Raw genomic sequence first — 55,836 nt, 5'->3', positions numbered from 1 at the left:
AAATTACAGTTATGAAATAGCAATGAAAATAATTTTATGGTTGGGGGTCACCACAACATGGTGGCCACGCCCACTTGGTGGCCACACCCACTTGGCAGCCACACCCACTTGGCCACGCCCCTGGCACCTGGGGTCACCACAACATGGGGAACTGTATTATGGGGTCGCGGCATTAAAAAGGTTGAGAACCACTGTTCTAAACCATAATCTGTTTAAAGCTAGCCACTTCTAAGGAGTCACACAGAAAAGAATCCTAAAGTTGCTCTTGTCAGCTCTTGGAGAGGATAAAAGTTGGACAATACAAGGTGATTTCTCAAAATGAAGATTAAGCATTCTATGTTTGACATTACAACAGAGTTCTTCAAGCCAAAATAAATATAACAATCAACTTTGGCTTAACAAAAGCTTCTCTTTTATTACAAGTAGTCAAAGAAGTATTATGCCCATATCTCCTATAAAATCAAGGCTGGTTGGAAGCTCTATGTCTTTGTTTATCCATATTAACTTGTTTACATTTTAATACTCTTGTTTTCTCTTTGAGATTTTGCTCTATTTTGTGGTGTTATTTAGCAGTTTGGCTTAGAAGCCAATATTCCTCATTTAGAAATGGAGGTCAAAGTTGTCATAGAAATGTATCTGGTTATTTCTCCAACAACTTCTGAGTCCAGTTCTGAATGCTTTTGGGTCCAATCAAGGTGGTAGTTTTAACCTTTAAAGTCTTTCCTAGCATGGGACCAAGTTACATTAGCCTGTCCCATTGGATCTGGCAGAGAAGGCTTACTGCAAGTATCATCTACCAGGAGATAGACATTTTGGGAAGTCCCTTGAGGTACGCCTTCTCTGTCATGGCACCTACCCTATGGAACTTTCTTCTCCCAAAGTCAGGTTAGCCCCAACCCAGTTATCATTTTGGAAGCTCCTTAAGACCTGGTTATGTCACCAGGCCTGGAAGTTCCAAGAAACCAGAGACATTCTTAAATGGCTCCTTAGTGATTGATCTTTTTTATTTTTTCTATGTGGTTTAAATATTTTACATTTTTATAGTGTTCTTCATTTTTAATATGACTTTTTATTTTTATATAATTAGGTTTTTATATTGCTTTATTGATTGTTGTATGCCAACATGGTTGTTTCTTGTGAGATAAGTGGCCTATAAATGTGATTAATAAATATATTAATTAATATTAATTAATTAATCTTATATTCAATATGGTAAATAAAAAAGAAGCCTATCTTTACCAGGCTGATTTTTTTTTTTTGCAGTCTACAAGAGTCTTGGGAACAGAGATACACTCAATTAGGGAAAAGGTACCTTAAATTATTTTTTAAAACAGAATAGTTTTTAAAACTTTAAATCAGATGCACAGCATTCCAATTTTTCCCCAAAGAGTATCATTTTCTTTGGGACTATTTGCTAGGATAAAAATTTCCCATAAAATACCAAGAGGCAGGAACTATGAAAAATTTGTGCCTAAAACTCAATTGCAAGGATATTTTTTTTAAAGTGTGTACTGTTGTTGTTTTTTAACTTGGGATAATTGCCTGACCTAGTCCATCCAGTTTTCAGAAGTGGTTTGCTCCTGCAAATCTAGGGCTAAGAGGGAGTGACTGGCCAAAGATCACCCAGCTGGGTTCATGCCTAAAGCAGAACTAGGACTCAGGTTAATTAATGTAACTGATACCTTAAGCACTATATCAAACTGGTTCCACAGAACTATCCCCTAGAGCACTGATATTTGAGCTGAGTAACATCAATAAAAGTCTTTCTGAGAAATGCAGACATATATGCACACACAACAAAGAATATATAGTGCCAATTGCCTCTGCTCTTAAAGGGATACAATGTAATGTATTATTATTTAATTCAGAATATATTGTATCTTTTGTTTCTCTTTCTTATATTTAAAAACAGAATTATTCTTCCTCCCTCTTAATATTTTATTTTGGTATTAAATGGATAGTTTTCTTTTTGTTATAAAATTGTATCTTGTATCAAAATTCTGGATATTTGGAAAGAAATTTACAAAACAAAGATTTAAACCTGAAATATTAACTGTAGTTGGCAGCAAATTATTCCCCCAGTCTTCTTCTCCCACCCCCACTACCAAAAGAAGAGCTTTCATCTTTTATTTTGTGTGAAAAATGTGAACCAATCAGCAATTCTGTTACTGTACAAAACAAGATTTAAACCTGAAATATTAACTGTAGTTGGCAGCAAATTATTCCCCCAGTCCTCTTCTCCCACCCCCACTACCAAAAGAAGAGCTTTCACCTTTTATTTTGTGTGAAAAATGTGAACCAATCAGCAATTCTGTTACTTTTGTTTCCTGCAATGAATTGTATAAAAATAATTGTGCTTAATTTCTTGGGTGCTCCTTGGGTGTGAAACTCAGAGGTAACTTATTATGCTTCTGTAGAGAAATAAAAGTTTTGTCTTTTCTTGATGCTGTGTGACATTGGCTTCTCCAAATCAGCTCTGGCCAACAGATAACTCTCTGGATGATTGACATGATTTTTCTCTCTCTCTAAATTAATTGACAGGGTTGCTGTTTGGAAATATAAAGTAAAATCCTTGTGCAAGCCATTGTGAAATAACAAGATTTGGGCTGATAGTGTAGCTTGGTAATCAGGCCAAGATTGTATTTATAAATAAATAAGAACAGTCTTCACCCGATTACCAAGCTACAGTATCAGCTCAAATAACTATAGTAGATATCAATGATTGGGTCTTAGTTTTCCCCAATTTAATGTGGAAGCACACTGTGGGAAGAAAAATCAGGCCCAGTTCCAAGCCGGAAATAAAATGGAGGCTGCTTAAGATAGAAGGTTTATTGATGAGTAGAACCAACAACAGCATATAGTTTTGCAACAGCTGACAACTTGATTTGATGTGTACAAGGAGTTTTATATACTTTTACTATTTTGACTTCTGGTCTTGCGCAGTAGCGCAGCAGCCAAGGGATTTCGGGGCTCCGTGCCCTTTGGCTGAATTTCTTCCTATTAGGAGACCCTAAATGGGCCAGAAGCCACCCCAAAGAGGCGGCAAAGAAGGAAGGAAGTCCCACGGACCACGGAGACAGCGGTCAACCTGATTGGTCCAGGAGAAGCCTTCCAGAAACCAACAGGAGAAAGGCTAGCCTAACTTCAGAGTCTAGCCCAAGCTACAAGCAACCGAAGTCAAAAAGCACTATTTTAAGCTGATTGTAAACAGCGCATTTGAATCTGGGTAAGATCATCGATTTTCTCTATCCTACTTATTATCTTTCCTGGAAAAAAAAATTCCCAAGAAACAAAAAACCTCCAAATGTGAAGGAGGGGGATTCTTGCCCCACCCTTTTATAGAGGACCAAAACATACAGAAATGAAATGAAATGAATATAAAACCTAAATTTGAATAAGTTTGTAATTGTTGAATGGTTAAGATTCTCATTTTTAAAGACAATTTTCTATTTTGATAATTTGAAAAATAAAGTGGTGCTGACATCTAGAAATGAATAAAAACTATGACAGTTATGGCTTTTATACAGGATTTGGCAAAATCTAGAAAAAACTAATTTGTGTTTGTGACCTTCAAAGCTATAACAATAGAGAACAGCTGTGACAAAAAAAGAAAACAACTTGGGTTGCAGACAAAGAGAGGATTATAAACTTCAGGAAACCTTTTTGAACCTTTTTGGATTATAAATATCTACTAAACTGTGACTCTAAAGCTATTTGCAGAGAAAAGAAAACCTCAATTCTTGACCACTATGAAAAATCAGAGACTTGCAGAAAACTTATCAAGAAAAAATAAATACCTTTCAACACTTTTACACTATTTCATAATTTGGAGGCTTACTTTGTGTACTTTTGTTATTAGATTTGTTTAGCTTGTTTCGTAAAAGCTAGCAATGCGTCTAAAACATTGGCTTCCTTGGGTTTTAATCCTGTCAAACAAACGTAATTAATTTTACCCCTTTATCTTTAGTCTGTCTATTACCTCCACTGAGCTCTGTTTGTAAATCAACAGGCTTGGGGGGCATAGTAAAAAGGATTGGGGGTGGGGGTTCTTACTACAACACAATAATGTTGGAATTTTACATTTAGTTGATCTGGTAGCTTGAAATAAAAAAAAAACATGTTTTCTCTTATTTACAAATTTGGAGGGAGGGGTTTTTTTTCTGCTTTTGGGGAGGCTATTTTTAAAAAATTATATACCTTGGCTTTTCCTTCTAACTCAGCGGCTCCCAATCTTTTCTATACCCCGCACCCCTAGAACGCTTCTGATATATTCTCACACCCCTTACAAAAGTTCGAAATAATGGTAACAAATTAATTATGCATATACACTATAATTTTAAAAACCCAAGCTTTCGCAACCTCGGTTGGGAACCCGTTCTAGCTATTTGCAGTTTGAAGCAAATTGCACAAACTCGGAGACAGAGAAAGAAACCCCGTCAAAGAGTAACAGATGTTAATTTATAACATTCACGCTACTAACATGGGCAAGTTTCTCATTGCAACACTAGTCGATATATTTGGAGGGCAGGCGGTTCCGAAAGACTGGTATGGGCAGGCGCCTTCAAAGCCAGTGTGGGTTAACAATGCCCTCCGACAAGTATTATTGCTGCAAAAGTTTCTGTGACGGCTTATAAACGTTTGCGAAGAAAGGAAACGTTTACTGCATTTCCTGCACTTTATTCACCAGCCCTAAAACAGTGCCTACCTTATCTTTCCTTTCACTACTACCATAGATCCCAATCAGTGTCTGCTGATGGATGCTGGGAATTGTAGTCAACAATGGAGACTCTCAGGTTAGGGAGTCTACTCTACACCTTTTGTCTCTATGGATACGCGGCCCGCCAACACGGCACAGTGCGGAAGTGTCGGGAGGGAGGCGACTTACAGTACGCGGAAGGAGGTCACCGCAGAGAGCCTGTTGGAGTGGATACTGTGTTCCGCGCTGCAAATCGGGAAGGTAGGTGTACAGGGATCCACCCCCAACTCGGACATAAGCCTCGCCCATTGAGTCCTCGCCACGCCTCTTTGTTCCCAAAGTCCCATGCCGGTTCCGTTCCCAGGTACAGGTACTGAGTGATTGAGAGCCCGGACGCCTGGTTCCTCTTGGAATAGGTGTGGCAGAGCTTCAGACGCTGAGTATTATGGTTGGAGCTCTGGGGCAGGCGCGGAGGCAGAACTCAGCCCCGGAGCTCGTTAAGTCATGAGAAGAAAGCCCATAGCTCTTGAGTCTACGAAGAGTTTATTTCACTAACCAAACTTGAAATCCAATAACTCCTTCCATTATTATTAAACGAAATCTGGTCCAAGATTCAGGAGCATTTTGTGCCAGTGTGAATGATACATTTTTGCTAGAGCAGGATGATAAGGCCCAAAAGCAGCTTCCTGAGATAGAAATTTTCTGTGCATAAAAAATTAAGTCAGGAGTTTTTAATTAGGCCCAGCATTTCGAAGGTATTCCTAATGGCTTTCTTGATAGACTTGTCTCTTTTTTTTCTATAGACTAGATTAGGTAGTAGAGTATCACTTTCTTTTTAAGTAGGCAGTGAAGTATCCTTCATTTTGTTGTAGTTGCCCACAAAAAACATTATGCAGTTAACTTTTAAGACCACTCCATTCTTACAGGACTTAAAATCATCTCATAATATCCTCTCTAATTAGCTTAATGTTTTTTTTTTCTCTTAGTAAGATTTAATTTAATTCTTTCACATTTGGCTTTGTGAAAGAATTTTGTTTATAATTGTCTTGTTGCCTGTATTTTTAAACAAACTGATTGTGTATGTTGCAGTTTTGTCTGGATGTCTTCTGTATGTGTTGGAAATATAACTCCTAGATTTTCTTATAGTTGCACTGCCCTCACACATCTGGGGATAGCAAGCTTGAGAAGTCAGGTTTGTACTTATTATTTATTTACTGTAACTATTTTGCAGTGTTTGCCCTACTTTTCATCCATACTTGCAGTATATGAATGTTTGCAAACTTCTTAGATTTTTATTGCTATGTGACTTTTGGGAAGGATATGGATTTACATATGCTAAGGTGTTTATTAGATTTGCATACTCAATGAAGTAGTATATTTTAAAAAAATAAAATGTACATAACACTTTTATATTCAAGGTTATGGCAAGATCTAATGTTTTTCTGACTTTCCTCTCTGCAAAGCCTCATTGGTGAGAGAGCGACTTAGTAAATCCCCATCAAAGCAAAACTAGAATTGGAAAAAGCAAAAATGGACAACTGGCCGGACAACTGTCTCATTATCTCTTGCCTAGTCTCTTTTATTTGGAGATGCTGAAGTTGGAAACTGGGACTTTGCCCTTGCATTGCAGAGCATGTACTCATTTACTGAATCATCAATCCCCTTCCCCCCCAAATGAAAATTCCCCCAAGTAGAATCTCAGTGAGGGGATGTGTGACCAAACTAGCCATTGAGCTACTTCTCTCTGTGGCTTCATGTATTTGCTTTAGTAGAAATACAAACACGGCTTGTTATTGCCTTCTTCTGGAATGTTGTTTTGATCTCTAATTCCAGTGAATAGTTCTGGAATTTTCTGCTATCCAAATAGTAATCAGATCCACCTTTGCTTAGTTTTTCCAGATCAGATAAAGTCTGTCAGGCATTAAGCTGTGCCCAATGTTATGCAACAAGAATCTGTTGTACCATGTCAGCCTTACCAGGTAGACTAGATAAAATAAGCTAATTCTATTTTATTGTAAAGCCACATTAGCAGAATTTGCAAATGTAGAAGTACAATTCTCTCTCCCCACTCTTGCCTTCTCTACAGTGTGAGAAACAGGAAGGGGCCCTTCTGAGCCTCTTGCACATCCACTATCCAGCCGCAGGCTATGCTGTCTCTTTTCTGACTGTTCATGGTTGGTAAAATGAGGACCCAGATTGTTGGGGACAATATGCTGCTTAGAGAGGGCTGTAAAGCACTATGAAGCGGTATATAAGTCTAAGTGCTATTGATATCATCCTATCATTGATTTATGATCGCCAAGTTAATGTTACCTTCTGAGGCATCTCTGATAAATTTCTTTTCCTCCAATGTTGTTGCAGGATTTCTACTAGAGATTCTCTTGCCTGGCCTCCTTAATAGTGATTCAGAGTATATTTTGAAGGCTCTAGAGCTGTAAAGGTTCCAGTGTGGGATACAAGACAGAATGGCTGAAGCTGTCCATTATATTCATTTACAGAACTTCAGCAAGTCCCTTCTGGAGACACTGAATGGGCAACGTCTAGGTGGACATTTCTGTGATGTGACAGTGCACATCCAGGAGGCCACCCTGCGGGCTCACCGGTGTGTGCTGGCTGCTGGCAGCCCCTTCTTCCATGATAAACTGTTGTTGGGGTACTCAGAGATTGAGGTACCCCCTGTGGTCCCCAGCCAGGTAGTGCGTCAGCTGGTGGAATTTATGTATAGTGGTTCTCTGGTCGTAGCCCAGTCTGAAGCTCTGCAGATCCTCACTGCTGCTTCCATCTTGCAAATCAAGACTGTCATCGATGAATGCACTCAGATCATCTCTCAGAATCGTAGCCCGAAACCCCCCACTGTTGCTCCAGTGGTACCCCTCTCCCTTCCCAGAGTTCTGCCCAGCAAGCCCCAAGAACAACAATCCAAAGAGGTTATTGGCAGCCTCTCACGACCAGGCGACCTTGACACTGCCCACCTTGAACCCCCAAAGTTGCTTTGTGCCTCAGAGGTGCGTTATAAACTGCGAGATTTGCTGTCCTCCCAGCACAGAGAAGCTCGGACAGCTGCCTGTGAGGGGGCCATAAGTGATGGAGACACAGGAGGTTCCTACCTGCACTCCACTGAATCCACCCCTAGTTGCCATAGCCGCAAGCAGCGCCAGCCAGTGAGACTTCAGCTGTCTGAGACAATGCCGGTGATCATCAAAGATGAAGAAGGCAGCGGGGAAATCCCAGAAGGGTCAGAAGCAGAAAGAGAGGCCAAACTGGCCTGCTTTGCTGAATGCAGTGGGAGTGGCCCCTTTGCTGCTGACTTCAGTGACCAGGCAAAGGATTCTGGTAGTAGCAGTGGAGCTGACCGGAAGGAGAATCTCCACTTGGATTATGTCACCCCGGAAGGTCAGGATTTCTTTGGAAATCAGGATGTCTTTTCCGAGTCCTTCATCCCATCCTGGCAAGGAGAAGAAAGTGGAGAAGAGGCTACGGTTTCCACCTCTCGAGATAGAGAGAAATTCCATCCTGATTGCAATGTGGAGACTTCCAATCTGAGAAACTTAACGGGAGAATTCAAGCAAGACTTAAGTGGCTCTTCCTCTGGGTTTCCACCCCGGAGCAGTAGTGGTGGGGCTGATGGCTTGACCTTTGTCTCCTCCCTAGGCATCCAGCGGGAACTCAAGGCAGAAGTCACCAATACCAGCACAGTCACCAGTAATACCAGCATCTTCCAGTTCCATCTGCCCCAGCCTGGTGGTGTAGCCCAGACCTTCTACAGCATTCAGCAGCAACAGCAGCAGCAGCAGCAGGAGTCGGGTGCCAGCAATATGGTGCAGCTCAGCCCCAACACAATGGTCACCGGTGCTCTTCATGGTGGGGAGCAGCAGAACCAACAGCCTGGAACCTCCCGCTGCTTGGAGCCTTCCTATCAATGTAGCCACTGCCAGAAAACGTTCAGCTCTCGGAAGAATTACACCAAGCATATGTTTATCCATTCTGGTAATGAAATCAAGTTGAGGTTAATAAGCCTGGGAGATGGAGGGTCAGTGCTGGGGAAGAGCAAGGCTGGGCGTCAGAAAATATCACTATTCAGTGGTTGAACAAGCTCATTTTTTCCTACTGTATTTGGAGAGATTGATAAATGAAGGCAGATACAAGGAGCTGACACTACAGCAATGGTTCTCAACCTGGACAACTTTAAGATGTGTGGACTTCAACCCCCAGAATTCACTAGCCAGCAAACCTAAAGATATTCAGGCTGAGAAACATTGCACTAGAGAGTGGCTGGGAAGAAAGAACATTTCTTGCTGATTTCTAAGAAAAGTTGTAAGTGAATACATGCACCTAGGAAAAATATACACAAAAGTTCAAATCAGGCCACAGATTTTTAAAAAAGCAAATGCTCAAACCAATTCAGGTAAGTCTTGACTTACAACCATTCTTTTGGTGACCAAAGTTACAATGGCACTGAAAAAAGTGATTTATGACTTTTTCAGAATTACAATCATTGTAGCATCCTTGTGGTCATGTGATTCAAAATTTGTGTGCTTGGCCACTGGCATGTATTTATAATGGTTGCAGTGTCCTGGGGTCATACGATCTTCTATGACCTGACAGCCAAAGTCAGTGGGGAAGTTGGATTAATTTAATGACCCTGTTATTTACTTAACTGCATTGATTCACTTAACAATTTTGGCAAAACTCAGTTAACAACTGTCTTGCTTAGAAATTGAAATTTTGAGTTCCATTATGGTCGTAAGTCAAGGACTGTCTGTAATAATGTGCAGATGGATGAAAGTTAGGAAATAAAAATGAGAAACTGAAATTAGCCAATTCACACCTGACTCAAATCTTTCACACCTTTTTCTTATTGTTGAAATACAAATTATCACAGAAGGACAGCAGGATTGACTATTTTGTTAGTACATGTTTTAAGGGAAAAGGTTGAGTGAATGAAGGAAATGCAAGAAGCTTGATGCAAGAAGCTTGAGGGTGAGAAAATCATTTTTTTGCAATTGCTGCAATATCTTTTCCTGCCAGTCCTTTTATTTTCCTCCTCCTCTGACATCCTGCTGGAAAACCAGTACTGGGGATTTAAATACTTGGGTCTCAGGGAAGCCAAACCAACTTGATATTAGTTACTTTGTGCACAAATTCCTTAAATTGAGAGCCATCTGACATGATTTTGTGGAACAAATTAGCAATAGGGATGGGGCAAAAGGGAAATGGGTGCAGTTAAAACAAAAAGTGAATATCTCAAATAAAACCCAATGTTTGGCTAAAAACCCTTTCCTAAATTGATTTTCTCCATTACACCACTTTAGCTAAATGTAATTATTTAATTTTTAACTAACTTTAGGCAAACGTTTGGTGACTACTGTTAATGGGGTTTGTTTGATTTTAGGATAAGTCACTATGAATGGTTCAAACAATCATGGTTATAACAAGCCAAATTTTAGAATGCAAATGAATCTTATTATACAGTAGAGTGCTGCAAATACAGCATTACAATCACTGGGACATAGCTGCTTTGAGTTGGAGACAGGGATGACAATTACATCCCAGCATTCTCTGAAGACTCTTTTTTGCTTTTATAATTGCCTAATAATTAATAATTTGATCTAATAGGTGAGGAATGAGGAACCCTATCTTAGGCATGGGTGTACTTGAACCAGTCACTCTGAATGGCAACCACTTCCAAAACCCTTGCCAAGAAAACATGTTCATTTAATAGCCATTTAACAGCCAAGTTACCTGAGGACAATACAAATAGTCCTCAATGACCAGTTGTTTAATGACAACAGCCTCAGAATGGGGAAACATTTCTAGCCATTGTAAAACATCGTGCTGGCACCATCCCATTCAAATGACCACATTTTGGGTGCTTGGATGCCTTTTTGCATTTATGACTAGTTGCCATTTATGACTCACATTGGATTTGAGATCTGTTCCTGCAGTGCACCAAATGTTTTTATGCATGGGTAGATTTTCTCCCCTATGCAGGGAGGAAAAATTCTCTGACATGCTAGAAGACCACAACTATGGCAAAAACACTAGGAAATGTCATCATTCTTGTGATTGCTCTCCCTATGGGGTGGGGAGAGGGCCCAAGCCTCCCGGGTGATGTGGGAGGTCCAAACCGTCTTCCGAACACACAGTGTCTAAGAGACCCAAGTCCTCTTCTCAGCATTCCACACATGGCTGCTTAATGACCACAACTGGGAGAGCTAGGATTGAGATTGTTGAGCAAAGTGGTCATGTGGCATCTCACTTATTAACTGCTTCACTCAACATCCAAAATTCTGGCCCTCCCAGAATTGTGATAGGTATACCTATATGCAGTAATATGTGGTGTAATTGTCCTGGAGATATCTACGGTGCCTGCCTTGTTACTATATTCAATTAAAGGATCTTTGCATTGCAAAACAGACAAGGCACCTTTATAGCTATGAGGAGAACCTTCTGAGTCCCCAAGTACTGCAGTGGGTAATGCAATGTTGTCACATTCTTGGAAAGAATATATTTGTCTTTTTCTGTTTCTTTTGCACTGGGATTAAGTTAAAAAAATAGATGTGATAAACCAAACAAAGGTTTAACAGGCCTCCCTCCATAATCTGGGGATGCTTTGGGATTGTAAAAAGGGGGGGTGCCGATTGGTTTCTCCCCCCCCCCCCATTGAAGAGCAAACTTTTGTTCAGAAATGAAAATTTGGTCCTCTCAACTGGCCTGCTGTGCTGTTCCCTTTCTAGGTGAGAAGCCCCATCAGTGCAGCATTTGCTGGCGTTCCTTCTCACTGCGGGACTATCTGCTCAAGCACATGGTGACCCACACTGGTGTGCGAGCCTTCCAGTGCTCCATCTGCTGCAAGCGCTTCACCCAGAAGAGCTCCCTCAACGTGCACATGCGCACCCACCGCCCTGAACGCTTCCAGTGCTGCATCTGCAACAAATATTTCTCTCACCGTACTCTGTTGGAGCGCCACATGACAACCCACACTGCCTGGAAAGGGGGACCATCAGATGCCCCCAGGGCTCTTGTCACATCCTCCTCCCCAGCTGACTGGAAGGAGAAACCAAATGTTGCTACCACGGCTGCTCCTGCTGCAGAGGCAGGCATCATTCCTACTCCTGTGGCCTGGAAAGCAGGGGAGCCATCTGCTGAGACCACCATCAGTGGCTGGAAAACAGGAGATCCGAGCCAGGCAGAAAGTCGTCTGGTAACCTGGAAGGGAGAAGCTGCCGGGGAGAACTCCGTTACAGCCTGGAAAGGAGAGCCTACTTCGGAAACTTCCATGCAGCCTCATACTGTTTAGAACATCTGGGCCTTTTTTGCTGCTTGATCCAACCCTTGTGACTTATGGAGATAGATGGCATCAAGGCTTATTTTGACTCCTTTAATCTGGAAAAATATCTGCTGTGGTATCTTGCAAACTGGAAAGTTGCCTTACTAAAAGGCAAAATCTTTGGGGCTACCATTGTAGATTCTAGAAGGGACAGTGCCACTGCGGTAGACCATGCAGTCTGCTGTTGAAGGACACAGATGGAGAGTGTGTCCAAGACCTGTCTCTAGTCTGCCTGTAGTGCGATAGTATAGCATATGCTTTGCATGGCGGGAGTCAAAATAAGTTGAATCCCTGATCTTATTAGTTAAAAATGATATGTCACTAGGACTGGGAATGCCTTTTGACTGGAATCCAAAACAGGATTTTCCAGAAAGAGTGAATCACATTAATCTTGTTGGACCAATAGGCTGACCTACACTAAGGCAATGTAATAGCTTAATGTTGGGAAATGGTTGCTAAATCTTTACATATATGACAATAAATCACTAAACTAACAGGTGCTGGAGTGGGATATATTTTCCCAAGAACTTCTGGCTACATACGGGACACGAACATTTGGCTTGTTCCAACAGGGCAGCTCATAGATAAGGCTGTAACAACAAATAAGAAGCACAATATTGTGGGGTCCTTGGTACTCTCTGAGCTTGGTTGTTTTCTTGCAGATGGGCAAGAAAACACTTCAATTCTGAGTTATAGTCTGTTCTGTTGAAAGCACAATATTTTCTATTTGCAGCTAATGTATTACTGGCTTATATTTTTAAGCCAGCTTGGTTTTATTTTGTTAAGAAAATTACCAACACCTTTCCATTCTGCTTTTTTTTCTGTCTAGGAATAAAGCAGTGTGTGAATCTCTCTAAATTTTAGAGTACTAAGGCCGTGATAAATTTGCTGTAGATGGACTCTTTAAAATAGTGACTGGTTGAGCCCACATGCTGGTAGTTCTTGACTTACAATCATTCATATAGTGATTATTAAAGTTACAATGGCACTGAAAAAAGGTGACTTATGATCTTTTTTCACACGACTATTGTAGCGTTCCCATTTGAACATTTGGTTACTGGCATCTATGACATTCAGTGATTTACCCGATCGCCTTCTGCTACCTACTGACAGTCAAATGAGGAAGCCAAATTCACTTGCTGTATTACTAACTTAACAGCTGCAGTGATTCACTTAACAATTGTGGCAAGAGAGGTTATAAAACAGGCCAACTGTTTTAACAACTGTCTTGCTTAGCAACAGAAATTTTGGGCTCAATTGTGGTAAGTCGAGGATTACCTCTACAGCATAGAAAAGCATAAAAAAAAATATTTCCACTTAATGGGATATCAAAGAGCAGAGGTTGGGAAATCTGCACCTGAGATCCTGGAAGGCAGTGATAATATATGATATTTGGACTACATCATGTATAAGTTAAACTACAGATCTCAGTGGCTCATGTTGCTGGCAATACTGTAACACTGGGCAGATCACAAATGTCTTGTATGTTAATCGACATTAAGTAGTGTTTTATGTTTGCACATCTGTGGAATCAAAACTCGCTTACTTGACAGGAGAGTCAGAAAGCTTCTTTCTATCTAGGGAATCAGTCCTACCATGGAGATGGAAAAATGTAACCTGTTTTTTTTTTTTTCAAATGAACAGTGATTGGGTTCTGCCAATCATACCACCTTGCTGTTTGTTGTTCTTTGGTTCATCACAGGGAAAGGTTGGTGGTTTTTTTTAAATTTCAGATTCAGTGCTAGTTATCAAAACAATGGATTGCGCAGGCAGAGAAGAATGTGCCCTGGCCTCATACTCAACAAATGGAAGAATCTTGATTATGTTTAAGTAATTATAATAGTGTAATAAAACAAACACATTGACTATCTGCTGCATTACCAGAAGTTTTATGTCAGGAAGTATGTCATTAATAAAAAGTTACTGGAACATAAAAGTATTTTGCAGACCATCCATCCCCTACATTGCAATCTAGGATCCTTCAACCACCAGCCAAATCCATTAAAATATCCTGGTTCATACATCCCATTAGCCTTGATTGCTATATTCCTACTTTGTTACCAAGCAGTCTTATAGGGAAGCAACATATATAGGGGTTTTTTTTAACCAGTTTCTGATGCATTTGCTTATAGCTGCTTGGGCTTTGCAATTCTGGTTTTTGGCTTGGGCGTGGCCCATAGACAAACTCATGAAAGTATAAATAAGCTACATGGTTTCATTTCATATATTGTACAGAGCTGTCTCATTGCCAAGAGTCTGTTGAGATCTGGATGGAGAACAAAGGCTTCACCTCCACCCTGGTAAGATTCAGTGGCTTTCAGTATATTTAGTTCTGGATGAAGGAGCACTATAAGCTACATTTTAGTTACCAGTTTGCTTCCGGGTTCAATTCATGGTGCTGATAATGTTCAGAATGCTCTTAGCTGGCATGGGCGCCTAGTTACTTAAGCAATTGCCTCTCTCCAGTTATATTTACCCATCCCATCAGGTCCTTTAGGAAGAGCATGTGGGGCTCCTATTCACATAGGAATGCCAGCATGCCTCAATTCATGTAATCACATCTCAGCAATGCACAACGTTTTTGCTTTGAAAGCTGTGCTAATTATAAAGAGGAGGAACCACAATGGCAACTGTGCAAAGTCTTGAATGCCAGCTGCCTCTGGAGTCTCCAGGGATGCACCTGATTTGTCTGATGCTGTCAGCAGAAAGTGTTAACTTTTTAACAGCATTAACTTTTTAACAGCATCCAAGTTTAGTTAATTAGTCAACTGATACTTAGGTGGGAGGGGAAGCATGTACAAAAAGTCTTTCCTTGGAGCTTATTTACACTCCAAACAGAGAAATATCTGGAGACGTCTTTTTAATTAATCTCCAAGCAAGTGGTGACAATTAGAGCTCACCATCCTCAATTCTCTGTATGATCATTTCCCTTTTGGGAACATCCTTAGGGAGGCTGGTAGGAAGAAAAAAAGGCCATGAATTGTTGGCAGTAAAACTGCAACCTAACCATCACCATGTGTGGTTTTGCAGGACATAGCATTGGGACAAGCAACAACAAGCAATTTGCAAAAGGATAACAGAATTTGGAAATAGAAGAAGCCCCTCCAGGCTGTGTTCATGTGATGTAGTTATCCATACTTGACTATTTCATAGCCCAATTCTGCATAACAACTTGGTTGGCCTGACACACTAACCTAGAATATGGCTGCTGATTTGTGGTTTAGCACATTCTCTGAACACAACCATGGGAAATAAAAGTCAAAGATAATACAGTACTTAACCAGCTGGTATTATATGCTATTTCTTTCCTGTAGTGTTGCAAAGTCATAGAAACTATAATAGCAGAGTTTGCATATTGCATTAAACCATACAATATTTGCTTAACCATTGAATAAGTACAATTGGCTGGATTCATATAACATGCTAAGCAAACTACAATGGGTTCCCATAATGCACTAGGTTGAAACAAACTAGCATAGTATGCAAACATGGTCAATAGGTGTCCCATTTTAATTTTATACTGATGAAAATGCAAAGTGGCTAATGAAGTCTGGGAACACAGTATATGAAGAAGTTTATGCCTTTTCACAGAGGAAAAATTATTCCACGTTCTCTAAGGTAGGTTTGTACAATAAAGTCACCAACACAACTATGCAGGTGGAGGCTGACTTTAAAAAACAAAAACAAACAAACTTGGGAAATAATTGAACTTCCTTTCACATATATGCTGGTGATCCTGATCTGGACCAGACCGCATATACTTATATTACATTTTTTTAAAAAAAATTGAAGACAAAAGTTCTAGGATCCTTTTAAAACACACAGCCTTCTCAGAAATGTTCCTAGAGGAAAGCAAGCCAGATTGTGCCCTGGTAGAACATGGGGCAAGCATTGGAAATGCAAAATCAATTAGATCACTTAGTCCAGAAAGCCACACATACTGAAAAGGTGCAAAGGGTACCCTGTAAGATTTTGTTAGGTGTCAATGAACTAACATAGTGACAATTGCCCTGTTTTCAGAGTTTTATGGGATCAGTTAAATGGCCCCAATTATCTGTCTATAGTTAACCAAATGGTTCTGGCAAATAAGATTGGAGATGAGCTCTACACAGAAGAAAGCCTGTCAAACATTTCAAGCACTGTTTCAATTTATAAAAATCTCTTGCTTGTCACAGCACTCCTGTAACCTAGAGCAGTGGTGGCGAACCTATGGCACGGGTGCCAGAGGCGGCACTCAGAGCCCTCTCTGTGGGCACACGCGCCGTCGCCCCAGTCCTAGGCCTTCAGCTGTGTTTTATAAAACCTTTTTGCTTTAGGCCTCCACCACCGGGTGCAAAAAAAAAAAAAAAGGTTCAATCAATCAGTTAATTTCAACTTCTCGCAGGAAAAACAAAACTTGCAAAGTTGGATTGATTGAACTTTTTAGTCCCACCCAATGGGCACGCCGCAGCCACGCCCACCCAATGGGCACACCCAGCCAATGGGCCACACCCACCCGGCACCCGACCATGCATAAGTGGTTTTGGGTTGCAGTTTGGGCACTCGGTCTCTAAAAGGTTCGCCATCACTGACCTAGAGAATAATGGATAAAATCCTACCAGGCAGAAAAAAAATATGAAGCCTATCTGGACTATGATGCAGTTTACTTTGGCAATATATCAAATCAAATTAAATTAGAGGAGGAGGTACCAGCATTCAAACAGGTATAACCTTCAACACTATAACCTTCAAGAAACTAAGGTTGCTCCTATGATTTCCCAAGTATTCTCACCTATCTATACTTCATTGTTCCACAAAAGCAAAATCTCTCAATATTTAACTCAAAAAGTAAACCTAACAAAGTTTCTTGGATTCCTGAATGCCAAAACAGCTTTCAAGAATTGGAAAGTTTTTTTGTTAAAGGAGGCAAACTTTAATCTTGTATTTGTTTTAAATGTTGCTGCACTTGATATGAAATTGAGGGTAGTCCTAAATGAACAATTTGAAAGTGGGGAGCATTCAATTATTTATCTTTTAAAATCCCTTTTTCCTAGCACCAGAGAAAGGAAACTTAAGCCCAAAAGTGAATAATGCGAAGTCTCAAGGTTTAGCTTTGGGACAGTGAATTTTCTGAAGTCATAGACAACTAGCCATCAGTTTGACTAGAAAAGATGAGAAACACTAGTATGAGGGCTTCCGGTTTGTCGCGCGGTCGCCATGGATGGCTGGGAGACTTGCTCTCTCTCCCCTGTTCAATTTTGCATTGCTGGGGGGCCCTGAAAAGGGCTGAAAGTCACCCCGAAGAGGCGATCAGCAAGGAGGGGCTTTCGCTGGATCGTGGGAGAGCAGCAACTCTCCTGTTAGAGCTAGCGATCCCTCCAAACCGGTAGACAAAGGACCGGCCATAGAAATATGGCTTGTCCCTAGGCTGCTAACAGCCAAAGTTGCATTTACCATCTGGCAACTCTAAAGCAGCGTGGAAGAGACTGGGTGAGATCTACCTCTCTTACATCCTAATTACTTAATTACCTGCATAAGCTGCTAAAGTACTTTCCCCCCTGTGGTGAGGGAAGGGGGATTTTAGCCCTTCCTCCAGAAACAGCGGGAGTTTAAAACATTGGAAAAATACTGGGATCCTAATTAGAATTCTATTTCCTAAAATTGGTGGATTATAAAATTTGTAACTTTCTACTCTATTTTTTTTCTCTAATTATTATTGAAAATTTGCGGTTTTTTTCTTTAAAATAGAGGGGGGAAAACTGTAAAGATCCAACTAACTCTGAGATGACACCAGGTGGCTAAATTTGAGACTGTAACCTGCTATTCTTTAAGAGAGACTTGTTGACAGCTTTGAAAATAGATAAGATATAAAGCAACTTTGAAGCACCAGCTGCAAGAAACTCAGCTCCTCACCTGGTGGACTTTCTGACTGTAAGTTTTTTTAGTTTAATATACTACAATGGAAGAAGAAAAGGAATGGATTTCTCCTACAGAGGAAGAACAGAGATGAAAGAGAAGACAAATACTTTGGGACAACTGCATCGAACTGCTAAATCAGCTAATCCTCTTAAGAAAACATCAACTGGACACTCTTATCAACATCAAACAAAAGCCACAACAATACAAGGAGATATTTTTGATGATTTAAAAGCAAAGATACGAAAGATGACTTGGCAAAGAAAAAAAGCTAGAATAAGACTGAAAAGGATTGGGGTTTTGATTTACACATGAGATCTAAATAGAATATATCCAAATGGATAGAATATGTATTTTGAACATAAGATATTGTAACGATTTAAGATAAAGAAAAGTTTGGTTATATAAAATTTAGAAGTATAAATATTGAAATAAGACTATTATATTGTTTTATTAGTTTGTTAAGCTAGATGATAGAATTTATATATAAAGTGTGTATTTTAAACATTAGATTGTATGAGGAATTGTGATAAAGGAATTGTTCTTAATTAAAAATTTGGGAAAAATATTAAACGTTAAATTAAAATATTAAGGGGAAATTAATTATCAGGTCACTGATTGGCTAAAAGTTTGAATGTTTAAAAATAACTAAAATTTGAATTTAAGATATTATTATGAGTTGAGATAAAGGTTAAGTAAAACTTAGAAGTATAAATACTAATAATTAAATTTGTATATTGGTTTGTGGTACAAATGCTGACGGTTTTTTTTCTTTTTTGGGGAAGGAAGGAAATAGAAAGAAGAAGAAAAATTATTAGCCCCAAATATGAGATATGAGACTTAGAAATTGGGGTCATTTAAAATTTGGAAATGATAAAGATTAAACGTTAAATTTAAATATCAATGGGAAATTAAAGTTAAGAAAAACTAATTAGGTTATTGTTTAAAAGATGGAATGCCAAATCAATTAAGATATGTATAGACTGAAGATTATTGATGAATGCTAGAAAGGTATTTTTTGTTTGATTGACAGAATAAGAACTGTGTTGGTCCGAATATGAGACAGTAGATATTATGGGGAAAAGAGAGGGAATTAGTTGTTGTAATACTTTTGAGATTTGTACTGATGATATTCAAATGTAATGGAATTACTGTGCTCAGCCGCCATGCTATTTTTCAAATATGTAAATGTAATATTGGAAAATTAATAAAAAAACTTGGGGGAAAAAAAGAGAAACACTAATGTGGGAAGATTTTCTCTGGTTTGGGTCTCCAGCTGGGAAGCAGACCTTCGGCTCAGGCAGAAGAAATGACACGGAACGAAACAAGCTGCCAGAAAGTAGGTTTATTTACAGAAACCAGACACCATGCGATACAGCGGAGGTTTCCGGACTAGCTAGTGACTTTCCAAGGTGAGGGGGTCCTGTTCTTATACCCCTCAAGTTATTGAGATTATGATTTGACTTTTGAAAGGATTTTTTGTTAATTTAATTTCTTCTAGTTTGTATCTGTTTTGACCGGTAGCGATTAATACTGTCTTCAGGATGTATTCCTTGGTTCATGTAAATATGTTCCTATATGGTTCGTGTCTGTTTTTGTTAGTGTTGCAAAAGTTCTATTGATATTGATGGATCTAATTGTTTCCCTGAGACACGTGTCTGCTGTTTTCCCCATCTCCAGAATGTTTCCTTGTGTTTTGCCAGTTTGCCCAGAATGGCTCAGGGAAGGGGGAGTGGAAATGAGAGACAGGGAAAAAAACTTTTCTCTTTGGTCTTTTTAAATTCAGTTTGACTTGTCCTTTAAATGGTTCTTTTCCTGAGGTGTACCCCCTCCTTCCTGGGTTCATCTACATTCGAGATGGCAGTTGTAAGGGTCTGAGTTTCCTTTGTGATATTTAATTATAAGATTTCTTTTCTTTTAAAGGAAATTGCTCACTTGTTTTGGGGTTTGGGCTAATTCTAAAGTGTTCTCTCTTGGCACCAATGATTAGTCATCTCTCAATTCCCCCCTTTTGGGCAAAGGAGAGGAATGGGGTGTCATTTCTCTCCCTTCTGCCCAACCATGTTCATTGTCGCTATAAATTTGGTAATCATGGTCAATTCTATTCATCATTATGGAAACATGCTTTTCTTTGTTTTGTTTAGGAATTAATGAACAACATGTTCTTTGAAAATTCAGACAGGGCTGTATGATCTGAACAAGACAACATAGGAGAATGCCTGCAATAGTAACTGTGATTGCACCCAAAATAAGAATTTTTAGCCAGTGTAAATTTGGTAACCAATCGAAAAGTCCTGACAAGAAGTCAAAGGGTGAATTTTCATATCCAATTTTATGTGTAAGTTCCTTTAGGCATTGGATATCATCCTCTATCAGTTGTGATTGGTCGCTTAAATTGAAGGAACAGAGTCCTCTGAATTCTTCACACTCATGATTATTTCTTAACAACAAATAATCAATGGCTGCTCGATTTTCAAGGGTCGCTTTTCACACCTGTTTTAATTCCTGATTCAAGGCGTCCAATGCTTGGGAAGTCTAATGCACAAGCTAGGCTGTTTAAGGCTCTGGCATTATGGGTTGCCAGGGCGGGTACCCCAACCAAAGAGATGGCCAATGATGTGTATTCTGCTTTTGTTAAAAGCCAGGTTTTTGGGTCACAATCAGGGGTCAGCTCTTGCAGGTCTCTCCTTTGTTGTTTATGAAGAGAAGGCATTATCATAGTTAGTCTCCCTAAGGTGCATGGCCCCCTGTTGCGTTAGCTGGGAGATAGGAGTATGCCCTCGATCCACATAGAAGGAACCATCCTAAAGGGAATTTTATGTAACTGTATGTGAACAGAATGGTTTCAGTGTGATTACAACTGAGTTCCCTATTGCTGAGATCTTCGCATTTGGGAACTCCATTTTCCTTATAGCCACTTACTTTAAAGCAGTAAGCAGCCTGTGTCACCTTGGCGATTTTCAGGGTGTAACATGTTCTGGTCCTTAGATGTCGTAGTGTTTCCCCATTCAAAAATAGTGTTATATGAGGTTTCTATGTTGAAATTCCTTAGCTTAGTATAATTAAGTATAGCTTGTGGTCCTGAAGCTACACCTATAAGGCAGGTGATGAGGATATCCTTTACAGATGTTCCTTCTGCTAAACAGAAGTTAGTAGCATTTAGAATTTCCCGTGCTAAATATTCCCAGACATTTCTTTTTTCTGACAGGAGGTTTACCTCCAAGAGTTCTGATACAATGTTTATACATAGTAATATGAAGCAAACTTTAACGATCCCCATTCCCATCCCTCCCATAGTCTTCCCTCCCCTCTTCTTTTACTTCAAAAAGAGTTCTCAATGTCCACTCGCTCGTCTCTGGATCTTTTCTGAGCTTGATGGGTGGCACCTCTTGAACTGGAACTGGATCCTTGCTGTGGTCCAATACAGCCGGCTTTACATGGGTCGAGTGAATCCAGACATCCTTTTCAGCAACCTTAATGGCGGTTTGCATTGTTAATAGGACTTGGAAGGGTCTGTTCCACTTGGGCTGTAGTGGGGTTGTCCTAGCAAACTATTTGATCCACACCCAGTCTCCTGGCATGGATGTATGAAGGGTTTTCTCCAGGGGCAGAGTTTGTGTCAGTGTACTCTGCTTTCACAGGGTTCGCAATCTTTGGTGAAGGGCTGAAAGATAAGCAGAAAGAACCATATCCCCCCTTTCTAGGTTAAGGGAGTGAGGGTCTAATTCTTTTAATGTGTCAGGTGGGCAACCGAAAGTAGTTCAAATTGTGAAAGACCCATATCTCGTCGAGGTCTGGTTCTTAAGTAAAATAAGGCAATAGGTAGGGCTTGTGGCCATGTTAAACGTGTCTCCTGGCATAGTTTTCCAAGGAGAGTTTTTATTTCCCTGTTTGCCCTTTCAGTACCCCCAGAACTAGTTGGAGAAAAAGGGGTGTGTAGATTTTGGGCAATGCCCAGCACCTGATATATGTAGGTAAGAATTTGCGCCACAAAATGTTTTCTTCTATCTGAATCTATGTGGCTGGGTACCCCGAATCATGGCACTACATCTTTTAACAAGTGTCTGGCTGTTTCTAAGGCTGTGGCATGGTGACAGGGAAAAGCCTCGATCCAGTGGGTTAATTGGTCCCTGCACACCAGAACATACTGAAAACCATTTGCTCTGGGCAGTTGTATGTAATCCATTTGTAATTTTTCAAATGGACGCTGTGCCCAAGGTCTATCCCCAATGTGAGCGGTTTTTCTGGAGGTGGCATTATTAGCTTGGCAAGTTTTGCAAGTTCCTGCTACTCGTGTGGCTTCCTGATATGCTCCAGGTGCATACCAGACTCCTCTTATTGCATCTACCATTGCCTGTGTTCTGCAATAGCCTTTGGCATGAAGCCGCTGGCAGATAAGTCGTAGGAGGCGAAAAGGGGCTATGGGTCTCCCATCAGGGACTCTCCAAAAGCCTTCCTTAAATTCTGCCTCAAATTTTCTTTTCCAGTGTTCTTCCTCCCCCTTTTCCAATAAATATTTGTATGGGATTTCTGTGTGTATTCTTAGAGCAGGGGCTATTGGTTTTAGATAGTGATTATCTAGGATGAAACTCAAAGTATATAGTGTTTTCCCAGTCCAGCTTGAGCCCTGATGATTTCTTGGACATATCCATGGCCAGTTTCCCCCAAAAATAGTATGGGATCTCAGAGAAAGAAATGGTTGACTGAACATAGCTCTCCAAAAAGGAGAACTGATGACCAGAGCAAAACTGAAGATCTGATGGGTAGACCAACTCTCTGAATCTCTCTCGATAAAGGTGAGGACTTAAGATCCCCCACAGATCCTCCAGTAGCTGCTTTTTGCAAGGAGACTACAAGACAACTGTAGATTTTGAGCACTGGGAGACAATAGGCATCTTTCCTCAAACCCTTTAAAAGGATACTAAGGTTGCATATTTCCTTTTCTAATCGCATTTGAAAATTGCTTGTAAATTACCCTTCAGCTTTTAAAAACCTGTAGGTCAATTAAATCTGAAAAAACTGGATGACTGCAATGGAATTCATGGATAATCTTGAAGAAAGAAACAAAGAGATGCCCGAATGGGACAACTGGTCATTGCTACATTGCTGTAGCTACTACATCTCAGCTCCCTCCACCCCAGTTGACCCTATGTGGGCCCCACGTACTCTGGTCCACCGCCATGGGCTTCACAACCCAGATATTCCTCCACCACTGGTCCTTTTCAACTTCTCTATCTCTCTCTCTCTCTCTCTCTCTCTCTCTCTCTCTCTCTCTCTGTGGCAGGCTCTCAATTTTTTTCTCTTCTGTCTCTTTCTCCCCCCTCCCCAAACCAGGTCTGAAGCTCTTGCACTCTCCGCCATTAACTGCAGAAGGCCCTAGTGTGGCCCCACCATCACCACCACTTGCACATCAATCACACCTTTGGTGACCATGTGCTGCACCTCACAATCATCGCCCACAATGTTCCCCCTCCAACAGAGGAACCACTACCTGAAAGAGGAGCTGGGGTGGGGTGAGGGAGGTGTCACCTTCCCACCCGCCAACAGCATAGCTGGAAAACTGTAGCAGGCACATTCTTCCCCTCCTCTTCCTCTTCCTCCTTGGCTCCAGCCTCTGTCCCTCCTGCCTTGCCGTGTCCAGCAATGGCAGAGAGAGCCAGGCAAAAGGAAGTGAGGCGCTGGCGAGGATCTACAAGCTGGTATATCTTCTTCTGCTCATCTTGGGACCACCTCTGCCTGCTGAGGACAGTGTTCTTGGAGCCGCAGAGTGGGCAGTTCCTTGGTTCAAATCTCTCTGTTAAAATATAACAAATAAGCAACATATTTTATTAGTCTACTAGGTCAAAACCATGAAAGCTATGATGGTGCTTTATGGATTTGTTTATTGAAAAAAATATGGGATTTGGGAAGAAAAGATAGTTTGTTATATTTTAAGAAAAGGTGATAAGTTACTAAAATTGTTTATAATTGTTGGGACGAAGGTTGGAAATCACTTATTTATATATTTCTCTTTTTTTCTTTATTATGTTCTTATTTTTCTTTCTATTTTTTATGCCTATTCTATTTTTTCCCTTTTGCATCTTTTACTCCTTTCTATTTTGCTATCTTTTTTTAGTTTGCATCAGTTTTTACTGTTGTAATTATCTTTATTAAAATTACGGGGGGGGGAAGGGAAATTGTATGAAAGTGTTTGTCACTGCCTCCTTAAACAATAGTTTTCAATTTTCCAGTTTAGGCTACAATTCTTGGATGTCTTGATAATGTCCCGCCCAAATATTACAATCAGGTTTGAACCTGTTTAACATTTTGAGATCAGCTAAGCATTGCCAAAAGATACTAGAGACAGTTTTAAACTGATATTTGATACCTGAAAGCTCCACTGAATTCGGTGGGAGTTTTGAGTAGAAATGTATATAGGATCATGCCACCAAAACCAGAAAATAAACCCTGCAACTATACCTTACTTCTTATGTCCATCTGAAATGTCCCAATTAATTGGATAGCAAATCATTTGCAATCAAAAGAAGTGTGTGGTGGTGATGGTGAGGCTACATATGGCAGATACTGACTTTACAATCTTCGTTTGCTCTTCCTAAAATGGCTCTTGCTTAAAACGTTTATGTGTAATCCTAAAGCTAAGGAGATACACAATATTTCTATGCACATAGAAGCAGCACTAATCATCTGTAAAGACACTAAAGATGAAAACAGGTATGGAAAAATAAGGAGAGTCCATGGACCAGGGGTTGGGGACCCCTGCTTTAACTTACTAATCAAACATGACCACAGAGGGCCAGCTGTTAGAATCTTGAATGGTTGCTAGGTGATTAGTCATAAATTGAGGATTACTGAACTAACAGCAAGGATATGAACAATATTGTTATTTTGCTGCCCTCTGCTGGTCATTTGTATTTTGCAGAATAGATGTAGAAGTCCTAATTTTTGCTGTAGTTTAACAAATTAATGGAGGATTTGTCAATGAATATTACATAGGTAAATGCATCTTTGATGTTCACAGGGGGTAAGGCAGTGCATATACTTGTTGCTGTGATTGTAGGAGCAGATAAAAGTTTTCTACTTAAGGAGCTTTCAGGAAGCATCTGCTCGTTTCGTCTTTGTGTTCCGGATCTGATAAATGTTTAGCTTTTCCATTACTCTTGCATGCTCAGGCACATTATCCTACTTAATCCAACTGATTAGTTCAATCTTGCTATTATTTTCTGAAATTGAGAGAGGCAATCTTTAAAATGGCAGGAGCTGCAGTAAACATTTTGGGTAGACTATTGAAGGTAAGATGAAGATGTAAACAGAAAAGGGTTGTTAAGCATATGGGAAGGATGGTTGTTTTCTCATTATTTTCCTCTTTGTAGTGATCTTTCTTAAAGCATTGTTTAGCCTTTAGGAATTATAATTTTTACCAGAATAACTAGAGAAATGCCAGAATTGCCAGAACAAAGGAAATACTGGGATTTGGAGATGACAAATAATCCTGGAGTCATAGTGTAGGATGACAGCATCCCCCCCCCCCCAGAGAAGGAAATATTGAAAAGGCAGAATATTATATTTCCCCAAATGATCTTAAAAGGCAGAAAAGCAGGCCCAGATTTTTCTTAATAGCTCCAGACAGAGGCCAGCTCTGTAGAAATACAGATTTGATAATTCCATTCAGAAAAACTCAGGTCCCATTCATGAGCAAATACTAGCAGGCAGAAGCCCATTCAATACAAAATATTTTGAAATCCCTTGCAGCAAAACTGATAACTAACAATAGCAGAGTGATAGGATTAGAACCAGCAACCCCTCTCCCAAAAATCCAAAACAGGACATAGTCATCAGCCCCAGCCCCAGGGAACAGGCCATGATCTTTAGGACATAATAGGATTAAGCCAACAATAGAATATCAAAAGGGCACACTAAACCTCAGGTCAAAGTTCATGCCACAGGAACAGGCTCAAACAGAACAACTCCAAATACAAAAGCTCAAGAAGGTATAAAAACCCACCACTTCAGCTCCATGTGATCAGCCACCCCAGAAACATGCTGCTGTCACTGAAGTTTCTGGCAACTAAATAAACAAGAATCTTCTTTTTAAAGCAGTCTCCATTTTGTTTATTCCCGGCTTGGACTGGATCTGATTAAGATTTTTCTTTCAATAATAGTTTTACTTATTGTTGCTAAATGACAGCCCAAAACTAGCACCTGTAGATCATTCTTCCTCATATCAGAGCAGGCTTGGTGTGTTTTCTGATATTTGGTAACATATGAGGCCCATGGCAAGAAGGATCTCATATAGTAGGATGGAGAAAGAATAGAGACCCTATACAGGGTCTATTCTTCTGTGGGCCCCTCCGCACTTAAGTATTTCTTGATTAAATTGATTTCTCAGTGAAGGACCAACAAGCTTTAGTTTTGACCATTGTTTGTCAAACTTGGCAATTTTAAGGTGAGTGGACTTCAACACCCAGAATTCCTCTGCTAGTAAGCTGGCTGAGGTATTCTGGGAGTTGAAGTCCACAAATTTTAAAGTTACTAAATTTGAAAAGCACTGGTCTTGACTGTTTTCTTCTTCCAAATGCTGTTTGTGCGTACACTCCAATTTACAGTGCCCTCCAGTGGTTAAATTACATATTTTGCAATTTCTCACACTTTCCCAATCCTATTGTGTTAACTATATTTACAAATGTAGTAAGCTAACGTAATATTCTCCAGGTAGAGGTCCTCCTTTTAGTTCTGCTGAGAGGCAGGGCTGGTGGCTAGGATCACAGATGGTTTTTGCCACCCATTTAGCACCACATTTAGTAATGTGACTATTATGCTGAGATGGTTTTGCCTGCAGTTCTTTGACCCACCAGTCAAAGCTAATCTCTAAAAACTTTCCTCCTGATGTTTAAATATAATAGAATAAAATAGAGATGGAAGGGACCTTGGAGATCTTCTAGTCCAGCTCCCTACTCAAGCAGGAAACCTACACCATTTCAGACAAGTGATTGTCTAGTTTGTTAAAAACCTCCAGTGATGGAGCACCCACAATTTCTGAACGCAAGCTGTTCCACTGGTTAATTGTCCTCACTATTAGGTTTCTCCTTCATTCCAGGTTGCTTCTCTTTGGTCAGTTTCCAACCATTGTTTCTTGTCCTGAAATCTGGTGCTTTGGAGAATAGTTTGATGCCCTCTTCTTTGTGGCAGTTCCTCAAATACTGGAACACTGCTATCATGTCACCCGTTTCTTCTTTTCTTTAGACTAGCCAAACCCAAGTCCTGCAACCGTTCTTCATGTTTTAGTTTCCAGGCCTTTGACAATTTAGTTGCTGTCTCTGAACTTTTTCCAAAGTCTCAACATCTTTTTTGCAGTATGGTGACCAGAATTGGTTGCAGTATTCCAGGTGTGGTCTTACTAGGGTTTTATAAAGCGGTACTAATACTTTGCGTGATCTTGATTCTAGCCTGTTTATACAGCCCAGGATTGTATTAGCTTTTTTGGCTGCTGCTGCACACTGCTGACTCATAGTCAAGTGATTGTCCACTAGGACTCCAAGATCTTTCTCACAGTTACTGTTTTTGAGCCAGGTCTCACCTAATCTTTGATTTTTCCTGCCTAAATGTAAAACTTCGTTTTTCTCATTGAAATTCATTTTTTTTGGATAGGGCCCATTGTTCAAGTTTGTCACGATATTTTTGGATCCTGAGCTTGTCTTCTGGGGTGTTGGCTATTCCTGCCAGTTTAGTGTCATCTGCAAATTTGATGAGTTTCCCATCTATTCCCTCATCTACTGAATTTCAGTATGACATCGTCACTTTCATCCAAGGTTCCGGCAACTTCAACTCCCTCTATCACTTCTTCTCTATTGGTAAGAATTAAATCCAGTATAGCTTTACTTCTAATTTCATCCTCTATCTTTTGGATGACAAAGTTGTCAGCTAGGTTGGTTAAGAAACTGTTTGATCTCCTACTCGCTGCAGAGTTTGTCTCCCAGTTGATATCTGGATAGTTGAAGTCTCCCATTATTAGTGTGGTATGCTTTCTACGTACGTTTGTTAACTGATTGGCACAGAGTTCATCTATTTCTTTGATTGGTTGGGTATCCTGTAATATACACCTATAGCAATGTCACTTTTTTCCCTTTTATATTGACCCATATACATTCTGTAGGGATTTTATCTTTGATCAAGTTCATTGCTGTAGATATGTAGTGTTCTTTTACACATAGTGCAACTCCCCCTTCTCTTTTTGTAGATCTGTTTCTTTTGAACAATTTGTAACCATCCATCCATCCATTCCAGTCACGGGTTTCATCACCAGGTTTCTGTAATGCCAACTATGTCATACTTGCCCTCATGTACTGTTTGTTCCTCAAGCTTTGAGCATTTGTATATAAGCATTTAAGACTTTTATACTTGTCCGTGGGTATGTTTCCTGCATCTCCTGATTGTTGAGTTTTTCTTTTTTCTCAACACTCCCTACCTCATTGTTTGATTTGTTTTCTTGGGATTTATGATTGGTTTTGTGTTCTAGGGATTCTAAAGATTGATCACCCTTCCCCCTCAATTTTATTTTAAAGCCCTTCTAATTGTTATTTGAGTTTTTTCTTTTTTCTTTTCCTATGGCCAGGAAAACTTGATTTCCTGGCCACAGCTTGAAGGTCCTGAAAAGAGATCTGAAGTTTTTAAGTGAAATACTGTAACTGATAAATGGCAGGAGTTTCTGGAATGTGATGGAAAGATGAAGAGTTTCTTGCCTTAAAGCAGGGTTTCTCAGCCTTAGCAACTTTATGATGTGTGGGCCTCATAAAGGGAATTCCCAAAATTCCCCACCCAGTGTGCAAGCTGGGGAATTCTGAGAGGTGAAGTCACACATCTTAAAATTTTTAAGGTTGAGAAATCCTGCATTAAAGCGTTCTCAATGCAGGGTGATTTTCTATTATAGAACTGACAGCTCTGCATCCTCTGTTCCTAATACTTCAATCCATCCTTGCGTGCAGAGCGTATGGTCCAACACTATCCGAGCACCCAATATTTCCCTGCACAAGATGGAAAAGCTTTCCTATCCCTTTGCCATTTTTACACCTGGCCATTGCTCCAAACGCTCCGCTTCTGACCTCATTTCTCCGCTGAATTATGGCTCGAGTTTGAGACCTCCTCATTCCAACCGCAAGGAGAAGTCGGATCTCGCGATGCTCGGAATTGAGGCTGCGTTGGAAGTGATTTAGGGCGGGGCTGAAAGAAGAAAAGACAGGAATTGAACCATTTCTAGCCCAGAATCGGAAGAGCTAACCGCTCTAGCCATAGGCAAGAGCGGAACCTGAATTGCTCCGTGGTTTTAACCCTTGCTGTTCTCCAAAAAATATATTTCAAAGAGAACTAGAGACGCGACTGAAATAAGTCGCTTTTCCCAATCTCGCGTTCTGCAGATTTGGAACTGTACTTCGAGTGAGCGGATTCTATTTATGTGCTATGGTTGAAGGAGTCGTATTTCCCTTGCAAGGCATTTCACCAAACCGGTGCCCATTCCTGAAGCATTAGAGTAAAAAAGAAACCTCCTGAGCAAATCGCAGATTTGTTTTTTTGATGCAGGCGGCTTATAATATCTCTATTAATGCAATAAAGTTTGCTTTTGTTTTCGTGGACTTGTATTTACTCGGAGGTAATAATGGTTTTGTATAGAAAAAGTTGAAAGTTACATTTGAAAAAGTACTAAACTTCACTTTTAATACATGGATACGCATATACACCCATAACTATTTTGACTGATAGTAACAATATTCCTTTCCAGGATGATGCCTCCCGTCACCATTATAACCAAGTCCATCCATCCTGCCTCTGGTCATCCTCTTTCCTTCTCTCTATCCAAGCCTTATGACTTTCTTAAGGGAGCTGGGTCTTACCATAATATATCCAAAATAAGATAATTTGAGCTTGGTCATTTGCTTCTTGAATAAAAAGTTTAATTTGTTCTATCAGAACTGATAGTACAACCTCACAAATAGTTTTTCAGTTAATCCAATGGTCTAAGTTTATATGACACACATCAAACCATAAACTAACTACACTGGCTGGGTTTGCACAATGTTAAAATGTCCTTGGCCAACTTGTAGTTCTCAGTTATATAGATTCAGCCACTCCTTGTTTAGAATACTGATTTTTTATATTTTATGGCAGCTAATACACCTCTCCTCAAACAATGTCTTCACTAGATTAAATATACTTAGGAATTTTTCATGGCTGAATTACAAATATACTCAACTACACTTTTAAAAAAGAAAAGTGTGACCATGAAATTATCTGAAATTCTAAATTAATGTAGAAATGCCTCCAACACTGGAGGTTTTTAAGAAGAGGTTGGACAATCATTTGTCTGAAATGTTATAGGGTTTCCTGCTTGAGTAGGGGATAGGACTAGAAGACCTCTACGGTCCCTTCCAACTCTGTTATTCTGTTAATGGGCCACATTGTATGCACTGTGTTGAAGATCATTTAGGATGCTTACTGATGAAGAAATCTTAGTCTTACCTTCAAGATCATTCAATCACAGTACAAAATGAAAACATTGTTTAAGAAAACGGCTAAGCAGATAAAACATTTGAACAAAAACTGTTTTTTACTAATAATAATTTACTAATATTAAGCATTCTGAAATACTAGCATAGTTATACAAACACATGGCTGTAACATTAAAATTTCAAAACATGTTAACGAACTATTATTGTAATCAATTTGTAGAAAACTTACCATTCCAAATATTTATCTATCCCAAATCATTCCAGAAGAGAACATGATTCATTCTGGATCAAATACCTATATTTGGTTCTTAATACTAGCTCAGTCAATTGTTCTCTGGTTAAATATAATAGGCCCAATGTCCAAAGTTAGTCTATCTACCCCAAAAAGTCCAGATGAAATTGTTTTGCAGTTAAATGTGATAAATCCATTCCCCAATCTCCTTTAATTTTCTTAAGAAAAGCCAATTTATCACCTGTCTACTCAGTCAGGTTTCTGTTGCTGTAAAATAGGGGTGTCAAACTGCAGGCCGGATGCTTCATGCTGAAACTGCGCCCACCCCATTGCCGGGCAATGAAAAAAAAAGTCGTGATATGTCGCGACATGTCATGCGACGTTGCGAGTTTGACACCCCTGTTGTAAAAGAATGCAGGCTTGAACTTCAAAGAGGCATGCAGAATCAACTCAAGTTAATTCTTAATTCTGTAAGCATTAAGTCTGTAGAGCCCTTATTTCTTTCCAGCAAATCTACTGCTTTCAGATTACAATCCTTTTGTGAGTCTAATTTATATACAGCTAGATGCATCTGAATATTTTCCACAATCGTTATCATTTTCTCAATTTTTTTTAAAAAAGCTTTCAAATAGGAATTACATATTACCAGTCTTTTTTCAAAAGTCAGCCACATTTGCTTATCTGTAATCTGATACATTGTGGCTGTGTAACTTGGCAACAATAGATAAAATGTGATTTACATTAATTTCTATAGAATTTCATTGGGACCATGGCACCTCCCAAGAAACAAGAATGAACATTTCTTAGAAAATGAGATGGTTTTATAGCTCAATTTCCATACCTATTAAAATAGCTTTTTAATTTTTTCACTACTATTCACAACTACATAGAAATTGACATGTTTGTTCAATAGAACTTACTTTTAGGTAATTCTTTCTCATCCCTTTTCTTTAAAATATTCCTCTGGTTTGGCTGACAAAAAATGTTGAAATTGATCTCCCACATTCCTTCACCCAAAACAAGTAGTTGAATTTTGGTTTTTAACATTGTATTTAATCTATACTGTAGATAGAATTCATGTTTGGAGCACCACAGCCATGAGATCTCCCAGAAAAACCCATGGTGCCAGCCATTTTTCTGCTATTCTTTCCTAGCTTTGCTTTCCTGAACATTGTGTTGTTGTTGTTTTTGCCATTGCTTAAAAAATCCATTTTCTTACATGTCCCATGAGTTACATCAGGAAACTTGTGAGAGTGGACAGTATTAAATGCAAAAAGAATTTTGCTATTTTTAAAAAGGCGGAAAATAGTATTTGTAATAATGCCATATCCATGGGGAAAGAAAATTACATAGGTCTGTGCCCTGAGAAACTATCCGATATCAGTTTTGTATTCATTTGAATCAACATTTTTATTTTTATGCAATAATTTACCTTTAAAATGAAATGTCACCATAAATGCACTGAAAATACAATAAAAGGGACAAGCTAATTTTTTTTTTCTGGCCAATGTACATTTTAGGGAGATGGTTCATCTTAAATTCAGAGTAAGCTTCCTTTTAGGTTAATTTGATAATTAATCTGAAGCTGAGATCAACAAGTAATAAATATTATTTTACCATTTCCTAAATTGAGATCTGAATATGGGCTGCAGAATATTATGGAAATTGACATGGTCAGTTGGTAACATGGAAACATAGTCTGATCATTCTTTAAAAGACAAGTTATTCCAAATCTAGTATAGAATTTTTTTTCCAGGTGCATCCACAACTAAGTACTCTGACAATGATTAGCTTTTTCTCCTACAGCAGGAGTATCCAACCTTGGCCACTTTAAGACTTGTGGACTTCAATTCCCAGAATTCCTCAGTCATCCAGGTTGGATACTCCTGCTCTACAGTATTCCTATGCACAATTGCCATGTAGACTTGTGTTTCCATCAGAGGTAATAACAATTCTACTTTTATCAGGGGGGGCTGTTTTGTATATTCTAAGGACTAAAATTCTGACCAACTCTTACCATTAAATGAATGATTGAAGTTGATGGTGTTATAATTTAGAATATATGGAAGGCATGTATTTTTATCTTTTTGGGAGTTTAAAGAGACATAATCACATGTTCTTATCTCTCCACCCACAATATACTTATTAGAAAAAGGAGCTGTTCCAATACACAAATTATTAAAACTACACCTCACATTATTTATAGAGTTGGTTTTATTATAGAAAGTGAAATAAGAAAATTTATATTTAATGTATATTAAGATGAGATTTGTCACCTCCATTACAAGAAAGGAAAGGCTATTACTTTTAAGTAATGAAAACATCAATTATAGCTCTCATCTCAATTGTGTCTGAGCTGCAAAAATCCAGACTTACTAGGTGGCTACAAAGAGCAGGAATAGCTCTTAAGTTATGAGCTGATTTATGCAATATCACTCACAGAATAAATGATCAGTGCATTTGTGTCATTAAAGATAACTTCTTGACATTTGTTCTAAATATTTTGTTTTGGATGAGGAAGCAAATTAAATGCAGTACAGTAATTATGTGAGTAATTTAAATTGATGTTTACAATCAAATTCTATTTTTACTGGCTTTTTTCAGTTGTGTCTATTTGTTTTATTCGATTGCTAGCTGCTTCGGGTAGAAAATCCAGATACAAATCTTGTATACAAATAATACTTCTGCTGGCAGTCACTTAAAAATAAGCACACAAAATGCTTTCATGCAATTCTTTGAAATTTAATTCTTTTTTAGTGAAGTCAGATTACAGGGTCAGACTGTAGCAAGAGATTTATTGATGAAGAAATATAAATGGCTGATAATTGGAAAAAGCTTCTAAAGCTACAAAAATGTAACAATAGGTTATCACAGAAAACAAAGCAGGAATTCTTTAAGTTTTGCTAGTTCTGATAGTAGCACGTATGTTAGTTGTTTTCAAACAGGTGGTCTCCACCTATGTTGAATTTTCATTGCTGTAATTTCCAGCTATCATTATTTTGGAGACACATGGAAGAAGTAATTTGGTCTGCATCATGTTGACAAAAGATGACGTATGTGTCTAATGCAGTTAAGAGACAGGCTTTCCAGACAGATTCAGAGATCCTATTTAAGCTTAAATAAATGTAGGTGTATTCAACATTCTTTCTATTTAGAATGCCACTTAGCTAAAGCAAGAAACTGAAGATAAATCAGGTGGACCAGAATTAGCACAGGAGACACTGCTTTGATACTCTGTAATTCTGGGTTTTTCAAAAGGACAAACCAGATCTCAAGAAATGTCTTTCTCTGTGTTAAGTTTTAGCCTACTCTTTTTTTCTTTTACATTAAAACACAGAGGAAATGTATCCTTTTTGGATAATGAATTAGGGAGGGGGTATTTCCTTCAAACATTTAGACTAGAACAAAGTTGGGAGGGACCTTGGAGGTCTTCTAGTCCAACCCCCTATATCATTTCAGACAAATGGTTGTCCAATCTCTTCTTAAAAACTTCCAGTGTTGGAGCATTCACAACTTCTGGAGGCAAGTTGTTCCACTGATTGTTTTGTCAGGAAATTTCTTCTTAGTTCTAGGTTGCTTCTCTCCTTGATTAGTTTCCATCCATTGCTTCTTGTCCTCCCTTCAGGTGCTTTGGAGAATAGCTTGACTCCCTCTTCTTTGTGGCAACCCCTGAGATATTGGAACAATGCTATCATGTCACCCCTAGTCCTTCTTTTCATTACACAGACATACCCAGTTCCAGCAACCATTCTTTTTATGTTTTAGTCTCCAATCCCCTGATCATCTTTGTTTCAGAAAGAAATTATTAATTATGACTGATTAAATTGCTATCCCACTTTTTAATTAACACCACAGGCCCAGATGAGGCTCACAGTCATACAACAGAGAAAATAGCTAACACTTACACTAACAACCATTTAAAAATGATAGAAATGGGAAACAACTAGGTTAAAGAAATTGTTTACAAAATGGCAAGAGCACTGATGTGAAGATATGAGTTGCTGGTATTCACATTTCCCCCTTGTGTCCTTTCACTTTTAAAATGCTTTGTGAATCTTTAAGAATTACTTAGCCATTGCCCAAGAAAGGAGAATAAATGATAAGAGGATGATTCCATCATGCCACCAGCACTGTGTGTTTGGTGTATTAGGATGTGTAATCATGTTTCAGATATTCTCCAAATAACTAATATTGGAAAGAGTAGTATGAACCCAAAAATGATAAATTGTGATAGGTCTACTTGGTAAATTCAGTATTCAATATTGTGGAAACTGAACTACTTTTTTAAAGATACATGATTCTGTATCTTTATTGTGGGCTGGGGGCAAGATCCTTGCAACTCAGTTTATCCTAAGTTTCCCACAATTTTCAGTAAGGTTCTTTCTCCAGTCTCTTCATGGAGCAGAATGTGTCAGGAACTAGACTAGCCTTCTGCAGTGGGAAGCTGGACTTGTAGAGGCATATCAGAGAGCAGGGATTTAATCCAGGAATCTAACTTCCAAGTAGGCCTGATTCATCCCTGTTCTAGCATGTAGATATAAGTTCTGGATCTTTACTCAGTTGAGTTGAGAGCTTTACTTCTCACTTTTTCAAATGTCTTATCAAAATTCCACACTATCCAACAGTGTGTCTATCACAAAGAAAGCAAGTTAAGGCAAAATATGCACATTTGTATAAGACTTCTTCTAATTATAATTATAAAAATCTAAACTGAGTTCCTGAAGTCTGCCTTTCCCAGTACAAAATTGTTATGCCAATTTGTTTTTTTTTTACTCTTTGTCTGAGTGTGTGTGTGTGTGTGTGTGTGTGTGAGATAGAGAATTTTGGTGGTACTTGCAGATAGGCTTTCTAAGATGGGCATTTATAAGGTCTCACAAGCATCATGTGAGTTTTCTGATGTGTGCTAAGACCAGACCTTTGTCGGAAACTCTTCCCACATTCCATGCAACGGAATGGTTTCTCTCCTGTGTGGATTCTCTGGTGGATGGTGAGGTGTGAATTGACGCTGAAGGTCTTACCACATTCATCACATTTATAAGGCCTTTCCCCTGTATGGATCCTCTGGTGAAGAATGAGGGTGGAGCTCTGGCTGAATCTTTTCCCACATACCTGGCATTCGTATGGTTTCTCTCCCGTGTGGATTCGTTGGTGTTTGGTCAAGTGGGAACTAACGGAAAAGCTCTTCCCACAATCTGTGCACTTGTATGGCTTCTCTCCTGTATGGATGCGCCGGTGGAGGACAAGTGTGGAGCTCTGGCTGAAACTTTTTCCACAGTCATTGCACTCATAGGGCTTTTCACCAGTGTGAGTTCTCCGGTGAATTGTGAGGTGGGAGCTGACACCGAAGCTTTTCCCACAATCAGAGCAGGGGTATTGCTTATCAGCAGAGAGGGGAGATCTCTTAGGCTGGGCAAGGGTTTGCTGAGTTTGGGCAAGAGTTTGCTGAGTTTGGGCAAGGGTTTGCCGAGTTTGGGCAAGGGTTTGCCGAGTTTGGGCCAGGCTCTCTCCACACTGGATGCAAAGACTGGGGCCAGGCCCCATATGAATTCCATGGGGTGGGACAGTGGTGTTGTCTTTTGTCACTGGAGGAAAAAGAGGTGGCTTGACCCATCCTTTCCCTGCCTCTTCATTCTGCTGCCCAGCTGGAGGTTGTCCCCCATAAGCAGAGCCCTCAGACCGCCCTTGGACTTGCTTTTGCACATCCTCAGGCCCACCTGGCTGTGAATTTGAATTCATGGTTCCTCCGTCTGCCAAAAGAAAGAGAGTGAAGCCAGCAGTGGTGATGGGGAAGTTACAGCCATTCATGCTATGTTATTCTAAAGAAAGTAGTGGATACTTTACCAGGTGCAGGTTTATTTTTAGTTGTATTGCCCATCCCAGGCTCTATGGAAAAACTGGATCAGAGATCATTTAAAAACACCTTTCCACTCTGCTAATGTCATCACTTAGACACTTTCTAGGCTATCATATCCAAATCTGAGCTGTGACACAGAAGAAGACACAGACAGGAAGTGCTAACTCTTTTTGCCAGTTCCTGACATTTGGTAGCTAGCTAGCAGAATTCTGCTAAATTCCATCAGAATGTTTGAAATGATTCAGAAGCTATGAAATTATATAAATATACAGGGGCAAGAAATATGCTCACGTTTATCTTTTCACCTATCACCACTTGAATAATCCCGAGCTTAGTTTCTTTTAATTATTTGTAATAAACAGGCATATGAAGATGATTTTACTGGAGAGACATTTTTGGACACAGTGTAATGCAATTTTCTAGGTTACAGAGTCTGTCCCGCCTGATGAAGAATTCTGTTTTTCAGAGGCGTAACATTTTCTGAAAGCAACAAAAACTAATCCAATTATGCCCATTCATTTTGGGATTCTCAGTTTACAATAGTCTTATTATTCTTTTTAATTTAAAAAGAAAAGAAATAAAATAAAAGTCCTTACCTAGCGACAGTAGAGTCCCAAAATTGTCCTGCACAATGTCCCTGTAGACAGGTCTTTGGCATGGGTCCAGAAGGGCCCATTGTATCTCAGCAAAATACATCAGTCACTTCTGCAGAAGGCTCTGGCCTCTGAAAGAATAATTTTCCCTGCTCAGAAGCCAAAACCAACTCTGTTGGCCTATAATGAGATGGGCCTTTCAGTTATGGTACTAGCAACCTGATTTCACATCAGTTGGCCTTTGGTTTTGCCACCCTATAAAGTTTAGGATGAACAGCCCCTCCACTAGTTATTGGATTTCAACTCCAATCAACCTAGTCAGCATTACTGATTGTCAGGGATATAGGGAATTGTAGTCTGTGCCAATCCTACAACAGTCCTACTTACCTGTCTTGCTGCACATCCTATTACACTGTTAAGGTCATCTGGAAATTCAACAGGTGAAGCTTTTCCTAGCCCTGGAAGAGCTATTAGGAGGAAAACTGCACCAACTGAATTTCTGCAGAGCATGTGGGCTGTAGTAACTCAAGCCCTTCCAGGGAGAAGTGTGTAGAGATTTCCCTACTCATCCACCCACCCTTATGATCTGCCATTCGCACGTCCTGGAAGCCTTGTTGCTGTTGCTGCTTCACACTCCTAACCTAGGTCTCTTGTTATGAGTCTAGGAAGCCCTCGGATTTTCATACCGGCAAGAAAGGGGGGGACTCAACTGCTGTTTGAAAGAGGCGCTGAAGAAAGTGCCATGCGTTGCCTCCTCTCGTTTGTGATAGGGTTTTTTCTCCTCCCTCCCCTCCCTCCCTCACCGAGGAAGTTGCCTGGCTGGACTTTGGCCAGTGCCTATTCGCAATCACCTCGAGTTACCTAGACGACTCTAAGTCCTCGAGCTGCCAACTTGGGAATCTCGCCTATCAAAAGAAGAATAAATAAAGCCACGCTTCCCGATTTGGTACAATCCAGAGGCTCGCTGGCGCTCGGGCTGGGTCGATTCCGGGCGGCTGCTACGAAAGCAGAAGAAGAAACAGCAACAACAGGACTCGCTCTCTCTGGTTCTGACCTGGGAAGTTCAGCCCCCAAAATCGTCAGCGGCAACGCGAGCTGTAGCAGCAGCGGTGGCGACAGCCAAAGAAAAGAACAGTCGCTTCACTCGCTCGCTCGCTCGCTCGCTCTCTTTTTTGACAATGGCCAGAGCCCTCTAGCGGCATCACCTCTGCCTTGCACGCGGAACAAGCCCGGGGTGGCAGGGGGGGGCGAAAGCCGGCCGGAAGCCTTCCGCCCAAGAAGGATACCCTCCCCCCCAAGAAGGGAGGAGGGGTTGCGCGGTGCCTATTCAGACTTTGAATAAAGCGAGATGTAAAGAGGTTGCATTTTGTGAGGCTCTCATGAGGGAGTCCAGTCATTGGTTGTATCGATAGAACACGATCGATCAATCATCACAGTATGTTAACCAACGGGGTGGGCTGTTTATTCACTCCCTACACTTAACCAAGTTTTAAGGGCTATGGCGTCAGTCCAGCCAAAATCATTCATTTCTTGGGGTTCCAGGAAGCATTTTGTACTTGAATTGTATTCCAGCTTCAAAGCCTGACTAAAAGGCAGGTATGAAAGGAGTAAGATAGTGATATGTTTGCATGTATTAGCTAAAATCTTTGATAAATTGTCCAGTCAGTGGTCCAGTTGCTGAGACACTTCCAGAAAAGGCCATATGATAACTGTACCATCATCCTTTTTATTTATTACATTCAGGCAACATCACCTTCCATTTCCACTTATTTATTTCATCAGTTTGTTCCTTTGAGAAATATAATTCAGGAAATTAACATGAAATGAAGAAGGGCAGGTGGATGTGAAGAGATTTTCCTCTAGCATCCATGGTGACATGAATTCTCCGTTGTGAATTTTAAAGGAATATTTTTCTGGCAAGGAGAAAAAAAAATGCAGTCATAGCATTCCTTTCTATGGGAAGTTCCAGAATTCCCCAATGGTTGGCTGGGGAATTCTGGAAGTTCAAATCCATACAACCTAAAATTGCTGAGATTGAGAAACACTGTCATACAGTATGCTGTTTATACATGGAGGTAAGGGAATTGACTGGGGCAAGAGATGGCTGGTTTTATTGTTTAAATGCAGTTTTGAACAGAAAAAAATCTTATTTTTCTCTTCCTAACAGTGACCTTAGACTTTATTTCTCAACCTTGGTAGCTTGAAGATGTATAGACTTGCTGGCTTTGCACTATCTTTCAGCTGCCAACACTATTCCTGGCAGTCCTAACACAACATGTGGCATGAAAGCAAGAGTTGATCTTTTTTTTTATCAGAGTTGCTGATACAGAGAGGACTGCTGAGATGTACACAGTGAAGTACCGGACAGGAATCCAAGGGACTTATATTCAAATTTTACTCATCTTTGTTATTCAACACATGGCCTTGTGCCTTAAACAGTACATCTTGCCCTGCCTTGCATAGTCACTATATGCACAAAAAATAGAAATTGAGGGCCAGGGAGAACCATGTGCTTAGACTGCACTTCTGGAAGAAACCAATACTGTTGAATGTAACTATTTTCTATGCTTTCTTGGAGAATCCATTAGGGCAACATAATCAGAATGCCCCAAGATGGCACAAGAAGGAACAAAGCCAAAGGATGAGGACACCCATACATCCTGCCTTTACTGACATATTCCATTACAAAATAACCTTGATGGAATATTAGCAGGGAAGTCTTGCTGTGGCAACATCTCTTGAACATCTTATCCATTGCACTTGTGATACTTTGATATATTTTACTACTATGAGACAAATCTATGAATCTATTGATTTTAATTATAACTCCTTGGGTCTTTTTTTAGTTGTAGTGATCTCAGATATTTTACTGGATTTGCTATTTAAAATTATTTAAACTGCTTATTATTCAGAGAGCTTTTGGCTGTGGGAAATTTTTATTAAATGTTATAAGCTTAAAAATAAAAATTGAGGGTTTTTTAGGATCCAAATTTATCTGCCAGGATCTATTGAATGCCAGATCCATGTATCAGACTCAAAATATGAAGAAATTGTATATCAGCTCTAGAATATAAATGTTTTACTTTCTTATTTACTCACCTACGGAGAAGGATAGAATCAAGATCACGTGAAGTGTTAATACCACTTTATAATGCCTTGGTAAGGCCACACTTGGAATACTGCATCCAGTTTTGGTCACCATGATGTAAAAAGATGTTGAGACTGGAAAGAGTACAGAGAAGAGCAACAAAGATGATTAGGGGACTGGAGGCTAAAACCTATAAGGAACGGTTGCTGGAATTGGGTATGTCTAGTTTAATGAAGAGAAAGACGAGGGGGGGACATGATAGCAGTGTTCCAATATCTCAGGGGCTGCCACAAAGAAGAGGGTGTCAAGCTATTCTCCAAAGCACCTGAAGGCAGGACACGAAGCAACAGATGGAAACTAATCAAGGAGAGAAGCAACCTAGAACTAAGGAGAAACTTCCTGACAGTTAGAACAATTAAGCAGTGGAACAACCTGCCTCCAGAAGCGGTGAATGCTCCAACACTGGAAGTTTTTAAGAAGAGACTGGACAGCCATTTGTCTGAAATGGTATAGGGTTTCCTGCCTGAGCAGGGGGTTGGACAAGATGACCTCCAAGGTCCCTTCCAACTTTATTAATATTATTGTTGTTGTTATTAATCATCGCAGTCAGCCAGATGTTCAGACTGGATTTGACTTTTTTTTTAAAAGTTTTTTATTTATAATACAATTAAAACAAAAATGGACATAGAGTAAATATTCCTAACAATTTGTTTCTCGTGATACAAAAACTTAATACATCATCCTTAACCTCTATATAAACCTCATTCTTCTACACAATACAATTATATATACAATTATATGTACAATTACCAAGGACCTGGGATAGGCAGATGTGGATGTTTGAATTGATGGTATTACAGATATCATTGCAGGATGGAAGCAGTTCCTAGTAAGGCCGCCTTTTCAATTGACTAATGGCGAATTTGTCAATGCCAATGTTGTTCAAGTAATGCTCCAGTTGTTTTGGGATTGCACCTAAGGCACCTATTATTATTGGTACTACCCTTGTTTGCCTTTGCCACAGTCATTCTATTTCTATTAGTAGGTCTTTGTATTTTGTTATCTTCTCCAATTCTTTCTCGTCTGTTCTGCTGTCTCCAGGCACTGCAATGTCCACTATCCAGACTTTTTTGTCTTTCTTATCGACAATTGTTAAGTCCGGGGTGTTATATGGCAGGTGCTTGTTTGTTTGAATTCTAAAGTCCCAAGCAATTTAATATTTTCATTTTGTTATCTTCTCCAGTTCTTTCCCGTCTATTCTGCTGTCTCCAGGCACTGCCACGTCCACTATCCAGACTTTTTTGTCTTTCTTATCGACAATTGTTAAGTCTGGGGTGTTATGTTGCAGGTGCTTGTCTGTTTGAATTCTGAAGTCCCAGAGCAGTTTAATTTTATCATTTTCTATGACTTTTTCTATTTTATGATCTCACCAGTTCTTGCTCGCAGGCAAATTATATTTCTTGCAGATCTTCCAATGCACCATTGTTGCTACTTTGTCATGCCACTGCTTGTAGTCAGTCTGTGCGATCTTCTTGCAACAGCTTACCAGGTGGTCCACTGGTAGGCTGCTGCAAGATCACACAGACTGACTATAGTCAGTGGTGGTATTATTATTATTATTATTATTATTATTATTATTATGATGATGATGATGATGTGCTGTTTTATATTTAAGTCATTCTAGAAGTGTCCTCAATTCCTGTAAAAATAATCATAGGCATCACAGATGGACTAGAATTTAAAAAAAGACATTTCAGAACCTCTTTAAAAAGAATTTATTTCATACGGAGAAAAGACAGATACTATTCATATAATAGGAAAACAGAGAAAGATACCAAGGATATCAGGAAAACTAAGGTGTTGGGAAACCCAGACATCAGTTTTGCTATATTGCAATGCCATTTATAATTGTTGTTAAATTGTATCCCTTAGCATTATTACAAATCAAGGTAAAATACGAACAATCCAAACAGTTTGCCAAATAAATCCCAGTCTAATCCTGCCTTAAAGCAATATACAAGCAAAACAAATTTACTCTTGCCCTCTAGACTGCACCCAAGCCACAGCAAGCCAAAAAAGAATTTATAATGTGAAAGAAAGCCAGGCAGAATCAGGCTTGGTGTTCTCGTTTTAACTGAACTGGTACTAGCTTGGGAAAGTCTGGCCTAGTGAAGCTACTCCCAGGTTGGTTCCAAATTGAGAAGAGGGAAGATGTGTCCCTCAACAAGTGATCTTTCCCCATTGCTACAACCTTACGTCAAATGAAACACATTTTCCATTACTATTCCTTAGTCAGAAAAACAACAACACAACTTCATTTGCAGATAGTACCAAAAGTTATAACGAAATCATAAACTTGTATCTGAAATACAGCCACTTAAATCAGGCTTGCTTGAAAACCAATGTTATCGAAACTTAATCATATTTGAGAAAAAATATGTTTAGGATAGAAACAATCAGGAGAAAAATGAAGTGGTTTATTAACAATGGATTACTCAAAATGTACAATAGCTGGGTGCATTCAGACCATACATTATGAACAAAACTTTTCTTCTTAGTCCAAAAAGCTGCCCCAAACCTACAATGTGCCAGAATGATCTTTGCCCTATGACTTCAGTTTTTCCTGTCATATGTTCCTTACTATCATGATTTATCATGATTCCTTTCCATGGGAAAGGAATCAGTAAGATGAAAGAATAGATAAATAAGAACTAAAGACAACAGGTCCAAAATCAATGCTTGCAGAATGAAATCTGGTTTACACTAAAGCAGAATATAGCAATAATGGGGTCAGGAAGAAGACAGAATGGACAGAAAATGCAGATGGTGTTAGCTGTTTCAAAAGCACATACACACAAAAACAAAACATCTAGCAGAGATGAATAAGAATTCTTTCCTACTGGGCTTTTAAAATGCATAATGTTTTGTATATATGCATGATTATTTTTAATATAGAATGTTCACAATTGGACTGTGCTACCCACAGCTTGAACTGACATAATCCATTGTATGATCATTCTCCATTTCATCTATAGAGTGGACCTTAAATACTTCTTTGTAGATTTTCACAAGCCACAGAGAGGAAGAAGAGATCAGTTGTATCTCTAGTGTTTGCCTTGTGACCACTTCTCCTGCAGTGCAGGTGCCTATATTTTCCCATAAGATAAAACTCTCTTCACTACAGCAAAGACGCCCAGTAACTAGCAAGCAGTTACATGGTCTGGGCTAGACATATGATGCTTTTACCAACTATTTCATCTTATTTGAGGAGACCACAGTCTAATTTCGTTGGCTTTCTAAATGTCGTAGACCAGTGTTGCTCAGCCTTGGCAACTCTAAAATGTGTATCCTGTACTTCAGCTGGCAGGGAAATTCTGGGAGTTGAAGGTCACACATCTTAGAGTTGCAAAGTTCAGAAACATTTAGACTGTTAACTTTTTTCACCCTCTTCAGACAAAACTACATAACTATTTTGGTTGGGAAATAGTGAGAATTATCCTCCAATATACCAAGAAGATATTAGTTTCGAAAATGCTAAAGGATATTATATACAATGCTTTAAAGCTGCACAACAACGAAGTGTACTAATATATATTGGAGTGGAAAGTAGAGCCATGCAAGCCTATGGTTTATTTTAATCATGGTAAGCTGAATAAGCAAAAATGGCTGGGTACACATATAACACTTAGCAATAAACTACAAGTTGCAAAGCACAGTTTATTAGAGTGAGAGATAAAATCAAATTCTGGCTTACTGCTATATAAATCCAGCCAGGTATGTTGGAAAACATTAATGAAATGCAATTTGTTAATCAGCGTAATCATTCATTGGTTCTTCAATAACTTGAAGTTCACAATTACATTGGGTTTTCAGTAATTTAAGCAAAGATTCCTGCCTATCACCTGTTACCAGAGACCATTTTTATATGTCAAGGTCTGCATCTTGAACTACTTGGACCCTAAATATCTGAGTTATGGTATAATTAAAGTTCTCAAGAACCTACAGAATGTTCACATGGAAGTGACAATATTTCAGTGGAAAAGTCTAAGAAAAAGCAGACCAGTTAGTGGCCAGTTAGTTGAGGTCCCACAAATAAAGAAGTCTATAGATGTTTTCCAGAGGATCTTTTGTATTCTATCCTGTTCTTTTCTAAAAAGAGCACAGGAAGCATGGATTACATATTTATTTTAAAGAGACTAGTACACTAATATTAAAATGTAATAAAACTTCATAGTTTAAAAAAAACTATCCCAAATTTGAAGTGTAGAAGAGTTATTTTAGAATTGACAATCTTCTAATTAAAATGGAGCTATAGGGGAAGCTTGAGTTACAGAATACAACCATGCTTAAAAAAAAAAAAATCCCGACAGCACCTTAAATCATACTGAGTTGAACAATATTGGAAATTTAAGTTCAGAAACACTGGGAAACAAGATTCCCTCCTCATCTCTATTCAGAAGTCCAGGTTAATCGCAACCATCCAGAAAGAAACAGCAATCTAAGCATGAAGGTTGTTGATAAACATTCCCAAGGCAACATCCTGAGTAGGCATAAAAGTCACTTAGTCATTGACTGCATTCACACACTGTGCTCAGCCATGGTCACATTTTATTGAATAAATCACAATTAGAACTTTGTATATCAAGTTACAAACCAGGATCTGCAAACTAAATTTGGCTGAATATACTAAACTGAAAATAAGCAAATCGTGAGGGCCAGAATAATCAAGATCAGAGGTCAAAATCCCAAGACCATAACATCAGTGGAAGAACATCAATGAACAAATGCATTCCACCCCTTCCACTGAGACAAATCTGCTCTCGGGGATGTAGGGTTTGAACTTTGGGAATGCTACAATGCTGCAGTTACTGATTACCTGCTCTATTATTGCCTTTTTAATATCTGTAATAAAAATGTTTTATCAAACATCAATCTCCTTGAATCCCTACTGCTGACTTTCAAGATTGAGGAACTGTTGGGTGAAAAGCTTCATTTTTTTTAAATTTAGCAAGTTTACACATTGTCCATCTGAAAAGCAATTATATATGATTTAGTGCAATGGATGAACCATATCAGCTTTTTCCATCACCTCTCATTTCACTGAAAATCCACTGCATTCCTACAGTATTGAATTTTAACCATCCATGTCCATGTCTTTTCTTTTGATGATGCATTTTTTTCCTGGCAATGTATAGTTGGCTATTCTAGTTGGGAATCATTATCACTATCACTAGTTGGAGCTGCTGCACAGAATTAGAATAATGAGGAGAATGGGAAGGATCCATCTCCATTATTAATTTGAGAGCAGATATTTGCAAGGGAAAACCTGCTCTATGTTCTCTTTGCAAATCCAAATAAAATTTGAACTGAAGAACAGCCCTGACTGGTGTGCATACATCAACTGCAATACTGATGGCCAGCTGTTGAGAATTAATCTTTGCTTTTTTTTTTAGATCTTGCTGGAAAGCAGTATAAACTCAGCTCACTTGTTTAAAATTATAGAAGAAAAAAAGGCATGTAATCCTAAAATTACAGTCTTATAACACTGTCACAGTATGAAAAAAAATCTATATAGAGCCTTTTTAGAATGTCACTTTTGGTTTGCAATTTTTCTTATTTGTTTTATATAATCAAAGTCACTGATTAGATAAACCTGAGACCTAATCTAATCTGCTGTACCAGATCATTGGTTTGATTATGTTTTTTTAAAAAAATAATGTATTGTATGAATCCAGTCTAATGGGCTATTTCATAATTCAGCATACATATCCAGAAAATTTATTATAATCAAATACCTAATCTTTATATGCTATGTAAATATAAATATTGGTTAGAATGACATATGTACCAATGTTTTGTAATATTGCCAAAAGTTTGGAAGAATTGAAGGAAAACAAAGTTGTTTCTTTCCAGATAAAAATTGGAAATGTTGGGAATACCTGAAATCCATGCAATATAAGATGTTCTTTAAAAAAAACACATAAAGAACATCATTTATAATTGAACACATGGAATTATAGTATTTGGCTTAAGAAAGTTACTAAGAAATTTTAAGCAAATGTATTCAAGGTCAAGACTCCTAATTCCATGAACTTACTGGATCCCAAGTAAGAGATCATATGAAAACAGTCTTGAAACCTTTTCTTATTTTTGTACAAAATATCTAACTCACATGCAAAAGATCAACAGTTGCAGATTATTTGTTTCTGATTATTTCCAAACCAAAACCACTGCATATCACCAAACAATTCACAATTTCTAACTAAAGAGGCTTGAATTCTACCAAAAAGATGGCAGTATAGAAATGCATTTAGATAACAGCTCTCCAGACGTTTTAGCTATCAATTCCTGTTAACTTCTGCTAACCTGGCAATAATATCTGAAAGTTGCTTATCCTGGTCTATTATATACATAGGAATGATCACCTTCCAATTTTGTGCATTCTTTTACATAAAAATATTCATACTACACTTTGAATAAATCCTCTATTTCACTCATTTCAAAAGAGAAAATATTTTATAATCTTCTTTTGCCACTCACATTCCTCAATCATTTTCTATTTTTATCTTGGGGGGGGGGGAATCATCAAGTGACCAGCTCAGCCCATTCCTTTATGTTATATCTCCCCTGTAGCCCCCTCATCTGTATTTTTAATTTCCATTGACATCAGTTGGTCCTTGGCTGATTGTTTTCTCTAGATTGTACTCTTATTATTTGAAATAATACTATTTTCTGTTTCTCTAAAATATGGCATTTGTACTATGAACAAGAAACACACAGTATACGCATGAAAAAATGTATACAGATTAATAAAACACCAGATCAATAGTCTTCCTTCTTTCTTTCAAACATTTCCATAATACCAGCCAAGTCCAAACACTCCTTTTCTCCTTTTAATATTATACAACTTGATTGTATAAGAAAGATTCATCAGATTTTTTTTCGAGACAGTAGTATATTTTTTAGGACAGACTAGGGAATGAACGGGCTCCTTCTTTTTAGAAAGTCATTTATCCCATGGTGCTCTTTCACTCTCAAATTTGGTTTTGTTTCTGCCTTCAAAGAGATGAGCATGGCTCTGGTTTTCTTTTTTATAGGTGCATTTTGATTTAGGCTCAGGAACAGCATGACAGTACAGACAGATCTCATTTAAGGATTGCTCTATTTAGTATATGATGGTGTGAAAAAGTAACTTTATGAGCAGTCCTTGCAGTTATGGCTATTGGAGTGTCCCCATGGTCATATGATTGAGTTCCAGGTGCTTCACAACTGGTTGGCATTTACAACCGTTGCAACCTGCTGTTAATGTGATCACCACTTGCATACTTCACAGGGAGCTTCTGATAAACAATTAATGAAGAAGCTGGCAGTAAAATCACAAGTTGTAGTGCTATAATATCTCACTTGACTGCATCATTTAGCAATGAAATTGCTAGCTAGTCCCGACTGTGGTTGTTAAGTGAAGACTACTTTTATTTCTCTTCTGTACCATCGATATGATGACTAAAGTATTAACTGTTTTTTAGCATAAATCTGCACCCATAATATGGGGGATGGCTAAGCTATATCAGGAAAAGGATTTACTGGAATAATGATAGTAATCTACCTGTTAAAAGGTGTTCCAGTTCAGCTATTCTCAGTAGATACTTCCAGGCCTGCTAAGTCTTCTGGCTTGTATAACCTTTGCAAGCTGGAGCATTACATGTGTATAAGCCAACATGTCTGAAGAATATCTGATTGGGAAGGGGATTTTAGTACCATCCAAAGGCATGGGATTTGAGACAGCTGTGACAAACTTGCCCTATTGATGTTAAGGTTCTAAAACATAAACTGGAAATAATTACATCTTGATCAATAGGGGTTTGGATTTTTCTAATCCAAATAATCTAGAAGAAACAAAATGGAGAGGATAAAAAGTTCTCCATGATCAGATTGAATTATATGTAAGTAACTGTATACTCCATTCAGAAGCTCAATATTCAGTAGGAGGCAATGGCTGTCCCCACAGACTCCATTAAGCCATGGTTTGTTCAATGACGCTTTACTGAACTATACCTGTGACAAGATTTGCACATATTACGCTATAAATCATAATTTACAAATCACAATGGTTGGCTTCATCCAACATGTTTATCCCCTGAATAAACAAAAGAGCTATAATGACTTACTGCAATATGTGAATCCAGGCATATTACAGTAGTTTAATAGGCGCTATCAAAAAAATAATTTGAATCCCAATTGGAAAAACATATGGTCATTTACTAAAGCAAGACTGGAAATTCTTGACTTATATTCTTCAAACTGACCAGCCTCAACTTTAGCAGAAAAAACTATTCCGCTCAAAATTGAAGAAGCTTTTTGGATGAGAAGCGGAAACACCCCCACCCCCCCAGAAAGTCCAGTTGCCTCTTGAAAATGCACTTTTGGGGTATTCCCCCCAAATGCAAGAGAAAGTCCTTCCATGTTTTAGGTTAGGGTAAGGGAGAATATCTCAAGAACAGTTCAGCAACCGCTGCCTCCTAGAATGCTAAAAAGCAGCCAAGGATCACACATTTTTACAACACAGAATACTATGCAAATAAAGTAGTGTTTGTGGATTCAGCATTTCTACAGCGTTCTATCAACTTGAGAGAAAGAAAAACAAATGTCCAACTTAATGCAGCTTTCAAATCACAGAAAGCCAAAGAAAATGTACTGCCACTTGCTCTTCATATTCTGGTATAAAGAGCTGGTGTATCACAGGCAGTGTATATAGATGAAAATAAGAGATTTGCAAGAGCATAGAGGAATAGCAAAGTTAATTCTTGATATTCTTTCCAAAAACTGTTTTTTTTTAATGCTGGATCAAGATAATCATCAAAGAAATGCTGGAATATACAGGAAATGGTTCCTCCATCTGCTAAACAGAATGAATTCAGAGTAGCTGACCATATCTTGTATAAGGCTCGTTCAGATACAGTTCACTTAGGCTAAAAGCCCTGCTTATTTGGCAATCAAGTAAAATCATTTATATTTTGCAAGTTGTGATTAGTTCTTATTTCCAATTATTCCCATCTATTATTTGTCCACTTCTTTTTGAAAATCCTTTTTGACAATTTTGCTGCACAACTGCAGTCTTTCTGCTGAGCTTCTCTGGTTCCACACAACCCAAGTTATTACCAGACCATACAACAGAGCCTAGTTGCCTATAGCTGTTTCCATGTCCAAATGTCATATATAACTCAATCATTGGGACCGTGAGCACTCTGTAGCCATCCTTGATGTAAGAAAATCATCAGGTTCTTGCATGATTAGAGCTTTTAAACATTCTGGGAATCCCACATCCTCAAAGAATCACAGATTAGGAGGCAGATAAGAATCACAACAGCGACAATAAATTGCTGTGATAACTTAGCAAGTTTCCCCAAAAGGATCAAAGCAGAAAGTTTGGGTAGCCATAGTTTATCTGGAATTCCAGCTAAAAAACTACCTGCTGCCTCTTCTAGTCTTCTGAAGCACTTCAGAACAGCAGGACATTCATTTAAATTTCTGCTAAAGGTTCCAGCTGCCTCCATATTTCTTCTACAGTTCTCCTTTTGTTGAGACAGCAATTATTTAAAATCTTCCTTTTCCATTAAAAAATGTGAAAGTTTAAATAAACAAAAAATCAAAAGTTTTTCAACAATGTGATTTGTTGAATTTGAGTCTAATTTACCTACACTAGAACACTCTTAGGCAAGAAAATTTATCAGTGTAACTGTTAGCTATTATTATTTATAAAAAAGAAAAAAATAATTCAGATTCACTAAAACTGGAGGATTGGGAGATGTAAGACAAGTAAGATGTAAGAACTCGTATACTCCAATGGAAAAGACTTGAAATATTTGCAGTTTCACATTGCAAGTCACTTGATAAAAGTCTTGGTATATTCCTTACTTCTCCCATAAAAAAAATTTCTAGTACTGGACATGAATAACTATCAATATTGCTGGTAAATACATGCACATTTATGATGGCTATGCAACCCAAATGGGGCTAAGAGAAATAAGTGGAAAATTATCAGCATGTGACAATACCAAAATTTGCAAAAACAGAGAAAAATAATTAGGAATAAAATCCAAAAGCAGTAACTTCCTCCCTTCAAAAAAATAAAATTAAAAAGAAAATCAATGTCAGAGCATGCATAGGTGCTCCAACATGCTATTAAAGGAAACAGTTCAAAGGAAAGGAAAAATAACTTGAGTTATCTCTGAAAGATGATATGGTTACATGGTCTAGGAATAAACTATGCTGCAGTATGGTGTTGCAGGCACCACTTGTAGTTAGACGATTGCAAATCAAGCCTCAAAGTTTTGAGAGGCATGGAAGAGAGAGACAAATCTTAAGAATTGGCCTCAGATGCAGTAAGATTTTTTTCTGCTGCTAAGGCTACTGAGGAGCTCAAGATGCAGGCACAACAACTCCTTATTCCAATGCTAGTCTCTTAGGTGAGCATGGCACGTAGTTCTAACAATATGATCAGGCCACAGGTTCAAAATCCAAAGCTGATGAAAGAATTTTTCCAAGTACATTCCAAGGGAATTTCCAAAAAGATGCTTCTGTTGATTCAGATTGTCACATTTATATTATAACTGCACAATGTAGATGATGCTGTAGGACAAGGAAGGGGATTTTGAAATACTTTCTAGGGAGGTATGATAAATGCATAAGCCGGGAATCTTTCTTACCAGAAAAGGTCTGAGATTTCTTTTTCCCAAAGGAAAAAAATTAGAATAGTTTGCTGTTTTACTATCTAAAATTGTTTTTGCTATGGGTGCTGCTGAACTGAAGCGGCAAAAGCTCAAAGTGCCTCAATTTGTCTGCAGATCAAGTGTAAATATTGTTGAATGGGTTGAACTCAGTTCCCTCTAAAAATAGATTTTAGATGGACAAAACAGATATAAAGTCAAAGGATTAGTCCAAGTACTTCATACTGGCCAATTTTCATACTTGTTTGGATGATAGCAGGTGCAAAACCAGCCATTAAACTTTATGAGTTTTCTGATGTCTTACAAGGTGAGAGGCAGCCCCAAACCCTTTGCCACAGCTGGCGCATTTGAAGGGTTTCTCTCCTGAATGTGTAGCACGGTGACGCTCAAGGTGTGCATAACGGGTGAACCCCTTTCCACAGTCTCTGCAAGAGAAGGGCTTGTCCCCACTATGGATGCCCTGATGGCGCTGGAGATGGGCACTGCGGGTGAAGCACTTGCCACAACGTGTGCAACGGAAAGGACGTTCTCCGGTGTGAGTTCCTTGGTGGCGAGTAACATGAGCACTGCGGGTGAAAGCTTTGCCGCAAACACCACATTCATAGGGACGCTCTCCAGTGTGAGTGCTGTGGTGGCGGGTCAGGTGGGAATTGCGCCCAAAGGCTTTGCCACAGTAGGTGCACTTGTAGGGTCGCTCCCCGGAATGGGTCTCCTGATGGCGGGCCAGGTGGGCACTGCGGGCAAAAGTCTTCCCACAGTAGCTGCAGCTGAAGGGACGGTCTTCCTCTGGCACTTGCTGTCCCAGGCGCTTCCCACCTAAAGGGCGCTGCAGACCAGAGTGGGTAGCTAAATGCCTAGTAAGGTGTGAGTTTCGCCGGAAACCTTTCCCACAGTATGGGCAAGTGTGGGACTTTTCCCCCATGGTTGCCAGTCTTGCGAGAGTGGTGGTGGTAGGAAAAAGAAGACCCTGTCTTGACACTCTTCAGGCTAGCTCCTCTGACACGAGGCTAAAGTGCTCTACCTCAAAAGACTCCTTCAACCCTGAACTAAGTTATCGGTTATGATTTTCTGGCTTTTGTCTTTCTTCTAAAGCTTGATAAACATCTCTGAGATCCTGGGATATAACTTTGCCTTCAGAACCTGCTGGGGAGAAAAACAGAATTTCAAAAAGAAAAAAGAAAGAAAACACAAGCTCCTGCCAAAAGCTGAGTAATTTGGATGGAAAAGAAACAATGTACTACAAATGGAGTTTTAAAATATATTCTATTCTTATCTGCTCTGTAATTCACATATGCATAATCCAGATGTTTTTTCTTTTTTAAAATAAGTTATAATGGTGCTATATGTTCAGAATATTCTTTCTTTGAGAATGAAAATTCTGTAAATTAAAAATAATGATTAGTATCAATATAAATGGTCCCAATTATTTGTTTTTACTGGTTGGATCCAGATTTAGCTATGCCTAGCGTAGGCTCATTGAAATCAGTGGGATCCATGTCTGAGGTGTCCTCTTGAGTCTAATAAATTTATTCTAAGCATGACTAAGTCTGGAATCAAGCCAGTGAAATTTAGATGTATTAATCTGTAGTGGTGCATCTTTCATTCAATTCACTTTTCTTCTTTCAAAATGACAGGTTTCCAAATCAGTTTATAATTTAAATATACACAAAGTAAACAAGACTATGACTGCATAAAGATCATATGCCAACCTCTTCTGATCCTGATCATTTGTATAGGCAACTGTCCTTAACACACTTGCCTGACAGCAAGAGTAAGGTATTTGTGGTCCAATTTTGCCTAAAAGCTGCTCCCAGCAGGATAACCAATGATGATGGAGGTTTGGAATTGTAATTCAGACAGTCTGATATGCCAAATAGTTTTCTACTCCATCTGAAAATAAAATCCTCTGAATGATTGGATGGGCTTTCTTTTTAAGTAAACCTATAGGATTCTATGCAGTTTTCCCTGAGAGGGAAAAAAGGAAAAAAGCATTTATCAACTTCGTTGGATGAGGGTATAAGAATGTAATTAATAGGAGTAGCTGATTGCATTAGTATGTTTTCTGAGAGCAAATTAGTTCTAAATGTATTTGCCATAATTACTTTCTGCATCTTAAATGGAGGAAATCAGGAAATCATTTTCAAAGAAGTTTTGATATTGCCTATATGTTATGTTGCCAACATTTCAATCAAAATTTTAGAAGAGCAATATTATTTTTTTATTATGTATTGGAGAAAATGTATCTTTTTAAAAGAAATATATTTTGGATTTCTTTTGAAAATATATTGAAAATTATGTTCCCTTAAGGTATCTGCAATACTAGCCTCTGGAATATTGCACTGTTACCATTAATTTGGCACCACTTTCTTTGTAGTTATATCTCTGATTTTTTTTTACATGATACAGTATTGTTAAGAGATATAAGTTCAATAGATAACTTGTTTTGTTTTACATTTCAGAGTTTTCAGATAGAAAAATGTGTACCTGAGAATTTAGAATATTGCTCATTTGATTAATATTTAACAGTTATTTGTATAATTTATATACCATCATTCTGCTCCTAGAGCATTCAATAATATTGCTTACACAGTCTTAACCTGACTTCAATACTTTCCTTCTGTATATAGTTATATAAGCAAAAGCATTTCTTAACAAATTTAATCTAGTGGTTAAGACACCAGGCCAGAAACTGGGAAACCTTTAATTTTAGTCTTGTCTTAGGTATGAAAGCTGGCTGAGTGACTTTGAGCTGGTCACCTTGTCTTAGCCCAATCCATCTCATATGGTTGTTGTTGTGGGGAAAATAGGATGAAGGGGTATCCTCCTCCTTGAATTATTTATAAAAATAATAAAGGTTTGATATACAAATAAAATAAACATAATATAAATTAAATTTTACATGGCTAATAGGAAAAGAATGTGGAAGAATTAAATGAAACATTTCTATGAACAAGAAATGAAACATTTCTATGAACCCTTACAAAGAAATCAGTGTTTGTATTTTCTAGGTTTGCGTTATAGCTACAACCTAGACGAAACAGGTAACAGCCAATACTGTCCATTATGCTACACAAGTATAGTAATGAATCGTGCTCAATATCAATCATGCTCCCGTCGCAGAAATAGATAAAATAAAGAGAGAAAAAGCCGTAAGAGAAATATAGACAGGACTTTCCACGGCAGATCCTCCTCGCTGCGAACTACTCTGGGAGACGAAGAGTGAATGGAGGCGGTGGATGGAGCTGCTCTTCTTACAGGCGTTCGCCCATAAATGGATGTTTTTATGCTTTACGTGCTGCCCGTCCTTTTCCCCATAAATCGGTCTCCACCTTGGGTCTGTCTGCAGAATCTCACCGATTCATTCTTATTGAAGGAATCCAAGCGGGGTTTGCACGCCTTTGCCAACTGCAGGCCTGGGAAAGAGCCACTCCCGTGCCCGTGTGTAGGCAGTGGCGGGTTCAAGCACAGGAAAGCACCCCTCAAGTCTATCCTGTCTCCCGCCTCCGCTTTACTTGACAGCTCCAGCTCTATGGTTTTAACCCTCTTCCTGCCAACCAGTAAGCCACGCCAACTTCCCATAGAAGCCACTGAGCTGGAAATGAAAAAAGCGAAGAAGTCATACACGGAGATTTGGAAAATGCAGCCGCATTTTGATTTTATTAGTGAATAGAGAGAAATGAAACCCAGCTTTCATCAAAAGGATAATCAATGAATATAACAATTGTTGTTTGGATTAGTTCTTGCCAGAACATAAGAAAGCTTCAAAAACTTAACATCCCGTCTACTGTAGATATTGGAAAATCCTATAAGTTTTGCTTGTTGCTGCTATTTAAATCAACGCATAAAAATGTTTAATTTTGTAATTCTTATACAAATATGGAAGTACCCATAGGCCTTAGTAATTCGTTTACTGTTGCTTTGTCAGAAGCATTTTGCATTGAACTATGGACAATATGGGGTTGTGCAACCATCTCCAAATCAAATAATTCTAGGAATTGGTTCTTTCAGTCTGTAGGAAATAATGTTTTTCCCTAGCAATGTTATCATCACCCAATCCAATTGCTATCTTATAAATTGTTTTTCATAAATTGATTTTGAAAAGTCATATATATTTATACACAAAATATGGTAGACATTCTTCGCAACAGAAATATGAAGATTTTTACTTCTTATCTGCACAATATTTAACAAATTACAGATATTATTTTATTGTTATCTTTTCTATTAGAAGCATCAATTGACAAATGCCTATTAAAAACTATATTCAACATATTCAAATTATACAATCTTCTAGAGATATCCATAGTTTCAGCATGTTTCTTTGCAAAAGGAAAGGCTTTGTATGCAACAAAGTATGTGTCATAGTGATGGGTGATAATGCAAGAGTCATGATTTGTACAGAAAACAAACTATCCATGACTGCAAATGTGAAGGTTTTCCCGCAGTAGATGTCCTTCCCAAACAGGTACATGTTTGCTTGTGTACCATTTGAGTAAAGTTAGTAGGGGACTAAATTTTGTAAGTACTCCGAGTATTTGCCATATCTGAATAGGAATAGGAAAATGACTTTTTTGCTTTGGGTAAACATGTGCTATAAGCCCAGATAATTGTAATTATTTAATCATGATTAAGGAAATCTTTACTGTACTACATGAACTCTGTCACTTTTGCTCAGTTGTGAGACAGATCAATGTATCCTTTTTTCTCCCATTCTGAACTCTCTACAATTCTCATAATTTATCTCCAGTATGCTCAATAGTTATGATTCAACAATTTGGGAAACTATAAACTGGGAAAGATAGTTGCATTCTAAGTGAGACAAAGTTTGCTTATATATATATATATATATATATATATATATATATATATATATATATATATATATATATATATATATATATATATATATATATATATATATATA

The 55,836-nt window shown here is 38.7% G+C and overlaps 3 protein-coding genes across 4 annotated transcripts; 1 reads left to right on the top strand and 2 right to left on the bottom strand.

The window, feature by feature from the left end:
• Window positions 1–7,073: 7,073 nt before the first annotated feature.
• ZBTB45 (zinc finger and BTB domain containing 45) lies at window positions 7,074–12,967 on the top strand. Its single transcript, XM_015810205.1, has 2 exons — window positions 7,074–8,683; window positions 11,434–12,967. Exons 1-2 carry the CDS (start codon window positions 7,162–7,164, stop codon window positions 11,994–11,996), a joined length of 2,085 nt encoding a protein of 694 aa, XP_015665691.1. The 5' UTR covers window positions 7,074–7,161; the 3' UTR covers window positions 11,997–12,967.
• Window positions 12,968–35,342: 22,375 nt separating this feature from the next.
• Window positions 35,343–38,111, bottom strand: LOC107282390 (zinc finger protein 239-like). 2 transcript variants are annotated; one of them, XM_015810162.1, is made up of 3 exons: window positions 37,959–38,111; window positions 37,101–37,228; window positions 35,343–36,397 (listed from the first exon to the last, which is right to left on the bottom strand). In XM_015810162.1, the coding sequence occupies exons 2-3, from the start codon at window positions 37,198–37,200 to the stop codon at window positions 35,499–35,501; spliced, it is 999 nt and encodes a 332-aa protein (XP_015665648.1). In that variant the 5' UTR covers window positions 37,201–37,228; window positions 37,959–38,111; the 3' UTR covers window positions 35,343–35,498. The 2 variants fall into 2 exon arrangements, with proteins under 2 accessions (XP_015665648.1, XP_015665649.1); XM_015810163.1 differs by having other exon boundaries at window positions 37,949–37,974.
• A 12,820-nt stretch (window positions 38,112–50,931) lies between these two features.
• On the bottom strand, window positions 50,932–51,895 carry LOC107282391 (zinc finger protein 436-like). Its single transcript, XM_015810164.1, has one exon. The coding sequence runs from the start codon at window positions 51,832–51,834 to the stop codon at window positions 51,187–51,189; it is 648 nt and encodes a 215-aa protein (XP_015665650.1). The 5' UTR covers window positions 51,835–51,895; the 3' UTR covers window positions 50,932–51,186.
• Window positions 51,896–55,836: the final 3,941 nt, after the last annotated feature.

The sequence above is a fragment of the Protobothrops mucrosquamatus genome, unplaced genomic scaffold (assembly GCF_001527695.2).
Source record: "Protobothrops mucrosquamatus isolate PMUCROS unplaced genomic scaffold, P.Mucros_1.0 scaffold7, whole genome shotgun sequence".
Lineage (NCBI taxonomy): Eukaryota > Metazoa > Chordata > Lepidosauria > Squamata > Viperidae > Protobothrops > Protobothrops mucrosquamatus.
The sequence above is the reverse complement of the archived record's forward strand: the minus strand, read 5'-3'. Positions and strand labels throughout refer to the sequence as shown.

Excerpts from the sequence above, each read along its gene's own strand:
- ZBTB45 (XM_015810205.1), top strand. The coding sequence starts at position 7,162 with ATGGCTGAAGCTGTCCATTATATTCATTTACAGAACTTCAGCAAGTCC. Across the intron at positions 8,684-11,433 it reads GCATATGTTTATCCATTCTG|GTGAGAAGCCCCATCAGTGC; the intron begins GTAATGAAATCA and ends TTCCCTTTCTAG.
- LOC107282390 (XM_015810162.1), bottom strand. The coding sequence starts at position 37,200 with ATGTATTTTGCTGAGATACAATGGGCCCTTCTGGACCCATGCCAAAGA. Across the intron at positions 36,398-37,100 it reads TGGGACTCTACTGTCGCTAG|ACGGAGGAACCATGAATTCA; the intron begins GTAAGGACTTTT and ends TTCTTTTGGCAG.
- LOC107282391 (XM_015810164.1), bottom strand. The coding sequence starts at position 51,834 with ATGGGGGAAAAGTCCCACACTTGCCCATACTGTGGGAAAGGTTTCCGG.